The sequence below is a fragment of the Grampus griseus genome, assembly GCF_964374135.1.
Source record: "Grampus griseus genome assembly, chromosome: 5".
Classification (NCBI taxonomy): Eukaryota; Metazoa; Chordata; class Mammalia; order Artiodactyla; family Delphinidae; genus Grampus; species Grampus griseus.
The window spans coordinates 139491533-139563169 of record NC_138998.1 but is presented as its reverse complement, the minus strand read 5'-3'; the positions used below and the strand labels follow the sequence as shown (position 1 = coordinate 139563169).

The following is a 71637-nucleotide window of genomic DNA, read 5'->3' as shown; positions in this document are numbered from 1 at the left end:
CCACCCACTTGCCCTTATTGAGCTCTCTGTTGATGTCCTACTTATCCTCCAAAGCTCATCACTGATGTTTCTTCTTTCTCAAAGACTCCCTAATTCCTATGGCTAGATGAGACCCCTCCTTCATCGACAGATCTTCCCTGTGACACTCCTGAGATTATGGCAGGAAGGAGCAGCGTGCTCTGACCCCAGGCAAGCATCTTTCTCATACCCTAGGAAGTCCCACCTGTTTGCTGAATGAAGTGGGGTAAGAAGTGCGGAATTAGTCCCTTAACGCAGTAAGGGAAATGACCTAACTACACTGCTCCTAGAGAGACAGAGAATGGTGATTTGGATATAGGAAGAAAGAGTAATTTAACTGCCCAAGACAGTGGAGCTAGCAGAGACCCCATCCAGAAAGGACTGACACAATCCTAGTTGGGTTATTGTTGAGTTCCCAACATCGGAAGCGCCTCCCGTCAAAGGGAGGAGGGCAGTTAAGTGACCCCAGTCCTAGGGCAGGAGGGTATCACCTTCTCCCCATCCTCCACCTTGTCCCTTTACACCCCGGACCCCAACCCCGCTCCTGAGACCATCCTCGTCTCCTTGGCCTCTGTGTGAGCTGGCCTGGCAAAGGCTAGACAAGGCTGCTCTTGGGGTGAACCCAGCCCAAAGATCACGTGTGACTCTGGCATCCCAGTGACGACTGTGTCCTCAGGCAACCTTAGGGGGCAAGGTCTTTGGCAAAGAAGCCCAGGGCCCAGTGGCTGTCGGTTTGTACTGGGTCACTGCTGGTCTGCAGTTCTCATTCCTGTGCATTGTGCCTTTCTGCCCCTGATCAGAGATAACAGTCTGAGTTCCGATTGACTTACGTAGCGTTAGTTTAAAAAACTGTTGCTAAAATTGGCAGATCCCATGTAAAAATCCAATTTCTGGCTTCTTTTAAATATCGGGATAGTGGTAACACTGGGCCAACATTCTCACAGGACAACATTGGGCAGGGTGTCAATACCTATACACCTCCAGTGCCACGGAGTCAACTTCTCCTGTTTCCATGATCTTTCAGGCCCTTGTCAGAATCTGAGTTATGAGGCCCCAGCCCTAGATGGTCCTACCCCAGCCTCCTCCCCAGCTACTCAGAGTGAGGGCTGGGAAGGTGCACCAGAGCCCTTGGGGCTGCCGGCAGAGACCTCAGAAGTCTCCCGAACTTAGCGTGGGACCCATTCCCGAGTTCCAGAAAGGCGCATCTGCAGTCCGACATCATGGGGCTGGTTTCCCACGGCCACCCTGGTGATGCCGGGAAGCTCAAGGAGGGTCAGATCTGGAAACTCAGGGGAGGTGATCTCCAGACTAATGAGCTCGTGGCTAATGCCAACTCCATTCCCAGCTACGGCATCCTGGGCTACAGAGACCGAGAGGAGAAAAACCGAGAGTCCAAATGAACAACCCAACTTAGCAGAAGCAGTGAAACCTATGGGCATCTACATATTTCACCTATATTTGGGGACAGCCCTGATGTGAGAAATAGGCAGGGAGCTTAGGGCACAGCCCTGATTAATTGCCTGATTCTCTAGAGATAGAAGTTGGGGTGGGGGGATGACAGCCAGGCTGTTCCTCTGTAAACTTTTCCTGCCTTAATTATCATTCAGGGTCAGACCTAAGATACGAGTTTGTAACTTTGTACTGAAGTGTACCATACAGTACCGGAAAGTACCCATTGTCTTAAGCAGGTGGCTTGGTGAGTTTCACAGGCTGGACCCTGTATTCGTGCTTATAGCCGAGGGCACTTCCTTTTCATTACCATGTGTTATTCCACCCTGTGCCTCGATCCAGTCTACTGTTGATGGACAGTGGGTGGTTTCCAATGGGGGGCGGGGGTGGCGATCACAAGGGTGCTGCTATGAAAATTCTGGAAGCTGACTTTTGGTGCACCTTTTGGCTGGGGGTGTACTCAGGACTGGAGTTTGGGGGCATCATGGGGTGGGCACACCTCCAGCCTGAGTGGACATTGTGCCAGTTTTCCAAAGTGGTTACAGCAACGTGCCCTCCCATCGGCAGTGGACCAGCGTTCCAAGACACTATTCTAAACAAGCTCATTATACATCCTTACACAGAACGTTCACCCAAGCTGGCACCCGTGGTGCCGTCCTAGTCTTGCCCGCAGAGCTCATGGCTAGAGAGAGTCTGGGCAGATCTGGACAGGGCTGCAGGATGTGCCGGGCACGAGGCAGCCCAGGACAGGCATGGCCGGCACAGAGGGTGCAGAACTTTTATTATCGGAAGCTAGGAAACTTGCCAATCGAGGGTCTCAAGAAGTTTCTGTTCTGAGGGGTGGATGCTAGAATTGGGGCAGTACGTCTCTATTTGGGGAGAGATCCCTCTGGTGAGCCAGCTGAGACAACAGGATTCTCGGGGTGCTGAGCCCACGGAGTCATGTAAGAACCCCAGCCTCCGATGCTAAGTTTATTGCTTAGTAAGGAAGAAGCCCAGCTCCCTGGAACGGGAGCTGTGGCTGCAGAGTTTCCTGTTATGATCAGGGTTGATTTCCGCCTGCCCGGCTGAGCCCAGCTTGAGAGCAGGAAGGGGGAGAAGCCCGGGGGAGGGGTGGGCATGCTCAGGGACCTAGGGGGCAGGGTTGCGAGGGGGTGACCTCCAGGGTCCCCTCTGAGCAGGTACAGAAGTGGATTCCAGGAGCAACTGAGGCTTTTGCTCATTCTGTGCTTACCGAAGGCTAATGTCAACTGTTAGCTATGCTTCCAGAAATGATGGGTGGGTGGGGTCAGTGCTGGGGGAAGCTGCCTTGGATGGGGACAGGGACGTGGCCACAGGCAACCAGCCACATTAGGTTGGAGCAGCTCCTTGGGACACACATACCCAGCAGTGACCAGGGTAGCTGGGGCCGGGGGTCCTGTAGGGGACACTTCCCAGAGGAGGGGCAGGTAAACTGAGACCCAAAGAAAGAGTAGGAATTAGGCAGGCATGGACCAGGGACGGCATGTGAGGGACGGCATTTGAGGCAGGGGCACTGGCACATGGAAAAGCCTAGAAAGGAGAGACGGGTGCTTGCTGTGGAGCTGGAGAGGCCCCGATGACCGATGATGACTGGGGCTAGAAGGAGCCGACCTGTAGCCGCCCGCGGGGCCCTACCTTTACGTATTTCCCTCTCCACCCGAGGGGTCTTGCACCTGGAGCTCCGTCTTCCGGCAGCTGATTCTCCCTGTCCACTTGCACTCCTGCTTTGTCAGTTTCAGCACCAGCGGACACCTGGTTATGATTCCTGAGACTTTCCCAGACATCCTATTTCCCTTAAAAAGAAGCGTTCACACGTGCCCTTGGCTCTTATTCTCCCCGGTGTCCCCCAGATGCCTCATCTGAAATCTCTAGGCCCTAGGAACAGAAATCTCCAAGCCCCATCACTTTCCCCCGGGCCCTAGAAAGGCCTGGGGCATGGGTCTGGGTGGAAGCCCAGGGCCCGGACAGGCAGGATGTGAAGCGGTGAGATCCGCCTGACCCTGTCCGGCCCCTCCAAGCCTCTCCCGTTCAGGTGTGGAGGCAGCACACAGCACTGTCCTACAAGGCAGGTATGTCCAGGGCTACCTGCCTGCCTCACAAGACTGCCATGGCCACACTGGCCTCCAGACTCTCTGCTCTGTTGTTTCTCTCCCCAAAATGCTGAACCCAGGGCGGAGGGGAGGAGCCCTGTCCCCACTCTGACTCCATCACATGTCAGGCACTGGGGCTGGTGGGAAACTCACAGGAGACTCTGGAGTAAAGGACCAGCTGCCTGTAGTCAGGAGGAGGCGCAGGCCAGGGCGCTCTCACTGGGGGCTGTGCAGGGTCCTGGCAGCCCTCCGGCATCCCCACTCCCTCCTCTGTGCCCAGGGGGCAGCCCTGGCCCCCTGGGTTCTGGTTGGGTTTGGCCGATGGGCAGTGCTGGCAGGAGATGGGAATGAGGGAGGGAACCAGGACAGGGGAACGTCTACCCACTACAGGATGCCATCTCTTTCCTTGTTTTTTTCCTTTATAATTATTTTATTAAATCAGAAATGTACAACAGCTTCTTAACTCTACACACACTTTAAAAATGTTTAAAGGAAACAGGGACTTCCCCAGCGGTCCAGTGGTTAAGACTCTGCACTGCAGGGAGTGTGGGTTCGATCCCCGGTTGGGGAACTAGATCCTGCATGCTGCACAGCATGGCCAAACAAACAGATGTTTTTAAAGGAAACATTGTGTCTTATCACACCATGATCCTGGCTAATAGCTTCTCAAAGCGTTGAGAAAATTCTTCAAAAAGACTTCACATGTTACCTGAAACTCACAAATTAACAAGATCAAAGAAGAAATGCTTCTACAACGTTAGAAAGATGACTAGAAAGAAACCGACTGATACAGGCTCAGCGATGACTACTGACAGGTGAAAGAGGACTCAGAAACTAGGGGCAGCAGGAACACCCAGGGCCCTGCCCCCCGGCCCCCCGGCCCACACCACGCACTCCAGACGCAGCCGTCCAGGGCCTGTGGGAGCTGCCCTCCCGGGGGCCTTCCCAGCGACCTCTCCTGAGCCCACTGGTCCCCGGGATGCCTTGTGGCTTGCAGGAGGCTGGCCCAGCAGAGCTTACCGCTGCCTCTGGGAAGGGCGACCCCCTATAGCGCCTCCAGCACGGAGCTCTTGCCCAAGCTCTGGTCCCCAGTGACAGCGATGGCAGGCAGGGCCAGGCCCTGCTCCACGCCCAGAGCCCGCAGGGAGTAGATGAGGTCAATGCAGGGCCGCACCTTCTCCTCGTACTGGTTGCACAGGTTGTTCTCAAGCCCCTGGAAGAGACACAACAGACTTCCCGGTCTTGGCCTCCGATGGGGCTCCCACCACCTTCGGGAATTTGTGGCCGAATTAGAAACAGGAGGGATGAGAGGTGGATCGGGATGTGCCTGTAGGGAGGCCCCTGTGCTCTCGTCCTGTGGAGGATTTGCTTCTGCTGCTGGGGGGGATATTTGGCTGGGGCTGGAGATGGAGATGGAGACAGGCAGAGACAGGCCATCTGGCGCCAGGGGGCAGGCGTTCCCAGCTGGAGGGGGGAGAGGAGTGGGCCCGCGGCTGCTGAGCTGGGGTGGGGTGGGGAAGGCAGGCTGGCAGTGATGACAGCGTTAGTCATAGCTGGAGGCAAAGCTCCCAGGAAGGAGACCCCAGCACAGGGAACGGAGCCCCCAGATTCATGTCCAGGAAGGCCATTGCTGCCCCCAGAGACTGTATCTGTCCCTGGTGCTTGTTGGAAGTGCACAGGAGAGAGGCGGACACTAGTTGTGCACCTGGGGCTGGACCAGACTCGCAGGTTTTATTTCCCGCCTTTACCCGCCCCCACAACCCCCGGGGGCTGCTGGGATGCACCCTTCCTGGCCATACCTGCAACCGACTTACCTTTGATGTCTGCCCGTCCCTGTTTCCTCCTGGCTGCTGGTGGTTCAAATTCAGCAGATTGAAGCCCTTGGCGAGGAAAACCGGGTCCTTTCCTCTCCCCTGCCAGTTTGGGGGGTACATCATCTGTCCAGGTGCTGCGCTCGGTGGCAGTAGTGGCTGCTGCTGGAAGGAATTCATTTCTTCTTTGGGACAGTGTTGGGAGGAAACTGAGCTGCACGTAGGGCTTAGGCACCAGCTGTCTCCTGGGAAGCTGGTGGGTGCGGTCACCACTGCTCAGCACCTCCGATATTCCTGGCAAGCTCTACAAAGACACAAGTTGGGAACGTGGCCAAACGTCCCCCAGCAGACCTCCCCAGGGCTGCATTTTTTCCGGCTCTGCCTTGCCCAGCCCTGTACAACCCACCCTCTGCACACAGGGGAGGCCAGGAGCCCAGCAGAGGCCCCGTCTGCAAGAGGGGCAGATGGCAACACACAGGCGCAGAGCACAAGAGGGGTCTCCATGGGCCCCCAGGGCCTGGGGACGAGTGAACTCCACGCTTCCACAGGAGAGTTTGAATGTCCCGCTGTTACTTCTGATGGGCTCCATGTCACCTGAGGTTCAGGACTGGACAGGAGACCGTAAGGTGCAGAGAGATGACAGGCAGCCCCTCCTGGGTCCGTCTGAAGCCAATCTCTGCCCTGCCGTCATTGTTTCTCACACAGACTAGGTCAGGCTGCTGGGGGGCCTGGGAGAAATGGTTGATTGGGTCTCTTGCTTCTCCACGGGGCCTATAATCAGGTCGTCAGCACCCTAGAAAGAGCTGGCGGTACTGAGTGCCGGCCTCACCTAGCGCTGCTCTAAGATGCTCATTTCATTTTCACGACAACCCTACGTGTTAGCTGCCAATCTTCATTTCTCCAGGTCAAGAAGCTGAAGCGCCGAGGTCCAGTTACTGGCCTAAGTCAGGGCCCAGAGGCCAGCCAGCGGCTCTGGGTCATGAGCCCTTTCCTGCTATGACCTCCACTGGGAGCAGAGTGGATACAGCGAGTGGAATGGTTCCACCCCCCCCCCCCCCCACCAAATGCATGTCCACCTGGACACGTGGATGTGACCTTATCTGGAAAAAGGTCGCTTGCAGATGCAACTGATAAGAATTTGGAGATGAGGGTGGGCCCGAAATCCAAGAAGAGACAGGCAGAGAGGATTTGAGACCCAGAGACCCACGGCCAGAGGGCGACAGAGGCAGAGATTGGAGGGAGGCTGCCCCAAGCCGAGGAACCCCAAGGGGGGCAGGAACCCCAGAAGCTGGGATAGAGGCCTGGAAGGGATGCTCCCTCACACTTCCAGGAGGAACTAATTCTGCCGACGCCTCGACCTGGAACTTCCGGCCTCCGGAACCAGGAGAGAATAAATGTCTTGTTTTTTGCGTCCGAGTTTGGGGAATTTTTTATGCCAGCCCCAGGGCACTAACCAGTGGGGAGGATTGGAGTCTTGAGGTGGCCCCTCCCCCGTAGCTGGCCTTTGGGGCGTCCACTGGTACCCCGTGCCCAGCTGTGGGCCTGCCGTCCAGCCCTCCGTCCGTCCCCTCTCCTCGACAGCGGCCCCTGTGCACACACTGTGGCCCTTTTCCTTCTAAACTCCCGGTCTCATCGTGTCGCTGCCCTTTCTAAAAACCTCTGTCATGTTTTCTTTCAGAACAGAGCTCCTAAAACATTTGGTCGTAAACTACTTTTCATATTTCATAGCACCTCTGAATGCCGGGCCGAACAGTTTGTCTTCCTCAGTCTGCACATACGCACATTCACAATCTTGTGTGTGCCACTGACCTGTTTTTAAAAATGAGGGTGATTTGTTCATTCATTCAACAAGTATGCTTTGAGGACCGATATGGGCTGAATCACGTCCCCAAGTTCCTGTGTTGGAGTCCTATCCCCCAGGACCTGAGTGTGTCTGTACTGGAGATGTGGCCTTTAAAGGGGAGATTGAGGTAAAAAGAAGCCACTAGGGTGGGTCCTAATCCAATCTGACTGTCTTTATGAAAAGAGGGGATTAGGACCCAGAGGTGCACAGAGGAAAGAGCTCGTGAAGACACGGGGAGAAGACGGCCGTCTACACACCCAGGAGAGAGGCCTCAGGAGAAACCAACCCTAATGACCCATTGATCTTGGACTCTTGGCCTCCAGACTGAGAAAATAAATTTCTGTTGTTTAAGTCACCCAGCCTGTGACACTTTGTTATGGTGTCCTGAGCAAACTAATACAAGGACCTACTATGTGCCAGGTAGTTCCTGCCATGGGGGTACAGTGGTGATCAAGACAGATAAAGTCCCTGCTTCTAGTATATACATTCTGTCAGGGACACCCCACAAACAAATAAGACAACCGACAATGATATAACCCCAGGTGACCATGAAGTGTCTCAAGAAAGGTAGTGGCCTATAGAGCCAGGGGTCAGCTGTCAGGGGGTAGGGAGTCTGTTTGAGGGTGTGTCCGTGTACAGGAAATGAAGGAGCAGAGGAGCAAACATTTGAGGACCTGGGAGGAGCCTGGCAGAGGAAACATAAGTGCAAATGTCCTGAGGTCAGTATGAGCTCAGGGAACTGTGAGAAGCACCACTTTCTCCTGGGGGGCTCAGAAAGCCCAGCCCAGGGGCACCTCCTTTCTTGGGAGGGGGCTGGCCTCTCTGCCTCGTCCTGTCTGGGCTGTGCCCTGGCCTTTCCTGGCATTGTTAGGGCATTGTTAGGGCTGGACCTGACACTTGGGTTTGGGCTGGAAGAAGGCAGAGAAGGTCTTCTACCGGCACTCTTCTGAGTGGGCAGCTCCACTGACCCGGAGACTGTAAGCGAAGGGGGATCCCCAGGTTTGGCCCTGCTCCCCGGGGAGCCCTGGGAAGGCTGTCAAGTGGAAGGAGCGCCCTTACCTCTGTGTTCAAATCCTAAGCCAGCACTTCTGTTCCCTCTTGTGGATGAAGGGCAGTGAGATCGCTCTGCACAAACTCACGAGTGAATTGGTTGGAAGGCCAGCCTCACAGCCAACCTGTCGGCCGATCCCAATGTTTAGGGCTGCGTGGGAACGATGCAGACACTACCTGGCCAGGAACCGCTGGCGCCTAGCCCTCGGAGCGCCCCGTGGCGTAAGCTAGCTTTAGAGGAAAGGGCTCTCAGACAGCCCCTCCCTCTGGTTGGGGACCAAAAATAAACCTGGATTTCTTCCAGCTGTTTTGTATCTTCCTGTTCTTCTGAATTTCTCTCAGTCCCTGTGGTTTAGCCTTTGATGTGTTCCGCATCTCACAGTCTCCCACGCTACCATACTCCCCAGTGAAATTCTTCGTTTTACAAAACACCTAGCCTTCCAGCAAGTATCAAGAGAAAATATGATCTCATGCAAAACATCTCTGCTTTTTTTTTTTTCATTAATAAAATTGCCCTAAAGGACGTATCCAGTGGAGTTCCCTGGTGGTCTAGTAGTTAGGATTCGGTGCTTTCACTGCTGTGTCCCAGGTTCAATCCCCAGTCGGGGAACAGAGATGAGTGGTGCGGCCCACCCTCTCCCCCCAAAAAAACCCATATCCAGGGATTTATTTAATCTCCTTAATATAAGGAACTTATAGTAAAATTATATTAACTTGCTTAATATAAAAACTCAGGAGATTACTTTGCAGAGGGCCCAGCTGGAGGAGTTTGCGCTCCTGGTGGATCGAGTGCTTCTTTTTGTCAAAGAGGGAAAGAGACCCTCTGCCCCACGCAGCCCTGGCCTTGGGAGTGTGGAGGCTCAGGCCGAGCTGTGGGCGGTCCTAGCTGCCGCAGCCTTGGCTTTGCGCCTCGGCTCCTGTCCCCAAGGCCTTAACAAAGATTATTCTTGTGTTATGGTTTGACTGTGGCACTTTAGAGCGGGGCATGAAAGAGCTAGTCTCGGGGAGCCTGTACGTCCTCTGCCTTTCTGGGGGGAGGGGTGGGAGTTGGAGAATCCAGGGTGGTGGGGGGAAGAGGCTGCAGTGGAAGAGGCAGTGGTTCCACAGAGCGGCTGGGAGGTGTGGCATGGAGGAGCATTGGTGTCAGGGCTTCTGTGTGGCAGGATGGGGCGGCAGGATCATATCAAGTGAGGGGCCCCAAGCTCGCTTTAATGATATAAAGATAAGAGGCTGGGCTTCCCCGGTGGCACAGTGGTTGAGAGTCCACCTGCCGACACAGGGGACGCGGGTTCGTGCCCGGTCCGGGAAGATCCCGCATGCCGCGGAGCGGCTGGGCCCATGAGCCATGGCCGCTGAGCCTGCGCGTCCGGAGCCTGTGCTCCGCAACGGGAGAGGCCACAACAGTGAGACGCCCGTGTACCGAGAAAAAAAAAAAAAAAAAAAAAGAAGCTAAGAGGCTGGGGCTTCCCCAGTGACGCAGTGGTTGAGTGCCTGCCTGCCGATGCAGGGGACACGGGTTCGTGCCCCGGTCCGGGAAGATCCCACATGCCGCGGAGCGGCTGGGCCCGTGAGCCATGGCCGCTGAGCCTGCGCATCCGGAGCCTGTGCTCCGCAACGGGAGAGGCCACAACAGTGAGAGGCCCGCGTACCGAAAAAAAAAAAAAAAGAGGCTGAAGGCATAAGAGCAGCTGTGGGCAGGAGAGAGATGGCCCGTGCCACACGAGTGTCACTGAGATCACCTGCAGAGAGGGGGTCTCCTGCCTTCCCTCTCACGGGGCAGGACCCAAAGCACTCTAGAGGAACCCTGCCTGTCCCTACTTCCCACCTAGATCCGTGCAGGGGCAATGGGCTGTGTCCACTTACGAGAGCGTGACCAGCAGCCCAGGGGAAGAAGCAGCCCAGGAGTGGGCAAAGGAGGAGGTGGGCGGAGGGAGCACTGAAGGGGCAGGAGAGAATCGTTGTGAGTCATCCGTGGCCCCTTTGTGTGTCCTCCATCACCTGCAAGGATGGAGGTTGTGCTGATCTCCGTCCCGGCAGAGGACAGTTTATTACAAAAGGATGTAACTCAGTCTCGCCAGAGGGAAGGTGCTCACGGGCAGAGCTGGGGTTGTGGCTCAACCTGAGGACAAGTCAGGAAGCCCAGAGCCGTCCGCCGGCCTGGCCGCACACACCAGCACAGCCGTGCAGCCCGCGCTCAGTCTCCCACCTCCCCCCAGACTGGACTGTCGCCTTGTTTCTGACCACCTTCCGGTCCACCCAGCCCTGGAATAGCTGGGAGAGCGAATTCATCCCAACATGGACAGCTGGGACCATGGGGACGGTGCCCCCTCTGTTGAAGACGCCCCCAAATTGTGCTGAGACGACTAACATCACAGATAAGACCCATGAGGGATGAACAGGTGAAAAAAGGGACTTAGCCGGGCTGCAAAACTGTGTTCCCAAACTGGGGGCCCAGGCATCTTGGGGAACCTCAGCAAACTGGCAGGTACACTTGGGGTCATCAGAACTTCCCAGGATACACAGGGATGTCTGTTGGCCACCACGTTACCTACGATTACTGAGTTCTTTGGACCTAACTCATGAATCAACAGAACTATTCGGCGTGTCTTTTGGTCGGGGCACCATGAACCTGTTACTGAGACAGTCAGGGTGCCCAGGACGGAGAAAATTTGGGAACATCTGCTGTGAGAGCGAAGGGGAGATTCTGAAGCATCGTGAGGGTGGGTGTGGGTGGAAACTGCCTGAGGGAGGAGTCAGGGATGGCGACGGGGTGACGGGACAGTTGGCCAGACACATGGACAGGCGGGCTGGGCAGGGCTGGGCAGGGAGAGAGGCCAGGCGCAGGCTCAGGTGAAGTTCTCAGGGGCTCGGCGACCACACGGGTGTCTCCTTTGCGCTTTTCACGTGTGCGTGGAGTCTCACGTGCTGTCGGATTTCATTTCCGTTTTCCCTATTTTTCTATAAGATGGGAAGTGAGGTTCAGACAAGTGAAGCACCCGAGACACCGTCCCAGGGCTAGAAACCCACAGACTCGGGATTCTCACGAATAGTATGTTACTTCGATAATGAGGAAACAGTAACGCCATTCCGATTTTGAAACCTCAAGGCAGAGCGTTACCGTTAGTCATGGGTAGGGTTCAGAAACGCCATCTTGAAGAGCAGCCCTTCCTCCCTGGCCCTCTCTTCCTTTGGACTGTTTTTTGCTTCTCCTGTGTTTCCAGCTTTCTACATGCTTCAGTCAGTCCCAGAGGAGTCGCTGGTCCCAGGGGCCTGGATCCCAGCTCCCTGTGACCAACCGCCGCCCCTGGGTCTGGCCTCCAGGACCTGCACTGGCCCTGGATTCTGCTGGGAAAGTTCCACAGCTGGGCAGGCTCGTGCGCGCGTCGTGGGGATCCCTGCAATTCATTTAAAACTTTCTCCTTTGACAGATCTGTGCTGAATCTGTATGACCCCTCACATGGACCTGTGGGGATATCTCATCTCCCTTCCTAGTAAATAGAAATTAATTTCTCCTAAAAGCAGAATACAGCAACAAAAATCTGGTTCACTGAGATTTTGCCACAGTTTCCAGGAAAGAGGAAGAAAGATGTCGTTACGCTCGGATCCAAGTCTAAACCTTCCCTGGCTTAGTCCCTGGCTCCGTGTGAGCAGGCGGGAAAGAGCTCCGTGTCTGATTGTCCTGCAGAATCAGACAATCAGACATGGAGAATGGGTCACGGGTCACGGCTGACCATGTGGCCTGGATTATTTCTTCCTGCTGGCTGTGTGACCTCAGCATCCTGAGATATTTTCCTCAGATAGTGCCAAGGAGTGCTGACAAGGACCAGAAGCTGGAATAGGCAAGGGAGGGTTCTGTTCAGGGTCTCAGGGAGGAACCAACACTGCTGAGGCCTTGATCTCAGGCTTCCAGCCTCCAGACCTGGGAGAGAATACACTTCTGTTATTTAAGCCCTCCAGTCTGGGGTACTTTGCCATGGCAGGCCTAGGACACTCACATACCTTTCTTAGCTGGGCACACTTGACATCAATACCTGTCTCTCTCCAAGTAAAACTTGGAAGGCATAACCATGTACCAGTACCTGCTACAAGGGGAATCAGCAAAGGCTAGAAATCAGGTGTCCTCGCCCTTCAGAAGAGCCAGCTTTCCAGGACACCACTGAGGGTGGCCACCACTACCACGCGCAAGACGGCTCCTGACGCTCTGAGGCCAGGCTCTGGGGCTTCAATTCTGATGCCGGTTCCAGGGCGTGTGTTTTTCTACATCACCAAGCAGTTAACTCAATTCTGACACTATTTACCAGGACATGGTATCAGGTGTCACAGGGCTATCAGAAGGGGCTCAGCCCTACTCAACAGCTCCCACCCCATCCTGCTGTCAGCTACAAATTGTCACTTGCCACCTGCCTCCGCACGGATGAGGTCACCCTCCACTGCAGTCGCCGAAGGTCAACACCCCCTGAAAGGAGCTCAGGGTGGAGATCAGGAAGGAGGCCCTCTGTGCGCTGGGAAAAACTGGCAGAACAGGTCTTCAGATAGTTAGAGGTTTGCAGGAGAAGATTGTATGAGCCCAATGCTTGCATCTCCTCGTATCTAGAAAAGCACTACAATCATTAACGGTGACCTCTGCTCTCCCTGACTAGCAGTCAGCCTCTGTCAAAATGTGCACTTGACTGCACGTACCCCCTTCACTAAAATCATATGTGACACTGACCTTCCCTCCTACCTCTTTGGAGCAGTTTCTCAGAGTTATCTGAGATGCTATCTCCCAGGCCGTAGTCCTCATTCTGCCCCCAACAAAACTTAACTCACAACTCTCACGTTGTGCATTTTTTTTCCCAGTCGACACTGCCCACTTCAGATGCCAATGGCTAGCAGGTACAGGTTGTCACCCGTGCTTCTGAGCAACCGGCTATAGCTCAATCGGAGGTTCCAATGACCCCCTCCTTGGAGCTGAATAATTTGCTAGAGCGGCTCACAGGGAAACATTTTACTTACTAGATCACAGGCTTATTATAAAAGGATTTAACTCAAGAAGAGCCGGATGGAAAGACCCAGAGGGCAGGCGTGGGACGCGTGGGGAGCTTCCACACTCCCTGTGAGCTCCACTCTCCCAAATCACATGCTCACCAGAAGCTCTCCAAACCCGCTTGGGTTTTAAGGAGGCTTCATTCCATAGACATGATTGATGAAATCATTGGCCATCAGTGACTCAACTCAACTTCCTGCCCCTCTTCCCTTCTGGGAGGCTGGGGGTGGGACTGAAAATTTCAGCCCTCTGGTCACAGGATCGCTTCCCCAGGCAAAGGGTTCCCATCTCATTAACAAAACACTACGACGTGAAGTCCCTTCATTAACATAACAGAAGACGATGCTCTTTTCACTCCCAAGGGTTTTAGGAGCCGCTTGTCAGGAACTGACACAGACCAAATAATATTATTTCTCTTTTTTCCTACATATGTAGGTATTGTGAAATAGTCACCATGATGAGTTAACATCTGTCCTCATACTTAACATTTCTTTCTTGTGATGAGGGCTTTTAAGATCTACATTCTTAGCAACTTTCAAAAATGTGATACAGTATCATCAGCTCTGAGATGTAACGTACAGCACGGTGACTATAGTTACTATATTTCTTATTAAAAATCACAACATCACAGAGCACAAAGCTCTCTCCCCACCCTGAGGTGTGTACCTTCCACGGAAGTTCCCAAAGCCACTTCTCTGTGTCCCTAAAGCCTTTGGCCAGATCTGGGGAGACGGGTCCCCTTGCGTTCCCAGTCCAGCCACTTCCTTTCTAGAACGTGCTCTCTGCCTGCAGGGATGGCTGGAGGCCAGCACCAACGCAGGCAGCTTCAGACACGTATCTTTCTGTCTCCAGCCTTCCGGCCCAAGCTATGTTTACCAGAAAATCCTTTCAAAAGGAAAGCATGTCTGCTGCATGACGATGTGGTGAAGCAGCCCTCCCTGCCCAGCTCTTACCTGTGCACCTGCAGAGTGGAGACCCGGCAAATCATCTCTCTCCCTTCCTCCGCTTCCTTTTTTTTTTTTTTTCCCGGTACGCGGGCCTCTCACTGTTGTGGCCTCTCCCGTTGCGGAGCGCAGGCTCCGGACACGCAGGCCCAGCGGCCATGGCTCACGGGCCCAGCCGCTCCGCGGCATGTGGGATCTTCCCGGACCGGGGCACGAACCTGTGTCCCCTGCATCGGCAGGCGGACTCTCAACCACTGCGCCACCAGGGAAGCCCTCCGCTTCCCTTTTATAGAAATGGCTTCTCCCCTTGCTGCTCTCTTTTCCAGCAGCAAGAGAAATGAAACTAATGGCCTGCCACAGAAAAGACACTGAAGAATCAATACACTTCCTGGTGACTTACACAGTTGTCCTCAGACGCCTGGTGAGAGTGTGCATCTGAGTTTCCTGGTGGGCTTGTAAACACACGGGGGTCTGCCCTGCCACCCACCCCAGGATCAGATGCCCGAGATTCTGCTTTGCTAACATGTTCTCAGAGAGGTTGGGGTCGGACCACCCTTGGAGATGCGGTCACTTAGCACAGCGCTGTCCAGCAGGACACTATCTGAGATGCTCTGTGCTGTCACTCTCTCCCCATATTAAGCTCTGAACACGCCAAAAAGGGACGTCCACAGCTCCCCGCAGTACCCCACTTGTGCAGTGCATGCCCTCATACTCGGGTTGGTCCCTGTGCTCTCGGAGAGTTCTTGCTGGGAACCCAGCCCTGAGCTAGCCCCACTTTCTGGTCCTGGCTTGGTTACTTGCACCCCAGGGGGCCCCAAAGGTCTCCCGGCGGCGGCGGCGCTGTGACTAAAGGGGGGTGGGTGAATCAGGCATTGCCATCACCAGAGTGTGTGGAACCACGACGAGGCCCCGGGATGAGGGGTTGGCACGGGATGGGGGAAGCCGGCCTCAGGTTCGGCTTCACACCGACGATCCTTTCCAAAACAAAAAATAAGATTGTAAATTAGAAAATAAATCCTGAGCAGTTCTTTGCTCGTTCACCTGACTTGTGGGCAAATTTCCCTTTGAAGAAGAAATTTAGAGGCTAAAAGAATGGTTTTCAAACCCTGGCATTAGGAAGTTGCAGGGAGAGTCTCGGGGTCTGTGTCCCGCGGGGTCTTTTGCCCGGATCATCCAGAGGCCGTGGGCAGAGGTGAAGGATGGAGGGAGGAACTGGGCAGCCGGCTTCACCGCCAATGTCTTGCGTCCCAGGGCGGGTGCGTCTATGTTCCAGGAAAGTTGCAAGTGAAGGCACCGCACCTCCATGAAGGCAGCTGGAGGACCCTGCATCCCCGCTCAGGAGAGCATCCCCTTGGCACGTCCCTCATCCTGACAGCATCCAAGTGCTGGGCTGGTTCTCAAGCTGTGGGGAGCTTGATGACGAGCCCCGGCCAGAGCCCCTCATCCCTCTCGACCCACTGACCCTCTGAGGAAGGGCTGGCCTGAGCGTTCATACAGCCCCGAGCCATCTGGAACCAGAATGCACCCACCCTCTGCCAGACCTCTCCTTCTGAGCGTGCTTTCTCAGTCGTACAGAGGGGACCATGCAATGTCTCCCTGATTAATGGATTAAGGAGATGGAGGGACCCAGGAGTCTGAGTCCTAAGTGTGTGTTTGTGCCAGTGGGGCGAAGTAGCAGAGGCCGCTTGGGGGGGGTAGAAACCCCCTGACTCTTCACTGTCTGGGCCCCAACTTCTCCAATTGGGGTGACGATGGTGACCCACCTCAGGGCAGATGCTAGGAGGACAGGCCTGGGGTGGGCAGCGCGATGGAGGGTCCTAGCTGGTGACACATTTTCCTGTCAGGAACAAGCCATGTTCCTGATTTTATGGTGTCAGAAGTCCAAGCATCTAGGAAATGGGGACGCTGAGAGCTCAAGAAGCACCTGCCTTTTCCAGGGCAGAGGCGAGAGCCCCGCCCCTCTCTGTGGGCGGGGCAGCCCTTCCAGCCCCACCCCCCCAACCCGCCGCAGGGAGGGGCAGGTCTGCACACCTGGGAGAGCTCACGGGTGTGGGGAGGGCTTAGGGTCACTTCCCGGGGGTCTGTGTAATTAGGACAGATGTTCAGGGGTGGCTGCCCACGTAAGGCTCGGTTTCCTCGGCAACCTTTGGCTTGTTTTGTTTTCTGGTAATAGACTTTATTTTCTAGAGCAGTTTTAGGTTCCCGGTAGAATTGAGGGGACGGTACAGAGAGCTCCCCCAGACGCCCTGCCCTCCCCCCTGCACAGCCTACCCCACTGGTGACTACCCCCTACCCGAGGGGCACATTTGTCACAATCCATGACCACCCATTGTCACCGGGAGTCCACGGTTTACCCTGGGGTGGCTCTTGGGGTTATACATGCAATGGGTTTGGACATGCGCCCACTGTGACAGTCCCCTATAGAGGGGCCTGCGGTCCTCCTGATCGCCCCTCCCTGCTCCAGCCCCTGCAGCCCTCAGGGGTCCCCATGCTGCTGCCTTTTCAGCGATGCCCTAATGCTCTCCAGACGCCGCTTCCAGGCCTCCTCCAAAGTGATCCAGAGCCCAGAAAGGGGTTCTCTCTGATTGCTTGTTTGTGTCCAAACATCTCCTTTTTGTTAGGACACCAGTCACATTGAATGAGGGTCACCCTGCTTTAACTTACTACACCTACGATGACCCTGTTTCCACATGAGGTCACATTTTGCGGTACTGGCGGTTAGGACTCAACTCATGAATTTGGGGGGAACAGAATCTAGCCCATAACAGGGCCCCAGCCAAGATCGTATCCAGTGGTTTGCAGACTCCTCTGCAGAGAGAGGCCCAGGCTCCCTGAGGGGCCGACAGTCACCCCCCACTGCCACGAGGTTGATGTCCCCCCTGGTTGGCAAAGGGGTGCAAGGATGAGGGCTCACATGTGTCCTGGCAGGAGCTTTGGGGGACCTCTGGACTTCTGCTCTCTCTGGCTTCCATGCCTGAGATGGACGCTCCTTCATCCTGGCTCCGGGCACCCAGAGCTGAGCCTCGGCTGCCCCATGAGGCGCCTGCTACACGAAGGAGACCTCAGCACTGTTGTCAGCCACTGAGATCTGGGTGGCTTGGTCCTGCAAGGGTGCTGAAATTCAGGGTGCCGCGTGCTGCCATGTTTTTCAAAAGAGGCCTGCCGATGAAAGTGCTTGAAAATCATTTGTCTATCCCAATCCCTCTATTTATAGATGAGAAACCGGACGCTCAGAGAAGCACTCTTAAGCTGGTATCAAAGTCTCCTACCATTTCTGGTAGCCAGGCTTGGGAGGGAGGTTAGAATGGGCACTTGGCAGTGACTTGAGTTTCTTAACCCCAAGTCCCTGGGTACCTTGGTCTGTAGATCTATGGTGTGTCTCCTAGGAAACCTGGGGTATACAGTGGCTCTCCCGAGAGCAGACTCTGCTCACCTGTCAGAGATCCTTCTCCCCCACCCTGTTAGACAAGGTCCCACCGGCCACTGGAGTGACACCCCAGCATGGAGGCGGACACGGAATATCCTCACTACCGCACCGCACCGCTGTTGCCTGAGTTAGGCGCACCCAGATTCCTGGAATGAGTAAATTCAGGGACCTGCAGGGGGAGTTCAAGAGCTCAACCGGGGTTGACCCAGGAAGGTTGCTAAGCCCTCTGACTGCTGTTCATCCTGAGAGGCAGGATGTCCGAAAGGAGGGTGTGCTCGGTGATCGGGGAATAAAGGTTTTCTCTCTGCAGAGCTGTCTGGACCACAGGGATCAAACATAGATCCAATCATAAAGTGGCTCCACATCTGGACAAGCAGTGGCTGCTTCCCCGCCCCCCCGCCCCCAGTCCTCTCCTTTCAAGGGGAAGTCACTGCATCCCCTTCAACAATTCCCATGCATTTCACCTGTCCTGCTCACTACCTTCACTCTATAAACACTGGCATAAGAAGTCTGTGCGACAAGATTTTAGACAACTGGAAAATATTTTGGTCCGCTGGTTGACGACAAACCCAAAATACTCATCAAATATTGACTGTTGGCTAAGAGGTGTGGTCCATTCGGGATGCGTTTGTCCACAAAAGGCACCTTTATTGAGGCCGGGCAATGTTAGCTTGGTCTTTTTGGTATGCAGCCTTCTACCTGGATCTCTGCGGGCCAGCCCGGATACCTGTTCTTCACATTATCTGAGTGGTTGACCTGTGCAAAGGAAAGAAAAGGAGTTAATTTATCCATTCATCTAATCAACAAATGGTCAGCGAGCCAGCTGTGAGCAAAGTCACAAAAAGAGAATCACTTCCTAGGATGGGATTTGTTACAACCTACTCAGGGTACGTGATTTCCTCTCAATGTGACTCAATATTTGAAGCAACTTGATTCAACAGGTGGAAAACTTTCTGCTATGGTGTAAGTGTCCTTTAATCCACGTGCCCAGTAGAGTAGCCACTAGCCACATTTGGCTACTGAATACTTGAAATGTGGCTAGCGTGACTGATGAACTGAATTTTAAATTCTCTTTAACTTGCATCAGTTTAAATGTAACCTGCAAATCTGGCGAGTAGCTGCCGTCCCATATGGGACGGCACAACTCTCAAGTCTGGTTTTCAGTTCTCTGGGAGAAGGACTATGTATTTTCTTCAGGGTAATCGGAGTGTTCCTTGCTCAGAAGGAACACTTGTTCCTTGTTCAGATTGATTTGACTTTAAGGCTTTCCATCTTCAATTCTTTCACAGACAATGGAGCACCTTAAACTCATGCTTAAAAAGAATAAGAATATGCGTTCTAAACTTTGGAATTCTAGTTTTATGTCTCTTTTTAATATAACAGCTTTGCTGAGACAGAATTCACATCCTATAAAATTCACCCATTTAAAGTGTACAATTCAATGGCTTTTAGTATATTCACAAAGGCATGCAGCCATCATCACACTCAATTTTAGAACATTTTCATCCCAGGAACAAGAATGCACAAACCCATTCGAATCTAGTCGCCATCCTCCACAGCCTTTAGACAGCCCCTAATCTAGTTTCTGTCTCTGGACGGAAATCTAGAAATTTTATATAAATGGAATCATACAGTATGTGTCCCTTTGTGTTTGGTTTTCCTCACTTAGTGTGTTTTCAAGGTTCGTCCATGTCATAGCCTATATCAGTACTCCATTTCTGTATGTGCCTTAATGATATTCCAGTGTGTGGATATACCGTATTTTATTTATACATTTTAAAATCTATTCATCAGGCACTTGGGTTGTTTCTGCTTTTTTGCTGTTGTGAATAATAGCACATTCTTGTACAAGTTTTTGTGTGACCGTATGTTTTTCATTCTCTTAGCTATGTATCTATGAGTGGAATTGCTAGGACATATGGTAACTGGTTTTCAGGAAGGGATGTTTAGCAAGCACTCACCTTTTCTCTCTGAATTCCTGCAGGAAGTTCAAAGCCTTTTGCTCCAAGAAATACCCAGCTCGACCTGAACCGAATGTTCCTGATCTCTTTACTTCCCAGGGCTTCTATGGCCTTCTTAGCGTCCTCCTTCAGTCTGCGGGGCAAAGGGGGAAGCATGTGAATGTCTCACCTGCAGACTCGGGTATGTGGTGCTAGGACACAGTCTGTCCTAGGACAGGTTTCTAAAGCAGCGCCTGCCCTCCTGGGGTGCAGGGCAGGAGGGAAACACACATGCTGGCTGAGTGTGTCACATCTCTAGTTACACATAAGGCCACATCCAGGACTCTTTTAGACTCAGTTTGGGGCCCAGAGTTTTAATTCTCAATTCGGAAAAGCCCTGGGTCTTGGGGTTCAGTCATCCTCAGCCCAGCCAGCATAGTTTTCGGTCCTTGCTGCCCTCCTGTTTACTGACCACCAATAAAGGGGACAGAAGTTGCTGAAAGATGAAAACAAGTGTCAAAACTGTCCCTTTCGTATTCAGAAAAGTCAGGATCAAAAATGAAAAAAAAAAAAAAAAACAAAAACAAAACCTAAAGAATCCTACCGTTGTAGAAAGGTGCGATTCAGGGCAAAGTAAAGGGAGGTGGGCAGAAAGGAAAAGAAAAAATAAGTTCAGATTTTCCTAAATGGGTTACATCTGAGTCTTTCAAAGCACATGTCCAAGAACTTCCATCTGGGAAGATGCTCTTTTAAGAATAAGATGTGAATTCAAACAAATTTGGGAGATGCCACGTTCAGTAGCCCCATCTCGGAAATTCACGATGCCTAGAAGCGCTCTGGGGTTCTCGGAAGTTAGGCAGTGAAGACGCACACGTTTGCGCAGGAGAACACGCTTGGAGAAACACTGACCAGGTCATCTTCTCCCTAGTGAAAGCATCGTGTATGTGTGCGTGCGTGTGTGCGTGCGTGCGTATAAGTCCCACCCTGGGTTTAGCTCTTTGGCCAAGGGTTAGCTTTGCTATTTTATTTATGGTCAGTGGTGGCTTTGTCTTGCTACCTGGAAATATTCCTTAGTTTCTAGGATTTATGTGCCCCACCAGCTTGTTGTTTCTCTAGAAATGCAGTCTGTTCCTCATGGTTTCCCATTCCTTTTCCCTGAAGAAGCATCCTTCTCCTTGGACCTCTGTCGTCTCCTAAATGATGTACTGAGGAACACTGACAGCCCTGATGCTCCGCACCCCCCCCCCCCCCGCTGGCTTCCCTGACTCTCGCCCCTGCTGTGACAAGTCTGCACTCACCTGCTGCTACCGTCATCGTGGGTCACCATGAAGAGCAGGGAGTTCGAGGGAGCGCTCTGAATAAAATTCGTCATCGGTCCAGAGTTATCTGCCGGATCAATTCAAATCAGTCTTAGGACCTTCTCTGTCAGCTGAGACTCTGGCCCTAGAGGCTGTGCTTCTGCTCTCAGCTTCTGTGCCCCGGGCTCTGAATCCTCTGATTCTAGAACTGTCTCTCCACCACGCAAATGATGCTTTAGCGCTTTCATAGTAAATGGCCTGTGGCTTCCACGGTGGGGCGATGTGAGGCAAGCAGCATGATCGGATCATAAAGGTTCTAGTGATCAGCTCTGAAGCCAACCGGCAACGACTTTGGCAACACAGGTGGGCTCTTCTTTGCAATTAATAAGAAAACACCGAACCTGGGCATGACCCTCTAAGAGCCGAGTGGCTCCAGGACACTGAGGAGAAATACGAGACATGACAGACCACACCGGGATGGGTAAGTCCTTGCTAAGAGACCCCTCTGTTTCTTACAGAGAGGAAATAAAGGCTCAGCTCAAACCCTGTTATTTACCACTGGGGCTTGTATTTGTAGTTATGATTAACGGCATCGTTCCCGAGTGCATCCGGGCACTTCTAATTGTTCCTCTCCATTATCTTTATAAAGATTTGTTTTAGGTAATTCTCAGTGTTAAATAGAAACAACTTCAGTCAAGATCCAGAGTCCAGAATGGAGGGACAGTTGGAGGAGGATGGACACCCTGGGCTCCAGGAATGCGTGCACCACGCCCAGCGCCGTGAACACGGCAGTAATTATGATGACATTCAGGGCTGGAGGCTGATCACATTATTCTACATGTTTGGTTTAAAAAAAGAAAGAGATATTTTCTCTTTCCCATTATCCGAGGAAGGGGCAGAAGGAAAAGATCCAGGACAAGTGTAGTCAAAGAAAAGACATTTTCTAGATAATGTCTTCAAATTTTAATACGTGAACTCAGAGACCACGAGGGTTTATGTAAGACAGTTCTAGAAAAAATTTGCTTCTGGCAAATTTTTTGGGAGACAAAATAAGAATGTTTGATGTTTTTGGTTGTGTTTTTCTTTATCCTAATTTGTGTGTATAATTCATTTTGATTTTAAGAGGAAAAGAGTTTCCTTACCTCCTTCGTACATATCAAAATACTGTGTTGCTAATACTTTCCCAGTCACATCTGGAAATGAGAGACACAGTTTTTAAAAGAAGGTACATGGGGACTCAGGGCACATTCTGAAAACAGCGTGTTCCTTCTCTGTCTCTTTCCGGGAAGCATGACTGCCGTGGTCCCACCTGAAGGAAAGGACCGCCTTCCCTGAAGGGGGCCCCAGTGATTCGGGTCAGGAAGGCTAGGGCTCACACCGGCTGCCCAGAGCATCCCTCCCACCTGCTTCCAGTTAGATTCACGCCCACATTCTTTCCCAGTGCACCTGCCTCTTCCCACAAACACCAGGGCCCCCACTCAGCCCTTTCTGCTGCCCCCTGTAGCTTTTCCTGCAGATCAGGCACATTTTCCTCAGGTTCCTGCAGCCCTCTGTCACTGGACTATGTGCTCACCTTGCTCATAGGCACAGACGCCAAGGGAAACCCTTTCCCCAAACCTGCTACAGTTCTTACTGTCAGGGGCCCCGATGGCAATAGTGACAGATGTGTTTTTTTCTTTCCAGGCCTAAGAGGAGGGCAGGCTGTGCTTCCCTGAGGCCCTTTTATCAGACAAAGGTAGGAACTGGTGTCACCTTCTGCTGGGCCACCAGGAATCAGAGCAAACGTGAAGCCCAACTCCAGGGTGTCTGTACCCCCAGGTCTGCTGATCTGGTTTTAGCTCTGAATTCAGCAGGTCCTTCTTCGTTTTTTTTAAAATCAGTTTATATTTGATTTCAGTTTTTTGGTAGAACCAGAAATCTCTAAAGTGAGGCACCATAAAAAATAGTTAAATATATACTCTTAAAATGCATTAAAATATAAACCTAGACTAGATCGTGTGAAAAAATCATAAAGAAACCCAAGGTACCACTGAATATCCAATCACAGAGCTTTTAGAGGAGTTTTAAAGAAAACATTTAATAACTTACAGTTGACAATGGCAATATTTATTCCTCTTGCCACATTCCCAGTCTTTTCTCCTATGAGCCTGAAATGTAGATAAGCATCGGTCAAAGAACTCCTTTCTCACCAAGCAGTGAGTAGCCCTCCCTGCTCTGTAAGATCCTCTCTTGGCAAAATTACTGTCCATCCTTTGTCACTTACCATTTCCTTGTAGATACGTACTGGCCTTGACCCAGCTCCCTTGAAAGTCACCCCTACACTCGCTCCACACATCCATCCCCACACATCTCTACAGTCTGAGTCCCTCAGGGAACCTGGAAACTGCATTTAGTCCTATAATTTATACAAATGGCCAGGAAACACCAGTGTTTGTTTAGCACGGGCTCTTTGCAAACATTCTCTCACTGAATCCTCAACCTCCTCATGGGCGGGCATTCATTTTCCCACTTTATAAATATGGAGTACAACAACCAGTAGAAGGGATTAGAAGCCAGAAAGTCTGGAGACAAACACACACACAAAACCTGGTTACTTTCATAGTATGATGAAGCTTACTAGACCATGAACAAGGAGATGAGAAGTGGGATGAGAAAGGAGATGGCAAAGTAAAGAGATACTGAAGATGTATACTTGCTGGGTTTCGACAGTTGATGGGATGCGAAGAACACAAGAGAAGGGTTGACAAAAATGAAGGACACATTCAAACTGGCTGGCTGGAAAAAAAATGAGGTACAAGAGGTGGATGAATAAGAGATGGGTCTGACCCAACTCTGGTATCAGCTTCCATGCGTCCTCTCCCCATCAGTGCTCTGACGGAGGTTTTGTGGACACCTGGAGATGCTTCTATCCAACCACAAAATGTAACCCTGATTATCCCCTTAAATAAATCCCTTACACTACTTCACTTAATTTTTACTTTTAAATTGGAGAATATGAAATGCCAGTTTCAAGGGGATTGTGTCCTAAAACCAGGAAGAAGACTGACCTTCTTGGAAATGTGAAATATTACTGAAGATCTTTGTGTGTGTGTGTGTGAGCATGTGTGTGTGTGTGTGTGTGTGTGTGTGTGTGTGTGTGCATCTGTATGAGTGCATGCATCCTCTGTCAAGTTTTAAAATCAATGATATATTATCTTCATAAGAAGTCAAAGGCATGCAGATTAGAAAAGAAGTGTTATGACTGCCTTTTTTTTTTTTTTTTTTTTGTAGATGACATGATCACCTATGTAGAAAATCCAGTGGAGTCTACAACAAAGCTACTAGAACTAATAAGTGAGGTTAGGAAGGTTGCAGGATACAAGATCATTATATAAAAGTCAATTGTATTTCTACATACTAGCAACTAATGATGGGAAATTGAAATTTTAAACTTAATTTTTTTAACTTTTAAATTTTAAATTAAAAAATATATACAATAGCATAAAAGTATGAGATATTTAGCGATAAATATGGCGAAAGTATCTGCAGATGCATACACTGAATACTACAAACCATTACTGAGACAAATTAGATTTAAATAAATTGAGGTAAGTAAAAGACTCAATATTGCTAAGATGTCAATTCTCCCCAAATTATCTAGAGATCTAATGCAATCTCAAAAAGAAAAAAAAGAAAAAAGCCAGTAGGCTTTTGTGTAGGCATTTATAAGCTGATTCAAAAATTCATATGGAAATAGAATCTAGAATAGTCAAAATAATTTTGAAAAAAAAGAACAAAATTGAAGAAATTATAATATTGAACTTCAAGATTTACTGTAAAGTTATAGTTATCAAAATTACTGCATATAGTGAAAAGACAGACAAACAGATAAATGGAGGAGAATAGAGAGTCCAGAATTAGATATACACGTATATGGTCACTTGATTTTTGCCAGTGGTGCAAAAAGAATTCAGTAGAGAAAGAACAACAGTAGAGCTAGAACAATTAAGTAGCCATGTTTTTAAATGACTACAATTCATATTTCACACCATTTGCAAAAATTAACTCAACATGGGTATATCATATTATATAAAGTGGAAAACCTAAAATTATCCAACTTCTAGAAGTTTGGAAGAAACTTTGGAGAGCTTTGAAGAAAAATTTTGTGGGTTAGACAAAAGGTTCTTAGAGATGACATGAAAAACGTGCTCCATAAAAGAAACATGGATAAATTAGACTTCATTAAAATTAAGAATTTCTGCTCTTTGATAAATACTGTTAAGAGAAGAAGAACACAAGAAACAAGCTGGGAGAATCTATAGGAAAATCATATATTTAATAAAGAACTTGAATACAAAACACATAAACAAACCTCAGAATTCATAATAAGAAAACAACCCCATTAAAAATGAACAGATTTGAATAGGCACTTAACAAAGTAAGGTATACACACAGCAAATAAACACATGAAAAGAGGCTCAACATCATTAGCTCTTAGAGAAATGCAAATTAAGATCACAGTCAGATACTGCTGCATACCTATTAGAATGTCTACAGTTAGAAAGACTGACCATACCAAGCGCTGGTGAATATAGTGGCAGATTAACTGAAACTCTCATACACTGATAGGAATGTAAAATGGTACAGCCACTTTGCTTTAGATATTTTACCCCACTGTCTTCTTGTTTGCGTGGTTTCTGAAGAAAAGCCTGATGTAATTCCTACCCTGTTCTTTTATAAGTAAAGTGTTTTTTTTTTTTGTTTCATTTTATTTGGTGGTTGTTGTTGGTTTTGCCTCTGGCTACTTTCAAGATTTCCTCTTTGTCTTTAATCTTCTCTAGTTTGAATACAATTTACTTAGGTGTACATTTGGGGGTATTTATCCTGCTTGGTTTTCTCTGAGCTTCCTGGATCTGTGGTTTGGTGTCTGTGGATAATTTTGAAAAGTTCTCAGCAGTATTACTTCAAATATTTCTGTTTCTTTCTCGCTTCTTTTTTCTGGTATTCTTATTACATGTATTGTACCTTTCGTAGTTGTCCCACAGTTCTTGGATATTCTGTTCTTTTTTATTTTTCAGGTTTTTAATTATTTTTTTTCTTCCTCTTTTCTCAGTTTGGGAGGTATTATTGCCATAGCCTTAAGGTCAATGATTCTTTCCTTGGTTGTGTCCAGTCTACTAATGAGCCCATGAAAGGAGTTCTTCATTCTGTCATGGTGTTTTTAATTTCCACCATTTCTTTTTCATTCTTCCTTAGGGTGTCCATCTGTCTGCTTACATTACTCATTTGTTCTTGTATTCTGTCCACTTTTTCTATTGCAGCTCTTAGCATATTAATCATTGCTGTTTTATATTCCTGGTATGCTAATTCCAAAATTTCTGCCATATTTGGGCAAGGTACTGATGCTTTCCCTGTCTCTTCAAACTGTGGTTTTTTACTTTTCGTACGTCTTGTTATTTTTTGTTGAAAGCCAGACATGGTATACTTGGTAAATAGGTCTTTAGTGTGAACGTTATGTTCATCTGGCAGGGAGTTAGGCTCTGTTTACTATTTGCTGTAGCCGTAGGTGTCAGAGGCTAACATTTCTCCTCTCTTTCTTGGGTATCCCTATAGACTCTTTTACATTGGGTTTGAGACTTTCAGTTTTTTTCAGCTGTAATCCCTTGTTATTTTACAGGAGCCCTATTATGTGGTAGTAAGACGTCAGGAATGAGGAAGTGTTCCATAGGCCTGTGATCAGGTCTCAGTCTTTTAGTGAGCCTGTGCCCCTGAGCTGTGGCCTTCACAAGTGGCTTTTTTTTTTCTTTCACTCCTTAGGGGAGACAGGAAGGCCAGAGGGGCCTGGAGTTGGGTATTTCCCTCCCCCAGGTTGGCTAGTCTTTGGTAAAACCTTCACTGGTTAGACTCTGGTAAAACAATTTCCCTCAAAGACAAGCCTGCTAAGAAGAACAGAGCACTGGGGACATATTTCAAAATGGCTACTTTCCCATTCCCACCGCCAGAAGCATGAGGGGATTTTTCTTCAGTCTTCCCTCTGAAAGCCTGGTAGGGCTCCTGGAGGAGAAACTCAGGAAGGTGTAGGAGCTCCTCCAAGGCTTGGCCTCCAGGAGTTAATCTCTCAAGCTCATCCAAGCTCAGTCTCCAGCAATTATTCACTTACCCTTTAAGGGTTCCTACCGGATGCTAGATCCAGCTGAGCTCCCTGCTCCAGGTAATCTGTGATTTGATGAATCTGCCTGTCTCTCCAGTTTTCAGGGCAGTGGTTTTCCCTGTGACCTCAACTCTCTTGTATGTATGCATTTTTAATATACAGCATAATTTGGGGTTTATGTGCTGTGATTCAATCTAAGAATTGCTTCCTTTTAATTGGCATTTTTACAGGCCACTTAATATATGTGAGATATATTTGTTCTTTATGATAACTTCATAATTGGGTTGTTTTCTGTTTTTGCTGCTTGTCAAATATTTTAATTTTTGCTTTCACTATATGGTGTGTATTTTCTTTGCTTTGTTAAAGGTCAGGTATTAATGACAGCATAAGCATATTTTAACATGCCATCTAAAAAATGAAAAGACAAAATATGGAGAGCAGTTTTATAACGCAAAAGGGCTAACTACCTTAATACATAAAGAATCTTATAAATCAATTAAAAAAGCCCAGGGATAGGAATAAAAATGGGCAGGAGATATAAACAGTTCACAGAAAATACATACAGCCATCCCTCCGTATCTGCAGGACATTGGCTGCAGGACCTGCCACGGATACCAAAATCCACGGGTGCCCAAGTTCCATAGCCGGCCCTCTGTATCTGTGAGATCTGCATGAGTGGATTCAACCTACCATGGATCATAAACATACTATGTGATCCATGGTTGGTTGAATCCGCAGATGTGGAGCCCATGGGGAGGGAGGGCTGACTGTACAGCCATTCTTAGCATGAAAAGACCCTGGATTCACTCACAGCAAGAGCAATAAAACACTGATCTGAGACTAACTTTCTTCTCTCAGAATGGCAAAACTCAAAATATTAGTCAACATGCCTTACTGGACAGACTGTGAGGGAACAGTCATTCTCATTGTGTTAATCTGAGTCCTCTGAAAAGCAGATACCAAAACAGGGTTAAATGAGCTAGAATTTTTATTAGGGGAAATACCTACGAGAGAAGGTGAGAGGGGTGGGGTTAAGCAGGGCGAGTTGTCAGACCCCAACTCAAGCCTGACCCTAAGGGGAGGAAAGGGAAAAAGCTGGGGTGGGCATGTCCTAGGCGGCCAGGCAGTCTCAGGAGACTTCGGCAAGGCCAATGGGCATCTTGGAACGCAAGCTGGGCTTCAGCTGAGCCTGTGTGGCCCAGGAATGGGGCTGCCTGGTATCTCAAGGTTCTGATAAGGATTCTCTCCTTGACCAAACTCTACTCAGGCCCCCCGAGCTCTTTTTAAACTAGGCCTGACTTTTGGACTTCTGCTCATCTCTGCATTGTCCAATTTTAGCAAGAATTCTGCTAAGTCGGTTTAACCAGAAAGCCCCACCTTTGATATGTGATGGCCATCCATATTAAATCAGTTTCTTAATCCTCCTCCACCCTCCAGGTACCGCCTTCAGCAAGAATCTTGTTAACCTGTTTAGCCAGAATCCCCTCAACCCTGATGTTTCCTCTTAGTAATTTTCTATCCACAATCTCCACCCTGCTCCTTGGCTGTAAATGCTTGCCCGTGATGTGTCTGGAGTTGAATCCAATCTCTCTCCCCTACAAGACCCCACAAGAGTGGTCCCTATGCTTACTGCCATCACCCCCTTGAATAAAGTCGGCCTGACCATTTGCACGAAGTGTCATGAATAATTTTTTCTGTAACAGGTCTCAGTCACTGGCTAGGAGCAGCCAGGGGAAGCCGGGCCTCCAGCAAACCTACTATGGATTTTAGAATGCAGCAACTGGAACTCTTGGCCAATGAACTACCTGCCCCTAGAAACCTGAGAAGTGCATTCTCACGGTCACCACACTCAAACATTGCCGGAGTGAGAGTCATTTAATTCCAGGCAAAGACTTCAAAATTCAAAGTGGGAGCTATTTATAATTGAGAAATCTATCCTCGGCCAAACTCTCAGTTAATCGTTGGTGGGAATGAATACATTTTAAACATGAAGAATCTTTAAAAATATTACCTCCCCTTATACCCTTTTCTCAGGATGTTATTGGAAGATGTGCTCCAGCAAAACAAGGGTGGAAACTAAGAAAGTGGAAGGTACTGTATCCAGGAAACAGGGACTCCAGCTACAGAGAGGGAGGCAAAGGTCATCCCCAGGATGGTGGTGGGGAGGGGTCCCCGAATGTCAGCCGCACGGTAGCTGCAGGGTAACCTGGCCGATTGGAGAGGGACAGAAGCTTCACGGGTGAAGTTGGTAAATGTCTGATGTGAGAGATTTATTTTAACCAGAGGAAAGTTTAGGGATTAAACTGATGTAACTTCATGGAAAACCAAGTGAGCCAACAGTAAACGAAACGTAATTATTGTACATGCTTCAGTCATGTAGAACCTCTGTTTAGTCCCGTTAGAAAAAAAACAAACTGGAGGGACTTCCCTGGTGGCGCAGTGGTTAAGACTCCGTGCTCCCAATGCAGGGGCCCGGGTTCGATCCGTGGTCAGGGAACTAGATCCCACATGCATGCCGAAGCTAAGAGTTCGCATGCCACAAACTAAGGAGCCCACAGCTAAGACCCGGTGCAACCAAATTAATTAATTAAGTAAGAAGTAGTAAAAAAAACCAAACTGGAGCCCACAGTTTGAATATATCCCTAGATGGACCCTCACAGTCACAAACCCAAACTTAAAACTGCCCTGACGTCCCCCAAATGCTGACTCTGACCTTAAACAAAACCTAAGCTTTCTTTATGTCAGCATGACCTTGCAGTTATGAACAAGTCAGCTCATGCAATGCAACGGCACATAAGTTTCTAGTAACAAACCACACTAGAAAACACTGCACTTACTCATTCAAACTTTATAAGCCGAGCCGTGGCCATGGAGCGCCACGCCACCTAACCGCCTTCCATTTGGAAATCTTGTTTGCCAGGAGTTGGGTTCTCCCTTGGTAAAATATTCCTATCAAGTAAACTCTCTGAATTTTATTTTCACAGTCATAATCATGTAAAGGATGAAGTTTGCTCAAACCATGATGACAGTATAGTAACTTAATCAGGACAATGGTAAGGGAAGAGGACAGGAATTGGGTGATGGTGGAAAAGAGCTGACCTCCCGAGGGGCAGGGCAGCTGATAATGCTGAAAACCGGAAACAAGGAAGTTGTAATGTAAACCCGCTGTTTAGAGGTATGGGTGTGAGTGAGTAGGGGGACTCTACTGACAGATGGAGGGGGCTGTCCCTGGGGGAGGTATGTTTGCAGGTGCCCAGGGCATGCTGGTTGTAGGGATGAAGCAAATGGCAGAAAACCTCTTGTCTTTCTACATAAACCTGATATATATATAAATATATAACTCTATAAATATATAACTCTCTCTCTCTCTCTCTCTCTCTCTATATATATATATATATATATATATATTAAGGCCATACAATGTGGCCTGTGGGATATCAGTTCCCCGACCAGGGCTCAAACCCAGGCCCTCAGCAGTGAAAGCACAGAGTCCTGACCACTGGACCGCCAGGGAATTCCCAAACCTGTATATTTTATTTGTAAAACAACGAGCTATCTGCAACCCATCCTTTCTGTTCCAGGGACTTGTTACAAGAAAACACAACACTAGAGGCACAGCAAGTGTCTTGGCATCTGGCCTCATTGATGCCTGTTCCTTTTAATTTGCTTTTGCTTGTGCTTATCCTGCTTTATTCTGCACTGAATTCTGAAAAACATCTAGAATACTGTTTGAAGCAGGCAAGCTACCTTTGGTTCTACACATTCATAGAGAGGGTTAGCTGTTCCTTTAGACTATTGGATTCAAGTTGGTCCATGCAGCAGACCCTACGTTTGCCCGGGTGGAATCCTGGCTCTGTCACTAACAGCTGTGTGATGAGGGGCAAGTGACTGAACCTCTCTGTGACTCAGTTGCCTTGTCTGTATCATGGGAATAATAATGGTACCTACCTCAGACAGAGTTCTATGAAGTTAAAGTATACGTGAGTTGGTTTGCACCAGGTGAGATGCAGTAGCTCCTATGCATGGTCAGGAGAAGGTGTCAGGCACTGTGGAGCAGGGCAAATCCTGGGCTCTGGGATCTGAGCTTGAATAATCCCCTTCTGGCGATGTGATTCTGGATGAGTGACCCCCTCCCACTGTCCCCACCCTTCCCAGGTCTTCCCGCCTCTTCCTTGCCAAGGGTTCCTGCTCAGTTTTCAATCTACCTCAATGACAATCCCATTCATCAGGGCATCACCTCTGAAATTACACACACACACACACACACACACACAATTACCATACAGCATTTACCATGGACATTTGCAAACTCTGTTTGTTCTCTCCAACTATACCACTGGTTCTTAATGGGGTGGGGGGTAGGATTTTGCCACCTAGGGGACGTGTGACAATGTCTGGGATGTGTGTGGTTGCCACAGCCGGTGGGGAGGATGGGTATTCTCTGGCATCTAGTGGGTGGAGGCCAGGGGTGCTGCTAATCCTGAAATGCTCAGGGCAGCCCCTACCATGCAGGGTGTCCATGGGGTTGAGGCAGAGAACCCTGAACTGTGACGTCAGCTTCTTGGGCAGGAGCCACATGTTCCATGTCATGGTCCCTCTGCTGAGTGCCTCACCCTCTGGAGTTCATCGGTGGATGAATGTTTATCAACAAACTGTCCGGCAGAGCAAAGGGGACCTTAGAGACATGATGGACCTGCAGAGCAAAGGGGCTATTTCTACCCAACTCCCAAATATTGAATGAGGGGATATGCCAGGACTGTGTAAGGTGTACGAAGCTGAATCTGACCCCCTCTCTGAATGCACTGCCCGCTCCTTGGGAGAACAAGGTACGTGCAGAGACCAAGGGACTGAGAATGGAGGGGTGGAAATGCAGCAAGTGCCAAGTGCTGTGGGCAACAGCTAACCAACAAAAAAAGGGAAAGTGTGCCTCGTTTGGGGGAAATGGTGGGATAATTGGGAATGACTTCCTACTCAGGGTTAGGAACAGACCACATTTTCTCTCATTTGTAATAATTACTTAATCGCCCAAACCATCCTTAAGCTTGGTGTTGTGGGTTGCACTGTGTTCCCTCAAAGTTCAAATGGTGAAGTCCTAACCCCTAGAACCTCAGAATGTGACCTTATTTGGATATAGACCTTTAAAGAGATGACTGAGTTAAAATGAGGTCTTTAGGGTGACCCTAACCCAAAATGACTGGTGTCCCTTTTAAAAGGGGAAAATTGGATCGAGACACACACACAGAGGGATGGCGCTGTGAAGACACAGGGCAAAGTCGGCATCTACAAGCCAAGGAGGGAAAATGGGACAGACTCTCCCCTGCAGCCTCAGAAGGAACCAGCCCTGCCCACACCTTGATCTTGACGTCTGGCCTCCAGAACTGAGAGAGAATGAATGTCTGTTGTTTAAACTGCCCTGTCTGTGTACTTTGTTATGGCAGCCCTAGCCATGGAATACACTGGGCTAGGACACTTCCAAGTGCCAGGGTTTATTGGGCTGTCAAGGGTAAGGCAGTGGCACAGAAGCTGAACCGAGCTACGTGGGGGGTAGGGGCTGCAGGGAGAGACGACACTGGCTTTAACCCATGAGGGTGAGGATCAAAACCCAAATGCAAGGACAGCCGTATCCACTGAGTTTTGATGTTTCCCTGACTTTGAAGGGCTAGAGTACAAAATATGTACTGAGGTTTTTGCTAACTGCTGTCAAATGAAAGTTCAACACGGGACATATAAAAGCAATCTACGGGTCCCACCTCCCCACCCTCGGCACAGCATGCATTCTCATTTCCCCTCGGATGCCCCCCAGCCTCTGCCTGAGGTCAAGAAGATGCCTTTCTCTCCTGGGGCAGACTTGCTGCTTGGTCAGCCTCAGAGAAGGGGAAGAACCAAGTGGGAGAGCTAGGTTTTCTTTTCCCACTGTAGTACTTACACCTCATCCTCAAAGCAGATCTTGGCATACTTGTCCCTGCCACCCCCACTGAGCAACCGGTAGGCATAGGTGTTTGGGGGACACGGGGTCCAGTGGTCACATTTTTGCCTTTTCGGGGCTGGGGCTGTAACAAAAAGGAATATAACAGTTAGCATCATGCAGTATTGATCAGGTGAACCCACTGCTTGACTGTGAACGGCAGCTGTTCTGTCCCAAGACTTCACACTAGCAAGTCCCAGTAGCAGTGGGGGAAAACACAAAATTAATTTAACTTGCTTTTGTCTTCAAATAGCAAATATGCCAAAGGGAGGGGATGTTGAGTAGGCGGAACAACTTCAGAAGGGTTGGGAATCACTCTTGATCGTCATGACTGCCATTCTGGGATTGCAAGGCATAGCCTTTTGTATTCCAATTAAAGAAAGATTAGTTGGGTCTAAGAGTGCTGGTGAATCAAGAAGTAGCCTATGGAGCATCTATCCAGCTTCTGCATTTACACTCCTGAAACATACACACACCCTTGACCACCACTCTAGCCATGGCTGACCCCTCTCCTTTCCCTCGAGCTTGAGATGCTGAGCTTTTCTGCCTGGGCTGCTATGTCAGTGCTGGCAGGCCCTGGAGATGTCATGCCCAGTGACAGGGGTCAGCACTTGGGGAGGACTGAGGTCAGCTGGCGCTGGGTACCCTCTGTATCTCCCACTGCTGGGTGCCTTGTTGCCATCACTACCACTCACGTCTCTCCCCTTTCACAGGTGTGGCTGTCCACTGTCACACACAGAACCCACTGTCCTGCGCTGGGTTCAATTTAAATCCCGAGTCTCCAGAAAAAAAAAAAAATCAAAAAGTGCTCTCACTCCCCCAGCTTGACTGGGGACGTGCTGTTTTACGGATCGCTGTGTCTCCTCTGTTTTAGCACATCTGGCTAGAAGCACAGCCAGCAGAGTGGCTGCAAGGCCCTGTTGGGGGAAACCAGGACACAGGTAGTGCTGTGATGGCCGAGTGCTCTGGGGGTTGAGCTGGACCAGGACTGAACTGCTTGGTGAACACAGGGATGCAGCTGCGCACCCAGTCCTGGTGCCCAGGAGGACACAGAGTTCTGGGGCCTGTGCACCCCAACATCGTGCTTACTCAGCCCTTCACATCTTCCTCCCCTTTACCTACCTCATCCCCATCACTAAACAAAGCCCCAACCCACCCTGCGCTGCTCAGCTTGCCCTGATTTATTTTCTTTTTCTTAGCCCTCATCACTGCCTAATATCCTTCAATTTCCTTTTTAAAAGCTTCTCCATAAGGACAGGGATGTTGTCTATTTATTTTCACTTTATAACCCCAGCACCAATTCTGTGTGCAGTGCAAGCAGCTGCTCCATCAGTGTTGTTGAACGAAAGTGTAACCGAGCAGGACCCTATGGGGCCTTCCTGAGAGAGATGCCCCACTGCCACCACAGAGTCCTCTGCCTGCCTCTTGTTTGTAGAAAAGCTGTAGTCTCCTAGGGCTCCCCTGAGCCACAAAAGCCTGGTTCAAGAATTAATGATTGACAAGTCCAGGAAGTGCAGAGAGTCCCATACAGGAAAAATCCAAGGAGAAACACGCCAAGACACATATTAATCAAACTATCAAAAATTAAATACAAAGAAAAAATATTAAAAGCAACAAGGGAAAAACAACAAATAACATACAAGGGAATCCCCATAAGGTTAACAGCTGATCTTTCAGCAGAAACTCTGCAAGCCAGAAGGGAGTCACAGGACATATTTAAAGTGATGAAAAGGCAGAACCTACAACCAAGATTACTCTACCCAGCAAGGATCTCATTCAGATTCGACAGAGACATTAAAACCTTTACAGACAAGCAAAAGCTAAGAGAATTCAGCACCACCAAACCAGCTTTACAACAAATGCTAAAGGAACTTCTCTAGGCAGGAAACACAAGAGAAGGAAAAGACCTCCAATAACAAACCCCCCAAAATTAAGAAAATGGTAATAGGAACATGCATATCAATAACTACCTTAAATGTAAATGGATTAAATGCTCCAACCAAAAGACACAGACTGGCTGAATGGATAGAAAAACAAGACCCATATATATGCTGTCTACAAGAGACCCACTTCAGGCCTAGGGACACATACAGGCTGAAAGTGAGGGGATGGAAAAAGATATTCCATGCAAATGGAAATCAAAAGAAAGCTGGAGTAGCGATTCTCATATCAGAAAAAATAGACTTTAAAATAAAGACTATTATAAGAGACAAAGAAGGACACTACATAATGGTTGAGGGATCAGTCCAAGAAGAAGATATAACAATTGTAAATATTTATGCACCCAACATAGGAGCACCTCAATACATAAGGCAAATGCTAACAGCCATAAAAGGGGAAATCAACAGTAACACAAACATAGTAGGGGACTTTAACACCCCACTTTCACCAATGGACAGATCATCGAAAATGAAAATAAATAAGGAAACACAAGCTTTAAATGATACATTAAACAAGATGGACTTAATTGATATTTATAGGACATTCCATCCAAAAACAACAGAAAACACTTTCTTCTCAAGTGCTCATGGAACATTCTCCAGGATAGAGCATATCTTGGGTCACAAATCAAGCCTTGGTAAATTTAAGAAAACTGAAATTGTATCAAGTATCTTCTCCAACAACAACGCTATGAGACTGGATATCAATTACAGGAAAAAAATCTGCAAAAAATACAAACACATGGAGACTAAGCAATATACTACTAAATAACCAAGAGATCACTGAAGAAATCAAAGAGGAAAGCAAAAAATACCTAGAAACAAATGACAATGAGAACACGATGACCCAAAACCTATGGGATGGAGCAGAAGCTGTTCTAAGAGGGAAGTTTAGAGCAATACAATCCTACTTCAAAAAACATCTCAACTAAAAATCCTAACATTACACCCAAAGCAATTAGAGAAAGAAGAACAAAAAACCCCAAAAGTTAGCAGAAGGAAAGAAACCATAAAGATCAGATCAGAAATAAATGAAAAATAAATGAAGAAAACAATAGTAAAGACAAATAAAACTAAAAGGTGGTTCTTTGAGAAGATAAGCAAAATTGATAAACTATTAGCCAGACTCATCAAGAAAAAAAGGGAGATGACTCAGATAAATAGAATTAGAAATGAAAAAGGAGCAGTAACAAGTGACACTACACAAATACAAACGATCATGAGAGATTACTACAAGCAACTCTATGCCAATAAAATGGACAACCTGGAAGAAATGGACAAATCCTTAGAAAAGCACAACCTTCCGAGGCTGAACAAGGAAGCAATAGAAAATATAAACACACCAATAACAAGCACTGAAATTGAGACTGTGATTAAAAATCTTCCAACAAACAAAAGCCCAGGACCAGATGGCTTTACAGGCGAATTCTATCAAACATTTGGAGAAGAGCTCACACCTATCCTTCTCAAACTCTTCCAAAATATAGCAGAGGCAGGAACACTCCCAAACTCATTCCACGAGGCCATAATCACCCCGATACCAAAACCAGACAAAGATGTCACCAATAAAGAAAACTACAGGCCAATATCACTGATGAACATAGATGCAAAAATCCTCAACAAAATACTAGCAAACAGAATCCAACAGCACATTAAAAGGATCATACACTATGATCAAGTGGGTTTTATCCCAGGAATGCAAGGATTCTTCAATATACGCAAATCAATCAATGTGATAAACCATATTAACGAACTGAAGGATAAAAAACATATGATAATCTCAATAGATGCAGAAAAAGCTTTTGACAAAATTCAACACCCATTTATGATAATAAAAAAAAAAATCCCTCCAGAAAGTAGGCATAGCAGGAACTTACCGCAACATAATAAAAGCCATATATGACAAACCCACAGCCAACATTGTTCTCAGTGGTGAAAAACTGAAACCATTTCCTCTAAGATCAGGGAAAAGACAAGGTTACCCACTCTCACCACTACTATTCAACATAGTTTTGGAAGTTTTAGTCACAGCAATCAGAGAAGAAAAATAAGTAAAAGGAATCCAAATTGGAAAAGAAGAAGTAAAGCTGTCACTGTTTGCAGATGACATGGTACTATACATAGAGAATCCTAAAGATCCTACCAGAAAACTACTAGAGCTAATCAATGAATTTGATAAAGCAGCAGGATACAAAACTAATGCACAGAAATCTCTTGCATTCCTATACATTAATGATGAAAAATCTGAAAGTGAAATTAAGGAACCACTCTCATTTACCTCTGCAACAAAAAGAATAAAATACCTAGGAATAAACCTACCTAAGGAGGCAAAAGACCTGTATGCAGAAAATTGTAAGACACTGATGAAAGAAATTAAAGATGATACAAACAGGTGTTAAGATACACCATGTCCTTGGATTGGAAGAATCAACATTGTGAAAATGGCTATACTACCCAAAACAATCTACAGATTCAATGCAATCCCTATCAAATTATGAGTGGCATTTTTTACAGAACTAGAACAAAAAAATCTTAAAATTTGTATGGAGACACCAAAGACCCCATATAACAAAAGCAGTCTTGAGGGAAAGAAACGGAGCTGGAGAAATCAGACTCTCTGACTTCAGACTATACTACAAAGCTACAGTAATCAAGAGAGTATGGTACTGGCACAGAAATAGAAATATAGATCAATGGAACAGGATAGAAAGCCCAGAGATAAACCCATGCACATATGGTCACCTTATTTTTGATAAAGGAGCCAAGAATATATAATGCAGAAAAGACTGACTCTTCAGTAAGTGGTGCTGGGAAAACTGGACAGCTACATGTAAAAGAATGAAATTAGAACATTCCCTAACACCATACACAAAAATAAACTCAAAATGCATTAAAGACCTAAATGTAAAGCCAGACACTATCAAACTCTTAGAGGAAAACATAGGCAGAACACTTATGACATACGTCAGTGTAAGATCCTTTTGGACCCACCTCCTAGAGAAATGGAAATAAAAACAAAAATAAACAAGTGGGACCTAATGAAACTTAAAAGCTTTTGCACAGCAAAGGAAACCATAAATAAGACAAAAAGACAACCCTCAGAATGGGAGATAATATTTGCAAATGAAGCAACTGACAAAGGATTAATCTCCAAAATTTACAAGCAGCTCATACAGCTCAATATCAAAAAAACAAACAACCCAATCCAAAAATTGGCAGAAGACCTAAATAGACATTTCTCCAAAGAAGATATAGAGATTGCCAACAAACACATGAAAGGATGCTCAACATCACTAATCATTGGAGAAATGCAAATCAGTACTACAATGAGGTATCACCTCACACCCGTCAGAATGGCCATCATCAAAAAATCTACAAAAAATAAATGCTGGAGAGGGTGTGGAGAAAAGGGAACCCTCTTGCACTGTTGGTGGGAATGTAAATTGATACAGCCATTATGGAGAACAGTATGGAGGTTCCTTAAAAAACTAAAAATAGAAGTACCATATGACCCAGCAATCCCACTACTGGGCATATACCCTGAGAAAACCATAATTCAAAAAGAGTCATGTACCACAATGTTCATTGCAGCTCTATTTAAAATAGCCAGGACATGGAAGCAACCTAAGTGTCCATTGATAGATGACTGGATAAAGAAGATGTCACACATATATACAATGGAATATTACTCATCCATAAAAGAAATAAAACTGAGTTATTTGTAGTGAGGTGGATGGACTTAGAGTCTGTCATACAGAGTGAAGTAAGTCAGAAAGAGAAAAACAAATACCATATGCTAATACATATATATGGAATCTAAAAAAATAAATGGTTCTGAAGAACCTAGGGGCAGGACAGGAATAAAGATGCAGATGTAGAGAATGGATTTGAGGACACGGGGAGGGGGGAGGGTAAGCTGGGACGAAGTGAGAGAGTGCCATGGACATATATACACTACCAAATGTAAAATAGATAGCTAGTGGGAAGCAGCCACATAGCACAGGGAGATCAACTCAGTGCTTTGTGACCACCTAGAGGGGTGGGATAGGGAGGGTGCGAGATGAAAGAGGGAGGAGATATGGGGATATATGTATATGTATGGCTGATTCACTTTGTTATAAAGCAGAAACTAACACACCATTGTAAAGCAATTATACTCCAATAAAGATGTTTAAAAAAAGAGAAAAAAATAAAGCTACCCTATGGTGGGTGGGTGGGGTGTGTGTGGGTAAATTAGAGTTTGGGATTAACATATACATTCTACTATATATAAAATAAACAAGAAGGATTTACTGTATAGCACGGGGAAATACATTCAATATCTTATAATAAGCTATAATGGAAAAGAATCTGAAAAAGAATATATATATAACTGAATCACTGCGCTGTACAGCAGAAACTGACACAACATTGTAAATAAACTATACTTCATTTAAAAAAATAAGAATTAAAAAAAGTTAAAAAGAATTAATGATTGAAAGGATGTGAACATGTAGTGACCAAAATAGCAGTTGGGTCAGTAGAACTGGTAACAATTTAAATAGTAAATCAGCCATATGGCAATCACAGAATCTTTAGTTCCTCCCTGAAGGACATGGATAACAGTATCTGAAAAATATTCCTGAGTTGTTTTTCAGGTGCTAAAACCATCACCAAGTGGAAGAAGTTAACTACTCGATAACCATGAGCACGTAGCCTCTAGAACTACTGCTGCCTGAGGATTGGTAAAATGTGACCCTGCCCCTTACCTCACCATCAACCAATCAGAGAACTCTGCCCAAGCTGATCAGGTACTCTAAGACTCTCTCCCTCACCTTGCCTTTAAAAATGCTTCCCTGAAACCCATCAGGAAGTTCTGGTCTTTTGAGCACTAGCTGCCTGGACTCCTCACTTGGCATCTGCAATAAACGCTGCACTTTCCTTCACCACAACCAGGTGTCAGTAGACTGGCTTTACTGCAAGTGGGTGAGCAGACCCAAGCTTAGTTCGGTAACGAATGAATATGGACATCTGGTCCCTCGTGGGGCAGAAATCTGCAGCTACTTTGGCAGAAAACTCAGAGACACTGAACCCTGCTCCCTCCTGCAAAAGGGAAGAGGGACGTTGAGTCAGGGCTTTCTGCACACGTGCTACTGCAGCTCTGGTCTACTTTTACCAATTTTTCCTCCCGTGGATTCTAATTTTTTAAATATCGAAGGACCTTGGGATTTTATCTTTTCTTATCTAGTTTCTGAAGAAAAACATTGAAAGTAATAGACAGGCAAAAGGAAGGAAAAAATCCTACGTATATTCACCCTACAGAATCTTCACTGTTTTACCTTTTGGTATATTTCCTTCCAGACTTTTCTATGCCCGCAGAGGGCATCTGCAATGTTGGAAAACATGGATTAGACATATACAAATAGTATGTTACCTCATTTACATTTTCATATAATATACTCAATACGTTTTTTCTTAATCTCCAGTTACCTAAATTCAAAGCAAGGGGCCTGACCATTAACATGAACATGTGCCAAAAATACGGTATTTGCTCCATCTTTCCTGGTTTTGAACACTGAAGTGTATTTATTTCAGTTTTTTAAAAATTTAATGATAATGCTCATTACTTTGAATTTAGAAGTAATTTACCTAAAAACACGCTGAGCATGGTACTTGAAAATGTAACTAACATACTGCTTAAAAGTTAGGTGTGCCCTGTTTCCTGAGTCTGTAGATGTCCTGAGTATGTATACAGATGGTCCTTGATTTACGATGGTTCTACCTTATGATGGTGCACAAGGGACATGCTTTCAGCAAAAAACGTGCTTCGAATTGTGAATTTTTATCCTTTCCCAAGCTAGTGACGTGTGGTCCAATGTCTTTGTGATGCTGGGCAGTGAGAGCTGCAGCTCCCCGTCAGCTACAGGACCAGGAGGGTGAACAACCGATACCCTGACAACCATGCTGGACCCAGACAGCCCTTTTGTTTTTCATTTTCAGTACAGTATTCAGTAAATTACAGGATATAGTCAACACTATTAGAAAATAGGCTTTGTGATAGATGAGGTGGCCCAACTGTAGGCTAGTGTACGTGTTCTGAGCATGGTTAAGGTAGGCTAGGCTAAGCAAGGATGTTCAGTATGTTGGGTGTGTTAAATGCATTTTGAACTTATGATATTTTCAACTCATTATAGGTGTATTGGGATGCAACCCGATCATAAGTGGAGGAAGCTCTCTACTCAATCTAGAGAGAACCCTCTTAAAGTGAGATCCACACCCATTCTGCCTGCCACCTGCATTTCGCTTAATGTAGGCGAGCCTTCCCTAACAAGCACACACAAACTTGCTCACTGGCCCCTGCTGTTCTTGGCAGGACTCCTTCAAGATTCACTGAACCAGCTCCCTGCTCTTGGAGAAGGACATTATTTCCAGGCCTATGCCGTCATCACAATGCTGTCGGAGTGCCCTGACTACATGATCCTTTTGCCCTCCATCCTCACCGAGCGCTGGGCATGCAGACAGGTGTGCTGTGACCCACAGAGGTGGATGTTCTAACACAGCCCCAGTCGCAGGAGAGCTTAAAAGATAAGGTCACGAGGACGCCGCGTACCACCTGACCCCCACGGGTCAAGGTAGTTTGGAGACAGAATGATAGCAGATTCGTATGGGAGGTAGGGAGGGAAACCAGAAAGGGTATTTTACTTTATTTTTAAGCCAGCTGAAAAAACAGAAGCAAACAGGGTCTGATAACATTGCCAATGAGTGGGAGAAAGATTCCCATGGGGTGAAAGAGACAGCATATCCGGAGCCACGGCTAAGCGTCACCCACGCTGCTTTTGAGGCTGAACAGTTAAGAACGACTACACAGGTGTAACTATCCATCTTCCCAGCCACTAGCCCTGCGTGCTGACTCTCTCCTGTGCCAGCCACATGGTCTGATCAGTAAGTACACGACGCAGCTCAGAGAGCAGAGACAAGTTAAACTTGGGTGAGAAATTAAACCTCTGAGTAACAGGAAAGGAGAGGACCAAAAGGGGAAAGAGCGCTTCTTCACAAAAATGTTGGGAAGCTTTAGAAAACAATCTGCATTTTTATGATTTAGCTAAGGGCTGTGCCTGCAAACATATCAAATAAGAGCTTTATATATTTAATATAATGTAAATAATAATAAAATATATTGCTATATTGTAAAATTAGCAAGTGAATGGTTTCTTTTTTATTGAAGTATAGTTGATAGCTGATTGAAAATGTTGTGTGAGGCTTCCCTGGTGGCGCAGTGGTTGGGAGTCCGCCTGCTGATGCAGGGGACGCAGGTTCGTGTCCCGGTCCGGGAAGATCCCACATGCTGTGGAGCGGCTGGGCCCGTGAGCCATGGCCGCTGAGCCTGCGCGTCCAGAGCCTGTGCTCCGCAACAGGAGAGGCCACAACAGTGAGAGGCCCGCATACCACAAAAAAAAAGAAAAAAGAAAAAAAAATGTTGTGTGAGTTTCAGGTGTACAGCAAAGTGATTCAGTTATATATATATATATATATATATATATATATATATATATATATACACACACACACACATATATGTATGGATATATGGCTTCTTTTTTATACATTTATTTAATTAATTTATTTATTTTTGGCTGTGCTGCGTCTTTGCTGCTGCACGTGGGCTTTCTCTAGCTGCGGCAAGCAGGGGCCGCTCTTCGTTTCGGTGGGTGGCCTCCTCTCTGCGGTGGCGTCTCTTGTTGCGGAGCACGGGCTCTAGAGCGCAGGCTCAGTAGTTGTGGCGCACAAGCTTAGTTGCTCTGCAGCATGTGGGTTCTTCCCGGACCAGGGCTCGAACCCGTGTCCCCTGCATCGGCAGGCAGATTCTTAACCACTGCACCACCAGGGAAGTCCCGGATATACGGTTTCTAGGTAACGTTTATTTCAGGTGTACAGCAAAGTGATTCAGTGATACACACACACACACACACACACACACACACACATATATCAAGATAAAGTTTATTTCGCCTAGAAATAAGCTGTGAAGCTGAACTTGCAGGCATTCACTACTTGCCCTTCTTTCATTGGCACCGGGACCAACAAGTCTTGTGAGCCCTGAGTACGATCTCTAAGTGCACCTCCAGGACAGGGGCCTAAGGCAGGGCAGCAGGTTCCAAACTGGGGTGGGGTGGGGAAGCGTGGTGGGAGGAGACAGAGGGAATGGGATCAAGCCATACGGAGGTTCCAGGGAGTTTGGGTTCTTCCCCTCAGCTGTCCCTTGTCCGTCCTCCTGCCCGTCAGAAAGAAACATGGTTGGCCCTCCCTCCTTTCCGAGGGGTCGCATCTTGGATTCAACCAACCAGAGACTGAAAAGATTCCAAAAAAAATCCAGAAAGATCCAAAAAGCAGAATTTGAATTTGCATCCTGTAGGCAACGATTTATATAGCATTTACATTGTCTTAGGTATTGTATGTAATCTAGAGATGACTTAAAGTGTGTAGGAGGGTTTGTCAAGAGGGTAAATCCTCAGAATCCTTATCACAAATTTTTTTTTCTATTTCTTTAGTTTTCTATCGATATGAGATGACACTAAACTTGCGATAATCATTTCCTGATGTTTGTAAGTCAAATCATTATGCTGTATGCCTTAAACTTATACAGCGTTGTATGTCAATTATATCTCAATAAAATTGGAAGAAAAAAAGAAGAGAAAAAAATAAAGTATATGGGAGGATGTGGGTAGGTTATGTGCAAATATTGCACCGCTTTATATAAGGCGTTTGAGCATCTGTGCATTTTCGTATCTGCGGGTGTCCTGGAATCAATCCCCCATGAATGTGGGGGGTGATTGTAGTAGTCACAGCCCGGCTTGGTGTTCCAAAACTCACGGGAAACCTGAGAAATGCTCGTCACAGCAGTGAGCTGCCATGTTATGCCTGTCCGACTGGCAAACTCAGAAAGCTGGGACACGCGAGTGTTGGTGAGGATGGTGTGAGACGGGAGCCTGGCAGGCAGGCCCATTCTGGAAAGGCGTCGGGCTCGACTGAGTCACCTGAAGCTGACACGCACGCTATGGCTCCACTCCTGCGTATGTAAATCCCGAAGAAAGTTTCAGCCAGGTCCACAGAGAGACCTGCGAGGGTGCTCCCCGCACAGCCTCTGTGTGGTGATAGGCTAGAGGCAATGCAGAGCCGTCTCCAAGTCCCCACGAGGGAAAGAGGAGGAAAAGGCGAGGACTCGTGCCCCGGCGCGATGCAGCTGCGAGCAGCTTCGGAGGAGGAACGCCCACAGCACGACGGGGCCTTGGGCATGGCGCTGAGTGACACCAAGAGCCAGGTCTGTAAGAGCACCGGAATGCAGGCTGGTAAAACAGGACAGCCTGGTCTGCAATTAGCTGTTCAAGCAGAAAGGTGTCATTAGATGCCTCTGAGCACTGGGAGAGAAGTCAGAGAGGGAAGTGGGGATAAAGGGAGAAATCAACAAAATGAGGCAGGCTTGGGCCGTGGCAGTGATGGCGTGACAGGCAGGTTACCTCCACCCCGGTACAGAGGTGAGAATCGGGGAGTGTGGCCAGACCACTCGACGTGGCTGTCCTCTTGCTCTCTGTCCCTCCTCTGCTTGACCAGGGCCTGCTGCACCGACACCCCACTCACATGACTGACCTTCCTACGTGCTTGCCCCGGGCTCAGCTAGTGACTGTGCTTATCAAGGGGGCGGTGAGGGGCCTGGTCCTCTGCTGGTTTCCCTGGTAACCGATGAGCCAACCTGAGGCCAATTCCCCTGTAACTGCCAACCCCCCCGCCGCCCCGAGGAGCAAGGTCTGCGGCCAGGTCCTGCCCACCACGGTGGGGTGTGGCTCCAGGACCTTGTTCCAGACGTGTAAGCTCCCCCATCCGTTAGACCAATGATGCCTGTGTTGCTGACCCTGGGCACTTTCTTGGGTCTTGAAGCTGGGCAAGTGCAGGGCTTGTAGGCCTGCGGGGGGCAGCCCAATGCGGAGAAAAGGGGGAGAGGCAGTCCGAGGAGGGGAGACTTGGGAAGCTGAGCCCTGCCGGGGGAGGGAGACTGTGCGTCTGTCCTTTCCCGGCGGCGAGCACAGAACCTTCCACAAAGTCGAGGGACTGAATGTGAGGCCTAATCGCCCCCAATGAAACACGAGGAATAGGGAGAGGCAGGGAGGCCAGAGCAGGGAGAGCTGGTGCCCACGCAGATTCCAGCAGCTCCCAAGGATCCTGACCGGGAAGAGTTGGGCCATGTCTAGAAACGAGCGCGAGCCGGTGGGACTTGCCCATGAGTGCGAAATCGCGTGGAAACGGAAAGGAGGCAGCATCCAACCTATGGACAGACGGTGTGAACCCAGGAGAGCTGGGCTTGCGGGTAAGAGTTCACCTCACGGAAATCTGAAGGCAAGGTCAAGGGCCTCCACGGCTGAGTCAGGAAACGGGCCTTTTGAAGAGAAAAGATAAGGGAGTGGAGAAGGCTAAACCTGCATGAAGGGGGCCAGCCCAAGGAGGTGGGAGTGGGTTGTCTCACTCGGGGGGGCCTTGGCCTCGGGGGTTCAGTGCTCAGAGCCTCGGTATCCGAGGCTCATTGCGCTCAGAGCCCAACACTGATCTCACATCTCAACGTGATCCTTCCTTTGCTTCCGATTCTGAGCGGATGTGTCCCCCGCACGTGGCCCGGGGGACTGCGGAACGTAGGACAATGTGCAGGGCCGGGGTAACGGAGGGGCTCCAGAGCCCTGCAGCCTACAGAAGCTGAGCTCATCCTGGAGCCTGGTCCCAAGGCGGGGAAAGCACCCTCTTCCTGCCTCTCTGGCAGGCACGGGAGGGGGGGCAGCGCCTGGATAAGGGGCACATGTCCCTGAGGAGCATCTCCCCGGCCACACTGCTCATGACAGCACGGAGTAAGCCTGACCGCAAAGCTAGCCTGGTCCCATGCACCATGCTGTCCCCTTTGAACCTCTCGTTCATGTGAGCACTGGGCTATGAATCAAAGACTCCCTCCAAACTCTGAGTCCAGCCCCCAAGCAGTCATGTGTCCCCCCAGAGCGGAGGTCCTGAGCCAGCAGGTGTCAGGATGCGGTGTCACAGCCGGCTCTCACTACCACCCTTGGGTTCCCAAAACTTGCTGTGTTTCAGTCACGGGGGAGGGTGACAGTTCCTCCCCGGCCCCCGTTGGCGGGAATCGGAAACCATGTAAACGAGCCCTTCTAGAAACACCGGGTCAGAGGCAGCTCCTAGACGCAAGCCCGTAACCAGGACCAAGTCCACCTTTTGTGTAAAAATGGAGAAAATGAGAAAGCAAGCCCTTTGAGGGCAGTTCCCACGCCCTCCACACATGGGGGTCTCCCCCGCCGCACTGGGCCTCGTCCACAATCCATATGCAATAATCTATCTGATTACAAGCAAATTCACTGTGAAAACCTTATCTAAAATAAAAACACCAGTCATAGTCGATTTCTGGAGAGTTCTTTTTTTTCTTGGACACAAAAGGTAATTAAATCTGAAAAGGAATGTTTTTTTTAACAAATTTTTAAAATCATTACCCAGTTCTTTATATTTGTGCAAATTCATGTTGTAGAGTTTATTTCTGTGTTAAAAATACACTAGCACACCTATTTACCATGAGATTGTGAAAAAGGGTGCATATGACTATTTAGGGTCCCACACGTTTTCCAATGTAATTTTTAGTGGATATCTTATCATTTACTTCATTCCTAATTCCAACACATATTTTTATTTAACGCATCTTGCCCATAAAGTTTGTTTTTTTAACATCATGGTTTGCCTTGGGGTCTCATGAGGCATGAGGAGGGGTACCTACCTTGGAATAGTATGGGAACTACCAGAGAGGCTTTTTTCCCTTCCTCCCCCTTCCCTCCCCTCCCCCTCCCCTCCCCCTCCCCTCCCCTCCCCTCCCCCTCCCCTCCCCCTCCCCCTCCCCTCCCCCTCCCCCTCCATGATCATCAACATAAATGGCCAGTAGGGGCAGTGCTGAGGTCAGGGCCCAGTCTCAGCACAGCAGCTGGGTTGCGAGTCCTTGCTTGGACCCCACTGTGGTACCCACCTTTGAGGACAGGCCTCTCACCGATGCTCCGGATGCTGTAGGCAGCTCTGGACAGGGGCACATCTGGAATGAGCTCTGCCAGCAGGTACCCAGAATACCAGGCGCACAGGGAGGCGAAGATGAAGAACACTGCCTTTAGGGTGCCTGCACACAGACAAGACAAGACACGTTGGCTGCCTCGCCCACTGACCCTCTCCTCCTCGGCCTTCCCTGGATGGCATCCCTGAACCAGTGTCAGCAGAATGCCCTGAGGGGAATCACCCCGGGAGGCGCTGGGCTGGAGAGGGCCCGGGGCCGCTCAGTGGAGCCACAAGAGCGGGTACCAAGCACAGGATGTGAGAGCGGTCGGGGCCGAGGTTCCCTATTTGCTGCTGGGTTGGGTCTCAGAGCGTCCTCAGAGGATTAGGTCAAGGACTCATCAGGCGGCCCTGCCAGGGGCCTAAGGACAGAAGCGGCCCTTCCCTCATGAGCCGCTGGAAGCTCCTGGAAGCTCTCGGGGGCGGCGGGGGCAGCTCTGTTTTGTTTACTGCTGTGTCAGCAGTGCTGAGGATGGTACCTGGTGCCCGTGAGCACACAACCGCCCCGTGACACTGGAAAAGGTCCCCAGACTGTCAGTATCCTCAGAAACAAGGCTGCGGGGACACCCAAGGTTCCTGGCAGCAGAGAGTCCCTGCAGAGAGTTTGTCAACTCCAGAACCTTCCTCTCAATTCTGCAGGAAAAGGCACTGCCCCGCTCCTGGGTTACAGGAGGCCTAAGGGACAGCTCTGTCCCTTCACAGACAATCTGCCCCCGGGTCTTACAGACTTTACTCCTTAAATAGCTCGCAGGTCAGGATTGTGCAGGATTACCAAAACCGCCAAGATGCAGGGATGGCCCGAGGCCCTGCGTAAAGGGACCTCAGGGATGGTCCCATCAGTGTTTATGTACTGATATGTCCAGTCCTGAGAAATAAGAAGAGGAAGGATGGTTGGATGGATGGAAGGAAGTAAAACAAGAGGAGGGGAGGGGAGGCGAGAGGAAGAGCCCGCCCACCTGACCACACACCCTCCTCGGCTGCCTCATTTCTGTCCCCTCTCAGGCCAAGCATCTGGAAATAACCGTCCTCTGGATCAGCCTCCAGGCCTCACCTTCCACCCACGGCTCAGGGCAGCTGTGCTGGTCTAGGCCTCCAAAGCCTCCAGGCTGCCAGCCCCAGGCCCCCGATGACGGTCCTGACCCATCCATGTGCCCCCTGGGCAGCGCCCACACTCCTGGGGCGGGCTGGGGGTGTCTCCCACGCTGTCTCTGCTGGCTTTTCCCTCACACGGTGCAGCCTGGCTCTCTCTGCAGAATCCCAGATAAACTGACCCCCAGACCATCCTCTGAGCTCCCGACAAGCGTGTCCACTTGCTGATCCCTCTGGGCACCCGGGACGTCTCGCAGGGCCTGACACGTAGCACGTCCCACATGAAACCCTTGATTCTGCCCGGCTCCCCGAGTCTGCTCCTGCCCCACATCTTGCCCAGGACAGGGTCAGATGCCTGGGCCTCTTCCTGACCCCATACGTCCCCCTGCCAGCCCTCAGTGGGATCCAGCAGCCAGTCTTACTGGGGTGACCTCCATAGACTTTGCTACATCTCTACGGCCTCGGTCTCCCCAGGCCCGCAGCATCTTAGCTCTTCTCTCTCGCTGCTGGAGAACCTACGTGCTCCCCGTGTTGGGTGCTTATCTACCAAAGGGGTAGAATAAAGAATATATCTCATCTTTATCCCAGTTTCTGACACAGAACTCCTGAAACCCTCGGAATTTCCTGATAGGAGCCTCTGCTGCTGTTCATAAGGGGCCCCTTTCAGCCACGCCTGAGCTTATGCTAATGAGGTGACTCGGGGTGGATCCTAGGATAGCTTCCGGGGAGGCGCCAGCCAGCCCGGAAAGACCCTGCCCACACCTCAGCCCCGCCCCCGGACCTCCAGGAGGGGAGAGGGCAGGCAAGCTGTCCTGTGACCAATGACAGAGTAAGACCCCAATGAAACTCGGGACTCAGAAGCTTGGGGGGCTTCCTAGTGGGGAACACACTGATGTGCCAGGTGGGGGATGCACCCTGACTCCAGGGCTGTGGGCACGGAACTCCTCTTCACCCTGCATGTCCCTGCATTTGGCTGGTCCTGACTTGTATCCTATACAATAAAACTGTAATCTTTTTTTTTTTTTTTTTTTTTTTGCGGTACGCGGGCCTCTCACTGCTGTGACCTCTCCCGTTGCGGAGCACAGGCTCCAGACGCGCAGGCTCAGCGACCATGGCTCACGGGCCCAGCCTCTCTGCGGCATGTGGGATCTTCCCGGAGCGGGGCACGAACCTGTGTCCCCTGCATCGGCAGGCGGACTCGCAACCACTGCGCCACCAGGGAAGCCCTAAAACTGTAATCTTAAGCAGAGTGATGCTTTCAGTGAGTTGTTCTAGCAAATTATTGAACCCCCCAGGAATTGTGGGAACCCCCAGATTTGTAGCCAGCTGGTTAGAAGTGCGGGCGGCGCCCGAAGCCCGTGGCTGGCGTCTGAAGACAGGGCAGCTCGTGGAGGGCACTGCCCTTAACCCCTGGGCTCTGGAGCTTATTGTGGGTGTTGTGTCGGAGCTGAGCTGAATGGCTGGACACACAGTTGGTGTCAGAGGGCTGGTGTCTCCCCGCCCAGAGCCCTGAGCAGAGACCAGTGGGTGTTCCCCGGCCCCCTTTTCAAACGTGCAGCCGCAGCCCTCCAGCACCAAGCCCGGGGGGGGGGGCCTCTCTCTCCGGGTGGTGATGAAACGCAAACCTCTGTCTGTCAGTCCGGCTGTGTTGAGCTCTGGATCTAGGCTCCCTCTTCATGCCTAGCACCTCGAGGTTTCCCCCAACGGTTAGGTTATATCGGGTCAGTATTTGCTGGTGTTTGCCAGGCGGCTGCCTAGCTTAGGTAGTCATCCTGGTGAAATGGGATGCCTCTGTCTCACCTGGACCATTTGGTCTTTTTCCAAGTGCATATTTCAACATCAGTTATTTCTTTCTCTTTTCCAAACCACGCAGTCCCTAAGATGGTTAGAACGTAATGCAGAGATGGCTTCCTGCTGGGAAATGCCTGAGACAGCGTGGCCGCTGCAGTTCCTAGGATGGAGGGACATCTCCGAGCCGGAAAAACCAGCCACAGAAACACAGTGAGAACAACAGGTGAAGCTGGCGCGCTGTCCTTTGTTTGCTCTGTGCTCCAGCCGTGCTGACCCACTGCAGTGGCTGCCCTTTCCTGCTGTAGCCTGGGTACGAGTTTGTCCCTCTGCCCCCAGGGCACTCTCCTCCAGACCCCTGGCCACCTGTCTACTCCTTCAAGGACTCCAGTGTGGCTCTGTGGCCTCCTGGGTGAAGCCTGCACAGGCACCCTCAGGTCAGCCCTTCACATGCCTTGTCGGAGCTGCCCACCATGGCTCTCCCCTCCAGGTCTGTGCCCGCATAACTAGGACGGTGCGAGGGTCACAGGATGTTCCGGAAAACGCCGCTGGAGGCACCCTGAGTGAACAGTGTGATCTGACTGCTGGAAACGTGGATTCAGCATCGATAAGAGTCTCAGGTTCAAAAACAATAGTTCAGTGTCCTGTGTGTCGAATCACTGCCAGATTATTTTATCCAAGTGTCGTATTTGAAGAAAATTGGCAAAGCAGAGATTATTCATATCTTCTGAGCGTCACACGTGAGATCTTTGAGTGAAGAGTTGCTTTTGATTCGGAGATGACTGAAAGGGAGCATGCTGTCACCTCTCAGATACCTTCCTCCCCGCATGGAAGGGAGGCACGGTTTGGTCCCCAGGTGGACAAGGAAACATGGGTGGAAGTGACAGGGAAGGCAATGAGGAGAGAATAAAAGCCCACGTGTCCTCACTAGGCGCGCTGTGAGCCCCGGGCTTGTGGGACCACAGGCACCCCTTCCTGGACATTTTCCAGGGCTCCTGGGAAGGCTACAAAGCATCTGTGGTCTGGGTAAGGGGCGCAGCGGTGGACCCCCAGGCCAGGTTTCCTGCCGTGGCTGCGGAAGCCATGACTGGAGCCAGAACCAGCTCGGGGAGGGAGGCAGACCCAGCAGCATGCACTGGGACCAGTTCATCGTGAGAAGATGGGGCACGGGCTGGCGGTGGACCCTGCACCCGGGATGGGGCAGGCACAGGCGAGGATTTGTCCTGGGAAAGGCGAGGGCTCAGGGACTCAGCTAAGACAGCTCGGGGGGGTGGGGTGGGGTGGGGGAAGGGCCTGCCCTGGAAGGAGGGGTCCAGCAGCTTCAGAGCTGGGGGGCAGGCAGAGGAAGTACACAGAGTCCGCGAACCTTCTGTGGCTCTGTGACCAGGATCCGGCCTTTTCTCATAAGGTAATGAAGTCGACATCAGCCCACGGACACATCCTAAGCACGTCCACACAGCAGGCGCCCGTGAGTATTAGATCAAAGGCCCATGCCGAGCACAGGTAGGAAGGCGGAACTTCCTCCTCAGAGGCTCTCTTTTAGGGCGCATGTGTGTGTGTCCTACCCTCACTCCACCCTCAGCTTCTTGGGGGTCTCAGGCTGGCCCTGACACTTCACTTAGGCTGGAGGACAAAGCAGTCCTGAAGCCAGTGTACACGAAGGCAGGCTACAGGTAAGGGGGGGGATCCCCCTCCCATCCAATCCAGGGGCGCTGCAGAGGGCCATTCTGAACCCAGAAGGAGACACTTCGGAGGGATTTCCTTCCACATGAAGTGGATAAGGATGAGGTCTGTCACTGGCCACCTCCCCACGGGAACCCACATTCCCTCGCCTTGAGGCAGCCACACCTGCACCTCTTGTCCCCGAGGGGTGGATACGCCAGACTCGGGGTGCAGCTGCTTTGTGGCTCCAGGCTCTGCTGGCCCCAGTGTCCACTGTTATCGCTGTCCTGCTGACGGAGGCTTGTTGGCAGTAGGGCTGGGAAGTGTCACAGCTGAACACCTCAGCAGGTTGGCAAGGTAACCCACCTTCCAAAGTTCACATGCCAACGCCCTTAATTTTGAGGAATTAGGATGACTGCTCCGGGAAGCTTCCTCCGGCTTGTGAAGGGTGGTGGTGGCTTAGTTTACTTCATCCCTTTAGTCTGAATGTCCTTCTTGTGAGCTGTGTCCCTACATGGGACAGACCTGGGGCTTGACTGAAGCATCCAGGGACATGCTGCTTCCACGAACGTTACCTAATCTTTAGCTCACAAAATCAAAAGTGATGTGGCCCTGAGCTTCTGTGAGTAATTTCGCTGACAGCCACACCCCTGGATATATGACAACCTGCTGTGACCTCAAACCTTGATGTGAAAGGACCACGTAGCTCACAAATGAATCACAAGGGCTGCATGCGAAAAAGCTGTGAGTGGAGGGAAAGCAATCTGATCATATCCAGCATTTTCCACTAAGTGAGCAGCAAAATTGGACAGTAAGTATATAACACAGGCACGAGGAAAAAAATTCTTCCAAAATAGCTGTAATGAAAGTCAGTGCCCCCAGGGAGATCTTTTCTCCCAAGAAAAGAGATATGTATCTCCTTGCATTTATCCTACAATGCACACAAGTTACCAGAGACAGTGCTGTTCACAAATAAATAGTTTTGTAGAAAACTTGAATATTTTACACAAATAAAAAGTCTTAAAATTTGGCTTTCCTACCCATTGGGGATGGAGCAGAAAGGGGGTCCTCAGAACCTTCTGCAGTGAGACCACACCACCAGAACGCCACTTAGGAAGGAAGGAGGCCACAGAGGCAAACACCTGGAGGCAATGACCTGCCACTGAGAGGTGGGGCGCTGGTCCCTAGAGAGGCCAAGAGAACTTTCCAGTGTTGAACTTTTAATTTTGCATAATACGCTGCCTTGCTCTGGAAGGACTCCAGATTCCTCAGATTATAGGAAGAAACAGCAAAACCACTTAGAAAGGGAATGTGTGCCAGAGGCCGTCGGTTCCGGGACCCCAGAGTGCCTTGCATACGCAGGGCAGGCAGGCGGGTGGGAGAGGCGCACGGAGGCCACCGTCAGGAAGGCGAGCAGTGGGCGATGAAACGGCTCGGAAAGAGTCGGAGGTTTTCTTTCCTCCTTCCTGTTTTTTCCCCCAAATCTTCTCAGGCTCAAGTACTTTGATAGAATGGTGTGTGTGGGGAAGCCTTATAAAAAGATGCTACCGGAACTGTTATAATAAGGGACAATGGGACAGTCCATGCTAATGAGTCCCCACTTCTCACCCACCCACAGGCTGGTGACTGAAAAGGGGTTGTCTCCCTGTCTCCGCACTTTTCATCATTTCCTTGGCTGGTCAGGTGGACCTGCGGCTATAATGACCTCTGACGGCAGCCCGAGGAGCCCCAGGTGGAGTCCGCAAGTGCCTCTAACCGGCGCGCGGCAGCCCCCCTCCCGGCCCAGGAGGTCGGAGATGGGGCCGGGGCCCGCCCCTACCGGCACCTGCGCTCGGCTGGAGGGAGCCCTCTCCCCCTGGCCTCACTGGGTCCTGCTCTAGCTGCGCTCAGCCAACGCCTACTTTCCAGGCAAAACGTCACAGTCACTGATCTGCCCGCACCCCGGCCCTGCACGCAGCTGGGGCAGTGGCGACCGGCAGGAAGGCGGCGGGAGACCCCAGCCCATTTGCCCCTGCTGGATTCGCTGGGCGCCTTCCTGAGCTCCGGTCCAAGAGAAGCCCCTCCCTCCCGGCACGTGCCGCCTCCACCTCTGGCTCAGCGTGCCGGGTGCCAGGTAGGGCGAGGGGGCGAGTCTCCCATGCCGGGTCCCCCTTCCCTCCGCCCGCACTCACCGGCAGCCGCGGGGCGCATCTTCCAGCTGCGGCTCCGGACCCTCCGGAGCCTGGGCCGCAGCTCAGGGTGACCGAGGGAGCCTCGCAAGGACTGGGCGGACCCCTGGGCGACACGCCCCGGGGGCCGGCCGGCGGCGGGGAGGGCGGGCAGGTGCGCGGGGCAGGTGCGCTGGTGGCGCCCTCGATCTCCGGCTCGGCGGCCCAGGCTGACTGGGGACCAGCGAGAACGGGCGGGTTATGCTCTTAAGGGAGGACCCCGTCCCTTTACGGTTGGCGGCCCCAGACCCCAATCGAATGTCTCACAAAGTCAAGTGACCGCCAAGATAGGCATATTAGGCATACTCTGAGTCTTTGAGACGTCAAAGCCAAGTCCCAGGGAAATCCAGGTTCGAAGTGCAGGTCCCCGTTCTAAGGCTGTTTAACTTCCTGCCCGCTGCTGTTTGCACAGCCCAGCAGGCTTCCTCCTTTGCTCCTGGTCGATCAGGGAAAATAGGGTGAGCACGATGTCCCAGGCCCCACGGTCAGGGCGGCAGGCCTGCAGGTCCTTGGGTTTACAGGAGGCCAGGCTCTGGTGGGAGTTAGGCTTCCCAGAAGACGGCCCTCTTCCAAGAAGGGACAGCCGCTTCTCCGCGCCACATGTGGGCTTGCATTCCAGACATCCATCAGGTTTTACAGAGCTTTTGAAACCACTGTAGTCACAGGGGCCTCAGGCTCCCAAGGGTAAGTTAAGCCTCCAAGGGCAGTTGGTCACTTTTGTGGAAAAAGAGTTCCAGAGAGGCAGGGTCGCCACCCTCGGGGTCCACTGGCTCCTGCAGTTCTGCTTCCCCGAGAAAGCCCGGAGGCTTCCACAGTGACGCAAAGTACCCTGGGGTGTCACGGGGGGCTTGGCTGTGACCCGCCCTCTACCACCGTCTTTGCCTCCTGAGAAGCTCCCATCCATCCAGTGCCATCCAGGGGGCCTGGGGACACATGCCCTGTGGACAGTGTGGCCTTATTTTTCTAGGTCACCCTCTGCCTGCTGTCTTCTAAATCAGAGGGAACAGAAGACAGGGGTCTCAATTAGGAATCCTGCCCGAGGACTTCAGAACAGTACCTGGCCCGAGCATGGCTCGTTTCAGTGTGGATGCCTTTCTGAGCTGCTCTACAGCCATACTCAGGAGTCATTCTCCAACTATGCCTAACAATTACATGAAACACATCGATCAGCTCATTAAAGGGAGTGTTGGTTTCATCTGCGAAGACTCTCACCTTCGTCTTGAGCTCACTTCACTTCAGAGACGGAGCTTTTGTCTCTGGGTTTGCTTTCAGTTTTTTTTTTTTTTTAAACATGGTCAAAAAGTGCATAACATAAAATTCATCACCTTTCACCAAATTAAAAAACATACACTTTTAAGTGTACAGTTCAGTAGTCTTAAGGATATTCACATTATTGCCCAACAGAACCCCAGAACTTTTTCATCTTGCAAAACTAAAGCTCTGCTACTATTAATCACCAACTCCGCATCTCCTTCCCCCCCTGCACCGGGTAAACCACCGTTCTATTTTCTCTTTGCAGACTCTGACTACTTCAGACGCCTCGTATAAGTGGAATCACGCGGTGTTTGTCTTGTTATAACTGGCTTATTTCCCTTAGTGTGATGTCCTCAAGGTTCATCCATGTTGTAGCATGTGACGGGATCTCAACCCTTTTGAAGACCAAATAATATTCCATGACATGTATAGATAGACCACATCTTGTTTCTCCATTCATCCCTTGATGAACACTTGGGTTGTTTCCACCACTTAACTAGTGTGAAGAATGCCGCTGTGAACATGGGGGTGTAAATATCTTTTCAGTTCTTTTGGGTATATACGTGAATTGGGAATGCCAGATCCTATGGTAATTCTATTTTAATTTTTCTGAGGAACCGCCATACTGTTGTCCACAGTGGCTGCACCATTTTACACTCCTAATAACAGTGCACAAGTGTTCCAATTTTTCCACATCCTCACTGACACATTATTTTCTGTTCTTTAAAACTTTTAGTAGTCATCCTGAAGGATGTGGGTGATATCTCAGTGTATAAAATGATAGGTATCAGAGGCAAACATTACTTGTAATACACATGAAAAATGTACATGAAATGCATGTAAGTGAAAAAGCAGGAACAACCAGGGGACACTGATGCATATAAAATGGAAACACATAAAAATGAAAAAGCGGTTGACTTCCCTGAGCATACTATAAAGCCACTTTACTTTTAAAATTTTGAAAATAAACGTGCACTGAAAAATAATACACCTTCTGCTTCACTCCCCCTCCCAACCTCATGTTTCCCTGGGCCACCGGCTCATCTTCAAAGCTCTTCTCTCTCTAATAGCCCCTCGCCCCACAGCAAGCCTGATCCCCTCCACAGGTATGTGCCCCCCACCCCCAGGTCCAGAGTTCCGTCCTCAGAGACTGCCACTGTCCCTATAGTCTTCAGAGCTATTCTCTGCTTACGCAAGCCCATATATATTTCCCTCATCCTTTTTACACACGAGGTATCATGTTGTACATGGTATTTCACAACTTACCTTTTACGTTATTTATAATGTCTCGGAGAGCATAGTACATAAGCACACACACACTTGGCCTGCTCTTCTTGACTCCTGTATTCTATTCCACCACTGGATTCTTTTGCTGTTTTATTGTTCTATTCTTTTATTATTCTATTCTTTTATTGTTTGATGAACCATCTTTTACTGTTGGATTATGGATCTTTTAACCACATATTCTATTGTTGCATGAACCTATTCTTTAAGTAGGCTGCAGAAGGGCATTTTTGGTTATCTTCAGTCTTTTCTGCTATTAATAATGCCGCAATAAACACCTTTGTGCATCCGTCTTGGCATAAATATTGGGGTGGATTTAAAACAAATTCCTGGAAGTGAATTACTGAATTAAAGGGTATGTGAATTCTGAATTTTATCAGAAATTTCCCACAGCTCAACAGAGAAGTTATACCATTTACACGCCCACCATCAGCATACGAGAATGCCTTTGTTCATACCTTTCCCAACACACCGTATTATCCAACTTTTTGATCTATACTAATCTATTGTTGAAAAAAAATCTTAATATTGTTCTAATTGGCTCTCTCATTAAAGTGATGGCCTTGGTATGCTTTCATAAGTTTAAAAGCCATTTGTGATCTTTGTGTATTTCTTTTTTTAATTTTTTGTTGTTTTCTTATTGGAGTATAGTTGCTTTACAATATTGTGCTAGTTTATACGTACCGCAAGGTGAATCAGCTATACGTATACATATATCCCCTATTTTTTGGATTTCCTTCTCGTGTAGGTCACCACAGAGCACTGAGTAGAGTTCCCTATGTTGTGCACGTTTCTTTTTCCAGGAACTATATAGTCACATATGTTGCCCATTTTTCTATTAAGTTGTTAGCCTTTTTTTTTTTCTGATTATAGTAGCCTCGAGAAATAATTTGTGGACTAGATAAACATAGTTCAATTTGTAAACGTATATTAAAAGGTAGGTAGTGATAGACCACCTCCCTACTCCTGCATCCTCCCTATCCAATAGAGAACCAAGGTTATTCATTTCTCGGGTGTCCTTCCAGAAGTTCTCTGTACATATTCAACAAATAAGAGTATCTTCCCCCCACACTTTGACAAACCATAACATCCTCTCACTCTGACCCACATCTTGCTTCTCAAGATACCTTGGAGAGTGAGCTGCTTATGTACACAGAGCTCTTCCTCATTCTTTCCACACCTGCAGAGCATCCTACAGCAAAGATGGACCACAATTTACCAGCTGTTTCTTTTCCACCTTTTGTTAGGACTACTGTTAGGACTACTACTCTGTAATGAAAACCTCTCACACAGAATGTTTCACTTATGTGAAACAAGTAAATAAATACATTCCTAGAAGAACTGCTGGGCTTGTCTACTGGTAATCCTGAGATTTTGCCAAAACAGACCCGGATGGATGTTGTATTCACTGACATGCCCCACTCCCCTGCCCCCCAGCTGTGTTTGTGCATGTTTCATTTCAAAGGCTTTTCAGGGACTTCCCTGGTGGATCAGTGGTTAAGAATCTGCCTGGGGACTTCCCTGGTGGCGCGGTGGTTAAGAATCTGCCTGCCAATGCAGGGGACACGGGTTCGAGCCCCGGTCCTGGAAGATCCCACATGCCGCGGAGCAACTAAGCCCATGCGCCACAACTACTGAAGCCCGTGTGCCAGAACTACTGAGCCCATGTGCCACAACTACTGAAGCCCACGTGCCTAGAGCCCGTGCTCCACAACAAGAGAACCCACCACAATAAGAAGCCCGCGCACTGCAGTGAAGAGTAGCCCCCGCTCAATGCAATTAGAGAAGGCCCGCCCGCAACAACAAAGACCCGACGAAGTCAAAAAGAAAGAAAGAAAGAAATTTATATTAAAAAAAAAAAGAGTCCGCCTGCTAATGCAGGACACACGGGTTTGAGCCCTGGTCCCTGGAGATCCCACATGCCGTGGAGCAACTGATCCCATGCAGCACAACTACTGAGCCTGCACTCTAGAGCCAGTGAGCCATAATTACTGAGCCCACGTGCCACAACTACTGAAGCCTGCTCACCTAGAGCCTGTGCTCCGCAACAAAGAGAAGCCACCGCAACGAGAAGTCCGCGCACTGCAACAGAGTATCCCCCGCTCGCCACAACTAGAGAAAGCCCACGCGCAGCAACGAAGACCCAAAGCAGCCAGTGAATAAATAAATAAATATATTAAAATTTTTTTTTTAAAAAAGGCTTTTCAAGGATAATTTTTTACTGCTTGATTTTCACCTTACTTGCTTACTTTGGGAAAGCACTGCCGTTTAAGAAGAGGCTTTCCGAAATAAAATAAAATAGACGTTCTGGGGCTTCCCTCATGGTGCAGTGGTTGAGAATCTGCCTGCTAATGCAGGGGACACGGGTTCGAGCCCTGGTCTGGGAGGATCCCACATGCCGCAGAGCAACTAGGCCCATGAGCCACAACTACTGAGCCGGCGCATCTGGAGCCTGTGCTCCGCAACAAGAGAGGCCGTGGTAGTGAGAGGCCCGCGCACCGTGATGAAGAGTGGCCCCCGCTTGCCACAACTAGAGAAAGCCCTCACACAGAAATGAAGACCCAACACAGCCAAAAATAGAATAAAAATAAATGTGTGACTCTGTTCTTTTTAAAAAAACAGATTGATTGATTTTTATTTATTTGGTTGTGCCGAGTCTTATTTGTGGCAGGCAGGCTCCTTAGTTGTGGCTCCAGGGCTCCTTCGTTGTGACTCGCAGTCTCCTTAGTTGTGGCAGGCAAACTTAGCTGCGGCATGCATGTGGGACCTAGTTCCCTGACCAGGTATCGAACCTGGACCTCCTGCATTGGGAGAGTGGAGTCTTATCCACTGCGCCACCAGGAAAGTCCCAAACTGAGCATCTTTCCTACTGAGTCTGGATGAAATCATAGAACAGTCACTACAAATCATAGAATAGTCACTACAAATCAATCCAAGTTGGCACGGCTGGTCAGGGGATGGTACTCTAAGGTCTCAATTAAGCATTCTTTCTTTTTTTTCTTTTTCTCTTCTTTTATTTATTTTTTTTATTTAGCCATGCCATGTGGAATGTGGGATCTTAGTTCCTCTACCAGGGATCGAAACTGTGCCCTTTGTGTTGGAAGTGTGGAGTGTTAAAAAAAAAAAGAAAAAAAAGAAGAGGCTTTCCTTAAAACACTTCGATATGAAACAACCAAAATAGCAAGGAGCTGAGAAGGGAGCGGACACCCTCGCATATATAAATATAGTGTAAAGCGCCCTTGCTTTCTACACAAAGGGACATCTCCTGTACGTATGGATATATAATACTAAATTGTGTATTATAGCTTTTACAATCCTATATTTATTATTTCCTTATTGTAGTTAATAAAAAATCTTCTTCCCTGTTTGTTGTTGAGTATGAAATTTTTCCCCCTAGGCAGTTAAAACATTTTTTATTTTTCTTTTTACAGTTTGTTGAGCTTTGTTTTGCTTAGAAAGGCCTTTTTCTCCCTCCCTTTCCCCATATTTTCTTATTTTTTAACTAAAATATTTGATCCCTCTAGATTAAATTTGGATGGAAATCCAAACTTATTTTCCTCCAGCTGGCCAGCTAGTTGTTCACTGTTTGTTGAATGAAAATCTCCCTCCATTGGTCTGAAATGCCCCTTCCTCATACTAAGTCCCATGTGTAATCATGTCCATGTCTGACTTTATATTCTGTTCTTTCTGCCTTATTTCCTTCTGCTTAGGTATTTCCTAGCAATTCTTGCATGTTTACTTCCCACATGAATGTTTTTATTAATATTTAAAAAAATTTTTTAGTTTATATTGGAGTATATTAGTAATTAGTATATTAGTAATTAGTAATTAGTATATATTAGTAATTAGTATAATTAGTATATTAGTAATTAGTAATTAGTATATATTAGTAATTAGTATAATTAGCAATGTTGTGTTAGTTTCAGGTGTACAGCAAAGTGATTCAGTTATCCATATACATGTATCTATTCTTTTTCAATTTTTTTCCCCCATTTAGGTTATTACAGAGTACTGAGCAGAGTCCCCTGTGCTATACAGTAGGTCCTTGTTGGTTATCTGTTTTAAATATAGCAGTGTGTACATGTCAGTCCCAAACTCCCAATCTATTCTACCCCTCCCCCACGCCCTTCCCCCTGGTAACCATAAGTCTGGTCTCTAAGTCTGTGAGTCTGTTTCTGTTTTGTAAAGAAGTTCATGTTTACTTTCCACATGCACTTTGAACTCAGCTGACTGTTCATGACAGTTACCACCCTCCAGCCATGGAGCGCCCCACCACGGGACATGCTCTGTTCTGGACGTTTCACTGAGAAATCTTTTTCAACTGCACAATAGGCCAAAGGGAAGACATCTGAACCATTTTGCAAATGGCAAAGTGAAACATCAAATGTCACAAAGTTCATCAGTGAATGAGCGAGGATTCTCCAGGATTCCAAGTGACTCCACACTTACTCCCTCTGTGAGTTTATCTACTTGCTTAAATCACAGCAACAGGACAACTCCAGGGCCTCTAGTAATAGTATTTTAATAGTCATGACCCTTAAATTCCATCTACTTGTATCTGTGAATAACCTCGCTTCCTAAGTTTAATTCTCCATCTCAGAAAGCTGTAGCACATAAAATGTTAAGGCTTAAAAATATTTTTTTTACAGAATTAGATTTAACTTCTTTACAATGAAGTCAATTCTGTTTTTTCTTATTTATCATACAGCTGGAGATTAAATGCATTGAAATGTCCAGAAATTTCTGGAAACGAACTTCCCCTCTTCTCCTTCTGCAGCTGTGAGACCTTATCACTGGGTCTCCCTAACGTCACTCACCCTTTGTCTTTATTTGCTCCGTGTGTAGCTTTTACTGACTTTCCCTCCACTAATTTCCCTTCACTAATTACGTGTTCAGCTCTATGGAATCTGCTGCTAAACCTGTTCCTTGAGTTTGTTACTGTGCATTTTTTTATTTCTAGAAATTCTATTGGGTTCTTTTTCAAAACTGTTAATGACTTTTTATAAAATTCTGTTTCCTGAAGGCATCTCAAAGGCTGCTTTTAGTTCATTAGTCATAATCAGCCTACCTAATAAACAGCCTACATCTGATGATCCTGATTTGTCTGAAATACTTGGAAGCTGTTTTCCTGGAGGTGCACTGGAGAGAGTGCATTTAAAGAACTATATAGAAGAATGTCTTGAGGCTAGTGAAAGTAATTTTCTCCAGAAAAGATATGTGTTTGCTTTTGCTAGGGGTCTGAGTCATTACCACACCAGGACCATCTTTTAAAATTGTATATATTCAAGGCTTGAAAATCCCTGGACAACCCAGTCAATTCAAAATAGGATATAATTCAACACAAGGTGTTCACTTGAGGTTAACGTCTACGTCAATGGACTTGGGCTCCCGATTACTTAGTGTGCAGAGTCTACTGTCAGACTCCTCAGCTCCAACTCGGGGGGGTTAACAAGTGCCCTTGGGTAAAATGTGGCTTCCTGGTACGCTTCCACAGGGCCGGGGGGCGCATCCCTGGGGGCACAGCGCGATGGTGAGCTCAGACTGGTGGAGAGCACCAGGATGCTGGGGTGTTAGAAGGACGTTACAGTGAAAGAGGAAAACAAGCAGGAGATGTAAAAGATACGGAGAAGAGGACATCAAAAGGCCCTCAGACTACCCCTGAGACCGGTGGTTGAGGCTATCAATGTCTCCTTCCTGACGGTCACATCTGCACACAAAGGGGGCTCCTGCGAGAGGGCTTCCCTGGACCCACCCGTCACTCCCCATGGCTCTTCTTCACTGCTCTTATCCCCATCCGAATTTTTTTCCTTGTTTGGGGGGCTGTTTACTGTCTGTCTCCTTCGGCAGGATATAAGCTCCACAAAGGCAGGGCCTCATTGTGAGCATCTCTGGGACCCCAGGGCCTGGAACAGAGCCTGACACAGAGGGGCTTCTTCACAGGTCTCTGGTGAACACGTGGATAACGCGCAAACCACTGATTTCCGCGGTAAGAGACGGCAAGTCAGGAGGCGGCAGTACCCTGCGAGGAGAGTGGGGTTATGGAGCTGATCTGAGATGAGGACCCAGAAGGCTGCTCAAGGGGCAGAGCCCAGGAGACAGGAGGATCTACAGGACCCTGGGAAGGGGGAAGATCAGAAACAGGGAAGGAATCATCCAATTAAAGGTAATAAAGACCAACCTCACCAACCTTGGTTTCCTTCTTCCAACAAGGGTTACAAATGAAAGGCACTCGGAGCAGAGGATGGTCTCGACCACACCTTAATGTCTTGGGACCTAAACATACTAGACGTCTTTTTTTTTTTTTTTAATTAACACAAAAATTTTAGAGCCGTTTTAGGTTCACAGCAAAATTCAGGGGAAGATGCAGAATTTCCTATATATCTCCTGTCCTGCATTATCAACATCCCCACCAGAGTGTATATTTGTAAGAATTGATGAACCTACACATCATTATAATGAACCGACACATCATGAACACCAAAAGTCTAGTTTACATTAGACCTCACTCTCGGTTTTGCACACGTTTGCACAAATGTATAATGACATATATTCATCATTATGGACTCATACAGAGTGATTTCCCTGCCTTAAAACCCCTCTGCCCTGCCTAGTCACCCTTCCAACCCACTCCCTGCCAATCACTGATTATTTTATTGTCTCCGTAATTTTGTCTTTTCCAGAATGTCATGTAGTTGGAACCATACAGTGCATAGTCTTCTCAGATTGGCTTTTGTCACTTAGTACTATACATTTAAGGTTCCTCCGTATCTTTTTATGACTTAATAGCTCACTTCCTTTCAGCATTGAAATATTCCATTGTCTAAACATACCAGTTTCTTTATCCACTCACGTACTAAAGGAAATCTTGGTTACTTCCAAGGATGGGCAATTATTAATAAAGCTGCTATAAACCTCTGGGTGCAGGTCTTCCTATGAACATAAATTTTCAAGTCCTTTGGGTGAGTACAAAGGAGTACAAATGCTAGATCGTATGGTTAGCATATGTTTAGTTTTGTAAGAACCTGCCAAACTATTTTCCAAAGTGACTGGACCATTTTGCATTCCCACCAACAATGCACGAGAGTTCCTGTTGCTCCACATCCCTGTCAGCATTTGGTGTTGTCAGTGTTCAAGATTTTGGCCATTCAGATAGGTGTGTTTTGGTAACTTATTTTTGTTCTAATTTGCATTTCCCTGATGACATATGATGTGGAGCATCTTTCCCTATGCTTATTTGCCATCTGTGTATCTTCTTTGGTGAGGTGTCTGGTAAGGTCTTTGGCCCACTTTAACCGGTTGTCTGTATTCTTGTTGTTGAGTTTTGAGTTCTTTGTATATTTTGGATAACAGTCCTTCATCAGATTGTTAAAGGTCTGCAGTTTGTCTTACAACTCTGTGTTGTGGGTGTGGTGGATTTTGTCAAATGCTTTTTCTGCATCTATTAATACAATCATGTGATTTGTCTTTTTCAGCCTGTTCATGTGATGGATTACACGAATTGATTTTTAAATATTGATTCACTCCTGCAGAGCTAAGATAAAGCCTGCTTGGTTGTGGTGTAAAATTCTGTTTATACATTGTTGGATTTTATTTGCTAATATTTTTTTTTTTTTTTTTGCGGTACGCGGGCCTCTCACTGCTGTGGCCTCTCCCGTCGAGGAGCACAGGCTCCGGACGCGCAGGCTCAGAGGCCATGGCTCACGGGCCCAGCCGCTCCGTGGCACGTGGGATCCTCCCGGACCGGGGCACGAACCCACGTCCCCTGCATCGGCAGGCAGACTCTCAACCACTGCGCCACCAGGGAAGCCCATTTATTTGCTAATATTTTGTTGAGAAATTTTGCCTTTATGTTCACGAAAGATACTGGTCTATAGTTTTCTTTTCTTGTAATGTCTTTATCTGGTTTTGATAATAGGGTAATGATAGCCTCCCAGAATGAGTTGGAAGTATTCCCTCTATCTTCTGAAAGAGAGTGTAGAGAATTATTACAATTTCTTCCTCAAATGTTTGTCAGAATTCACCAGTGAACCCATTTGGGCCTGGTACTTTCTGTTTTGGAATGTTATTAATTATTGATTCAATTTCTTTAATGAATATAGGCTGATTCAAATTGGCTATTTCTTCTGGTGTGAGTTTTGGCAAATTGTGTCTTTTAAGGAATTCGCCCATTTCATCTAGAGTATGAAATTTGTGGGCATAGAAGTTGTTCACAGTATTCCTTTATTATCCTTTTAATGTCCATAGGATCTGTACTGATGGTTTCAATTTAATTTCTGATATTGGTAATTTATGTTCCCTCTTGTTTTATCTTAGTCTGATTAGAGGCTTATCAATTTTATTGATCTTTTCAAAGAACTAGTGTTTGGTTTAATTGATTTCCTATTTTCTATTTTATTGCCCTAATTCTTATTATTTGTTTTCTTGTACTTACTTTGGATTTGATTTGCTTTTCATTTTCTAGTTTCCTAAGGTAGAAACTTAGGTTATTAACTTTAGATCTTTCTTCTTTTCTAATACATGCAATGCTATAAATGTCGTCTAAGTACTGCTTTGGCCGCATTCCACAAATTTTGATAAGTTGTGTTTTCATTTTCATTTGGTCCAAAATATTTTAAAATTTCTCTTGAGAATTCTTCTTTGACCCATGTGTTATTTAGAAGTGTGTTGTTTAATCTCCATGTATTTTTGGATTTTCCAGATATCTTTCTGTTATTGAATTTTAGTTTAATTCCATCATAGTCTGACAACAGATGTTGTATAATTTCTATTCCTTTATAGTTGTTAAAGTGTGTTTTATGGTCCAGAATGTGCTCTATCTTGGTGACCATTCCATGTGAGCTTGAGAAGAATGTGTATTCTGCTGTTGTATCCAATAAAGTTAAACATACACTTAGCATACAATGCAGCAACTCCACCCCAAGGCTATCCCCTAGAAAACAAACTGCATGCATTTATGTTCATAGTATCCACAGAAGATTATAGTCAAAACCCAGATATAACCCAAAAGTCCATCAACAGGAAAACAGATAAACAAATTGTGGTATACTTAGGGTAAAATACTCACTGATTTAAAAAAAAAAAAAGAATGCACTGCTGATAAGTGCAACAACATGGATAACTCTCAAAAACAATATGCATACCTACTGAATGATTGATCACATTTAGATGAAGTTCAAGAGTGGATAAAACTAATCTGTGGTGAAAAAAGATAGAATAGTGGTTTCCTCTGAGCACAGGGTTGGAAAGATATTCAATGGGAAAGGGCACGGGGAAAACTTACTGGTGCGATGGAGAAGTTCTTTATTTGGGTGGAAGTTATAGGGCTATTGTGTGTATTTTACGCATATAAAGTATACTTCAATGATGTAGGTTTATTGTAGGGGACAGATGACAGAGCTGGAGGGTGCCACAGAAGCACATTTACAGCTCAGTCTGGCCAACGCAGCACCCAAGCCACGCTGGTCAAGTGCCATTTCAGACCCGGAGTGGCCCGCCCTGGGCTCTGACTGGCTGCCCACACTGCGAGCTGTGTTCACCCTTCTTCAGGGAGATTGGAGGGAACAGTCTGTGGTCCTGTCTCAACCTGGACACACTCCCCCACTACACTGTATCCTGCTCTTCCTTCAAGGCTTCCACCAAGCCTCTCTTTCTCGCTGCTGCCTCTCTTCCCCACATGCTTCTCATCATCCCAGACTCTCCAGCTACCCTCCGCTCACAGGAGGCTGGTCTAGGAGCCATGGCATGGCTGTGACTTGGGGTCACGAGTAGCTGCACAGATTGGACATCATCACTCATGCATATGTACACAAACAGAGGATGAGACCCAAGGTGTTTTGGTTTTTCTTACTGCTTTGTAAAATTAAGTGCTCACTGCTTTTTTTTTTTTTTGTCTTTCCTTAATTTCACATACTGAATTAAACATACTTTTCTTTTTAAGTGTTAGGATCACTGGATTTAATTTTTTATTTCTTTTGTGTCCTCTCACAGGGCTTTGTGGTCAATGACCATTCGGTTTATACTACAGACCAGCAGTTCTCAAAGTATGGTCAGAGGACCCCTGGAGGGTCCATGAGACCATTCAGGGAATTTGCAAGGTCGAAACTTATACACTATAACATTAATTGCCTTTCCCACTCTCATCCTCCCAGGAGTGTATGGTGGAGCTTTCTACCGTATACTGAGAAGGTCTACATGACTCAGTGAACCAGCATTTTCCAAATGATGGATGCAGAATGATACAAAATCATGCAAGGACAAAAGACCCGTTCCAAGTGCCAAACAGACCAGTACATTTTCACGTAACAGAGTAAGAAACATTCACTTTTAGATTCTACGTTGCAATTCATCTTTAAGAAATTACCATTTGTTGGATTTTGGCATAGTATCAAAGAAGGATGTCCACAATTATGTGAGAAGGATATTAAGATACTCCACACTGTTCCGACTACATATCTATGTGAGGCCAGAGTTTTGCCAGTCCTTCAACCAAAACAACATATTGCAACAGACTGAATACAAAAGGCGCTGTGGGAACCCAGCTGTCTTCTGCTAAGGACATTAAAGAGATTTGCAAAAGTGTAAAACAATGCCACTCTTTTCACTAGATATTTTGTTTGGGAAAGTAAAATTATTTTTCATAAAAACATTTATGTTAACATGCAATACTCTAGTATTATTTTTAAATCAGTTAACAAATATTTTTAAATGTCCTCACTTTTAATTTCAAATGTGTAACCTACAGAAACAAAAACTTTTCTGGGTCTTCAGTCACTTTTAAGTGTGCAGAGGGGTCCTGAGATGAAAAAGTTTGAGGATGGCTGCTTTAGGCTGTCTGACTAAAATACTGAGCAGACCCTTTAGAAATGAAAGGGCCAGAGATACTGGATCTGGAGTCAGACAGACCTGGGTTTCCACCAGTGTCCCACACTGCACTAAGGGATTTGGAGCAACTAATTTAATATCCTTAAACCTCAGGGTTTGGGGTTTTTTAAATTAATTAATTAATTTGTTTGCACCAGGTCTTAGTTGCGGCACGCGGGATCTTCAGTTGCGGCATGCGGGACCTAGGTCCCTGACCAGGGATCAAACCCAGGCCCCCTGCATTGGGAGTGCGGAGTCTTAACCACTGGACCACCAGGAAAGTCCCTCGGGGTTTTGTTTTTAATCTGTGAAATGGTAAGAATAACACCATTTTCAGAGCTGCTGATATTAAGTGAGCTAAGGCATGGACTGTACCAGCGCAGACCACCTGCAGCTAGTAGGCACCCGGACATTTCATTATTTATGCATGTTGCACTTGGTCCTATAAGGCTTTGAGGCAGCCAGAAACTCGGCTGAGTTGGGAGCGAAGTTCAGGACCCTGGCAAGCTGATCAACTACGAGAAAAGCAAAGGCTCTTCATGTCCTGGAACACATCCTGTAAGGCCATAGGAGGGTGGAAGGGCTGACCCTTCAGAGCTCTTCCAACCTTGCGTTGAGGGCCCAGAAACCCAGACAGAGCAGCTCTGTGGAGTTACAGGTCTCAGTTCAATCCAATTCAATTCGCCAAATGTTTATGAAGCTTCTACTAGATGGCAGGCACTATTTAAGCCCCCCAAATGCATCAGGGGACAAAACTGACAAAGACCTGGGTCTTAGGCAGCTCACCTTTTAGTGCAAAGTTATGAAAAGTGAAGCAGCAACACAGGGTCCTAGGGAGGACCCACCTGCAGAAAGGAAAACTCTCGGCAAGGGAGAGGGGCCGAGTACGTGTACAGTGACCCGTAAAGCCTCTCGCGCAGGGGTCATGCAGTGCACTGTGGGGGGAGGCACTGGTGATGTCAGGACGCCGGAGCCAGGGATGCTGGGGGTGATGACAAGTGGGACATCGGGCTGCCCTGGAGCAAGATGAGGGAGGGAGAGGGAGGAAGCCCGAGACTGGGGAAGGCACCTCTTGGGTGAAAACTTTCAACGCTCTTCCTAATCACAACTCCGTCAGCAGCTTCCTGGTCTGCAATGGGTAGGGAGGAAGAGAGCCATCCAGGGTCTGTGGACTCTGGCTTGGCAGAAGGTGTAGACCTCTGAGTCTGAATGGGGCCCCAAGAAGCCGGGAACAGTGAGCTGAGAGTGTAAAGACACCCCTCTGACCTCCTTTCCGTCACCATTCTGGGCTGCTTCCGTGTTCTGGGTTGCAACCTGGATGGGCCAGATGGTAACGCACACTTGAAGGTCCCACGCTGACTGTACCCGGGGTTTCTCTATGAACAGCCACTGCTCGTGGGAAGGACTGGTGGGTGTGTCCAGAGCGGTGCATCTGGACACTTGGAACTGGTCTTGTTTGTTTTTGTTGTCAAGTTGTTACTTGCAGACTGTTTCTCTGACAGTCTCCTAAAGGCCCCAGTGTTTGTGCAGATAATCCGTGGTGACCTTGGAGTTTTCATTGGGAAAGATTTTGCCTGCAGAAACCAAGAGCTGGGTCCCGCCCTTCGCTGCAGAAATCCACTTTGAAACACGTAAGGTATTGGGAAAAGTCCAAAGTTTTCGACTGTTCTGATCCCTGTAATTGTGACTGGGGGTGTTTTTATCCCACGGTTTAAAATGTTTCCTATATATTTCCGGCACCATCACGCTGCCGCGGTTGACACAGCGAGACAGTGAGAAACTGAAGCGGAAGTTAGGCTTCACAGGAGACTCATTTGTGGGGAGAAAAGGCACCCGATTTTCATGAGCTCGAGTGATAGATACAGAAGTGAGTGACGAGCTCCTAGGGGAGGCTGGAGTGACTGTTGCCCATTTGCTGAAGGGAGGGTCCATTTGGAGACCGGAAAAGAAGTTTTGGCCGAAAGTGTAATATAAACCAGTACTATAATTTACAGGGGCATCTAACTGTCTAGTGCTTGGCGTGGGTGGTGCTGTAAGCCCCCCTGAGCAGTGTGAAACCCTATGCTCGACGCCAGATCCCCGGCCGCCCCCCTTGTAGGATGAGGCAGTTGGAGTGCGCAAGGCGGACGATAGTCGTCCAGAGCCACTCAGCTAGAACCTGGGACCCTGCAGTCGGGGCTCCTGCCTTCCCGGAGCGTCGCGCCCCCTTTCATAAAGATGTATCTATACCGAGGTCACCAGGTCCTCGAGGGTCGAGGGGAAATACACACTGACCACACAGAGGCCGTGGGGACCACACGCCATGCCTCTCCCTCCTCGACCTTCTGTCACCTGAGCATCAGTTCTCTGCTTATACACACCCCACCTGGAGCACAAGCCGCGCGAGAAACAATAACAAAAACCCAGCGCCCAAGTTCCTTTCCTTTGTTGCTGGTTTCCACTCTTTATGAAACTATTTTTGTTGGCTTCAGTGGCTGAAATCTTTAGGAGAAAGAGCATGGAAACTGGATCAGACTGACTCGGTTCTCCTAGTTCTTTCCCTTAGCAGCTGTGTGGTCTGGGGTGTGAGCCAATGGTGGGGGTGGGGGGAGGGGCACAACACCTCAGAGGACAGAATAGAGAGGGAACCTAGAACGATGCCGGATGCAGGAGAGGCACCCCACAAATGGTTGATATTATCATCTTCATGGGTCATTTCGTCTCTCACTATCATAAGTGATCAAGAGAAAATCTAGCTGCATTTCAGTTTTGATTTAGAAAAAAGTAACGTAAGGGACTACCAAAGAAACACTGTATGACACCTGTCCTAGGATATTCCAAAGAGAAAAAATGTAAATCCTTCGGGAAAGAAAACTAAACAAAAAATCTCAACAGCATAGGTACGAAATAGGCCAAAACCGCTAAATGGAACGACACGGAAAACATTTCTGAAACTCAGAGATTGGTGAGATGGACTGAGCTGCAACATGTCCACAGCTCTCAGCTGTGTAGGACCGCCTTTCTCCTTTCCTGAACGCAAAGCACCCCTTATCAGGCCAAGAGCATACTGCCTGGACCCCCGCATGGATCACAGCACCCCCTATTCTCTTCCTTCTTCCTGTGAAGATCGCAGCCCTCCAGACATCCACCCGGCCCGGGGCGCTTCCAGGAGTCGCCTCAGAATGAGGCGGTTGAAGCTTGGAATCGCAACGTTTTGAACACTTTTCCTCGGGGAGGTGTTGGAGAACTGAAGGTATACGGAGTGAAAAAAGGGAGGGACGAGACCTTGCAGAAGTCACGAGCGCAGAATCCCCTGGGGTCCCCGAGCCACGCGGTTCTCATGACGTCACTCTGACAGCCCTCACTGGTCCCCCTACCTGCTGCCACCTCTCCTTTCCTCTTTGCCACGCCCCCCCGCCCCCGGGAATCGCCATGCCTGCCGATGCTTTCGGGGAACAGCAGAGGCTCGCCCTCCCCCGCTGCAGCTTCTGGAAGCCTCTGCGGGGGGCGCGGTCGCTGGCCGCTCAGGTGGGGTCGGGGGCGCAGGTGGCAGCCAGCCGGGAGGTCCTGGGTCAAGTGGTGTTCGCCCTCAGGCCCCCTCGGGGGACGAGGACGGAGGCGGGCGCAGGTGTCCCACGCGCTGAGGAGGCCGGGGGACTGGAGTCCGACCCCTGCAGGGCATCCCCGACGTGAGGCTCTCCGTCCCCGGAAATCAGCCGCGCCGCTACCCTCGGGCTCGTCCCTGAGAGCCCCTGGCGTGCCGCTCCCACCCTCGGAGGCCTGCTCGGCGGCCAGCTTCCCAGCCGACCCCGGCCCGGGCCCCGCGGTCCCTTCCCGCCCAGCATCCCGCCCGGGTCTCCTTTCGGCCCTGACCCCGCCCCCGGCCCCTTCAGACCCGGAGCTGCGCCTCCTGTCTCGCCGCTTGGCCACTTCTGGTCTCCGCTCGCTGGGAGCAGTCGGCGCCGCGCCCACGCCGTCCACGCCATCCCCGCCACCGCCGCGTACGCCTGGCCGGGTCTACACAGGCTCTCCCGCCGCTCTGGGACCGCACGTCGAATCCGCACGGGCTTCTCCTCCCGCCAGACGGCAGGTGAAGCAACTCATCTCTACAGCCTCTCCCGCGTCGCAGATGCCGGGTGTGGGTGTGGCCTTTGCGTCCATCACCGCCTTTCCTGCCCCCCACGCACCTCCCCTCGTGTTCCCCGGGTTCCGTCACCGCCTTTCCTGTCCCCTCCACGTGCTCCCTTGGGCCCACACCATTTTCCCTGCCGGGTGGACCCCCCGGGAGAAGCAGGAGCCCGCAGCGACCTTCCTAAGGCGGCCCTGCCTGGTGGCCCCTGCACTCCCTTAGCCTTGCCTGGGGCTGTGTTTACTGAAATTGCTCGACCAAATGAGCCTTCTCCCTGTATGAGGCTGCTCTGTGCGATGCCCACAGCCAAGTTCCCGAGGCTAAG

At 48.6% G+C, this 71637-nt stretch overlaps 2 protein-coding genes across 2 annotated transcripts in view; both read right to left on the bottom strand.

Moving 5' to 3' along the window:
• The window catches only part of LOC309823219 (interferon-induced GTP-binding protein Mx2-like), a gene marked incomplete at both ends in the record, with an annotated part of 7926 nt that extends 2357 nt beyond the window's left edge, over positions 1-5569 (bottom strand). The window contains 6 exon segments of the mRNA XM_082655357.1: positions 1224-1378; positions 3124-3149; positions 3151-3253; positions 4599-4623; positions 4627-4791; positions 5393-5569. Of these exon segments, the coding sequence (XP_082511483.1) occupies positions 1224-1378; positions 3124-3149; positions 3151-3253; positions 4599-4623; positions 4627-4791; positions 5393-5569 (651 nt within the window).
• A 12766-nt stretch (positions 5570-18335) lies between these two features.
• Positions 18336-71169, bottom strand: FAM3B (FAM3 metabolism regulating signaling molecule B; the record flags this gene model as incomplete). The annotated part of the gene is made up of 8 exons (XM_082655536.1): positions 18336-18435; positions 19641-19773; positions 20918-21005; positions 22060-22110; positions 23006-23064; positions 32974-33097; positions 46984-47127; positions 71079-71169. 8 exons carry the CDS (start codon positions 71167-71169, stop codon positions 18346-18348), a joined length of 780 nt encoding a protein of 259 aa, XP_082511662.1. The 3' UTR covers positions 18336-18345.
• Between the last annotated feature and the right edge of the window lie 468 nt (positions 71170-71637).